Source organism: Oxyura jamaicensis, chromosome 4 (genome assembly GCF_011077185.1).
Source record: "Oxyura jamaicensis isolate SHBP4307 breed ruddy duck chromosome 4, BPBGC_Ojam_1.0, whole genome shotgun sequence".
In the NCBI taxonomy this organism is placed as follows: domain Eukaryota; kingdom Metazoa; phylum Chordata; class Aves; order Anseriformes; family Anatidae; genus Oxyura; species Oxyura jamaicensis.
Window position 1 is genome coordinate 66634739 of NC_048896.1, and position 70561 is coordinate 66705299.

The following is a 70561-nucleotide window of genomic DNA, read 5'->3' on the forward strand; positions in this document are numbered from 1 at the left end:
TTTGTGCCTGACTTCCCCACTGTAATATTACCTAGCTGCACAGCTAGAAGCTGCCTGTCTCCCAGGACATGAATTTGAGTTACCACTGTTCTTTTCCAGAGGTTCAGAAAAAGAAACACTCTAAGGCTTACAGCATGAAGAAATGTTAGTTTAAGGCCATGAGAATTCAAAGATTAATGTTTTTATTTTAGGGAAATGTGTGCACCTTTAAAAATGGGAAGAGGGGATTGCTGTAGGTTACGTGATTAAATGAATGATTAACAAAATTCTTAGACATAACAGGTACAGACTTCAGACAAGGCAAGTAAATCTAGGTTTTCTTTTTGCAGGCATAGGATTTGTGAGTTATCAAGTAGAATTTAGGACATGGATCTGGAAGGCCTTTGAAAAACAGCACCCTAATTCTATCTGTTGTGCTTGAAAATAGGCAGCTTAACAGTATGAGCTTAACTTTAACACTTTAGGCACTTGAACAATTTCAAATTGAAGCTGAATATGGGATTTAGTAATGCAAAAGCTTGCTTTCTACAATCTATCTACCTTACAATCCTCTAGGAAGGATTCCAGCAATACCTTTCACCCTCACTGCATTTCATAAATTAACACAAAAAGTACTATTTATGTTGGATTATGGTTTTGCTCCACACCTTAGAGCAAGGAAATTTAGCTACAGCTGACACCCTGTTTTTCATTGCAACCTGTTTTGTTTTCACAGTAATGGCAGTGATAGACACTAGATAGAAGCTAAATTTCCTTCTAAAAACTGAATCAGGTCAAATGTAAGATTTAGATGACTTCTCTTTTTCCATTACTTGACCTGATACATGATTGGAGATTACAAGGGTCTTATTCATTCCACTGAAGTCACTGGGATGGTTTCCCTACTCCAGTATTAACTTGTGAAATCTAAGATTTTTTTTCCTTTGTCTCACATGCCTTAACAATATCGTTTAAGTTAAAAATGCGAAAAGGATTTTGGGCTGGTATGTGACTTGGTGCATGTTTCAAACGCATAGTCATTGAAGATATTTATGACTACCCTGTAGCTGTGCATAAGTCCTACCACCACTGCCATTTCTACAGCATCAAATTCCTTTTAAATACACGCAACTCAGCGGTCCTTTTGAAGTTTTTATTGTTCTCTCTCAGAGTATGTAAGATAAGCAAACATAACAGGGGTCGAGCTGTAAAAGGAGCATTATATTCCACTGTAATCTTTTACTTCAAAAAGCCTGAGATCATGCTCTACAGAAGTAGACATCATTAAAGAGAGGTATTGACTGAAGGAAATTATTAGTAATGCTGGAAATAAACAGAATCCACTTGAGTGCTTCTTTATATAAACATGGATTGCAAAGTAAAGAGTCTTCCCGGTTATTATTTGAATTCCAATATATAAATATCTTCTTTTTCCAGTTAATATCTAGCTTGAAACAGCAACCAGACACTAGCATCAGGGCTCTAATGTAGTAAAGCAGATCAACAACACATTGATACAAGGCCCCAAGAGCCAGCTGCTCCCCAGGGAACAGGGAGCCAAGTACAAGAACCCAGCAGGCAGGGCAGGAGCCTCACTGCCCAGACCCCATCCCACCATAACTGAACAAGGTGAGTCAGGCAGGCCCAGAGATCACAGCCAGGTTCAACCCAGAGTCGAGATCATGGCAATAAAGCAAGTCCAAGGTCAAAGTGGAAAGTCAGTTCACAGCACAGGGGAGCAGAACACAGTCCTTAACCATACAGATCCACAGATGATGCTGAACAAGACACCTAATCCAGAACAGCTCAGGAAAAAGATAAAGTACCAAAGCCAGAGCTTAAATGAGCTTCAGGGCCCCTGGGCATGGGGGTGTGTATGGAGGAGGCTGCAGATGAGGCCAGTCAAGGCTATTAAGGCCAATTAAAATCATAGAATCATTAAGGTTGGAATAGACCTCCAAGATCACTGGCACCCTCAGAGCCCTCAAGAGCAGGCAATCTGTGGTGCAATGAGATCACTTATGCTAGAAAAGCTGTTTTGGCCTGCTAGTCATTGTTAGAGGGGTTTAACGAGGTTCTTGAAGGACTCAGCTGGAAATACTGAAGGAGCAAATCTTCTGAAGGAACAAAGAGCTGTAATAACAGTATTTCTTCCTTCAGCTGTAGAGTAGGAAATTTCAAGTTTCAGCTTTAGAAGGGACCTCTGTGCTTTTTCTGAAGGCTTGCTTTCTTCCCCAATCTAATAAACAGAAATAAAACTCAAACTAAATCATTTCTGAAAAGCAAGGGAAAAATACAGAGGTTTTTCTTCTAGTTCTGGCACACCAGTAAAGATTTCTCAGAATCTCTTTGCCTCACATCTTCAAACAGCAGCTAAGCTGTAGATATATTGCTTTATTTGAATTGTATCCAGTACACACCTCTCAGTGTAAACAGTCCTTTACTCTGTGAGGATACCTGCTGAGTGCCAGATATTGAAGGGATTTTTAATCACAAGTGCTTTCTATGGGCTTGATCTTGTGACCTCTGTCACCAGTGGCAAAACTTCCTAGCGCTGTTTCATGGTCCAGTTGTTGGCTGCGGATGCCTTTGGTTTTGCTGAAAGCTCAGAAGTGCCACTAGTCATGAGGTTATAGACTGAATTTATTCACATTGCCCAATGACAGGTATTACCTAGAGGCAGTTTGTTAGCATTAACAGCCATTGCTCACTTCTTTTTTTTCTAGGTCAGCGGCTTCTACTGTTGTAGGAGAAAAAAAATGCTGAAGCACGTGCCCCAAGATATGATGCAGAAGGAAATGAAGCATTTTCCCCCACTTTTGGTAAGGTATTTATTTTTGAGCAAGACACAACAGTACAGTAGCAGGACATTTGGTAACACCAAAAGTGTCATCAATTAGATGAATGTGAAAAAGGTAGAATGCCTGAAATATGATCCCACTTCCCCTGGAGATTTTCAATTGTATGTTTAAAAACTTTGCAACCTAACCTGCCCCAATACAAGGACTAAATTGGTTTCTTTAGGATTGCTTTGAAAGTAGAGAATGATCTGATGTCCATGTGATTTTCACAACGTGACAAAGAGGTGCTCATGTTCTATTTTATGAGAAATATCATCATTTATGATACAATATTGAAAGCAATAAGCAGCGACAAGTTACTGCATGCATAGACAACCACCCAGGAAATAGCAAGCTGTTGAGAGTTCTCTTTTCCACACAGGTGCTCCATTGTATTATAAAGCCTGTTCTGGAGTTTGCGCTTGCTGTGTTTTTGCTGTGTCAGTTTCAGGCACATCCACCTGGTCCTGGAAGTTCGGATTATCCTTATAGGTCATAAACAGTAAGAAGCTTATGTTTACTAAAGAAACATGTCACACATCAGCCTCAGTGACAAGCGTATAATTGGGAGGATCTCACCACATCTAAACCTCTATCAGGTGATCCCATGCTGGCAAGCCTCCTAAGGACTGCAGCACACCACTGTCTCAATCATTTTGTGCTCATAGATCCATCAGGCAAGCGCTCAGTGCTACATACAGTACTGGGACCTATCTTGTTTAATATCTTTACTGATGACTTAGATGAGGGGATTGAGTGTACCCTCAGTAAGTTTGCAGATGACACCAAGTTGGGAGGTAGTGTCGATCTGCCTGAGGGTAGGGTGGCCCTTCAGAGGGATCTGGATAGGCTGGACTGCTGGGCTGAGGTTTAACAAGGCCAAGTGCCAGGTCCTGCACTTTGGCCACAATAACCTCATGCAGCACTATAGGCTTGGGGCACAGTGGCTAGAAGACTGTGAAGAGGAAAGGGACCTGGGAACGTTGATCAGTGCTTGGCTGAACATGATCCGTCAGTGTGCCCAGGTGGCCAAGAAGGCCAGTTGCATCCTGGCTTGTATCAGGAATAATGTAGCCAGCAGGAGCAGGGAGGTGATCGTGCCCCTGTACTCGGCTCTGGTGAGGCTGCACCTCAAGTACTGCATTCAGTTTTGGGCCCCTCACTACAAGGACGCCAAGGACCTGGAGTGTGCCCAGAGCAGGGCAACAAAACTGGTGAGGGGTCTGAGGCACAAGTCTTATGAGGAGCGGCTGAGGGAGCTGGGATTGTTTAGTCTGAAGAAGAGGAGGCTCAGGGGAGACCTCATTGCACTCTACAACTTCCTGAAGGGAGGTTGCGATGAGGAAGGGGTTGGCCTCTTCTGTCAGGTAACTGATGATAGGACGCAAGGAAATGGCCACAGATTGTGCCTAGGGAGGTTTAGATTTGATATCAGGAAAAACTTTTTCTCTCAAAGAGTGGTCAGGCACTGGAACAGCCTGCCCAGGGAGGTGGTGGAGTCACCACCCCTCACTGTGTTCAAGAAGCACCTGGACAAAGTGCTACGAGATATGATTTAGTAGCTTAGTGGGCAGTATTGGTGATATGAGGACGGCTGGACTAGATGATCCTGTAGGTCCTCTCCAGCCTTGTGTTTCTATACAACTGCAGTATCTGATGGGAGGATACTTAGCTTCTTAGCAGTCTAGCCATTCACTCATCTGAAAGCTCAAAGAAAGGATATTTACCTATTCACAACAATGGCAGAAGCAGCTTTGTGCATTTGACAGAAAAGCCTACAATGAACGTTATTTCTTCGGGCCTCAACATTTTTACTTCAGATTATTTGCTTTAGTAGTACTTGGCCTTGCTAAGAATATTTGGATTTGTCTTTGCAAGTGCTTAATAGACTGTAGTATCATTTAGCTTTGTACATGACCTTTTTTTTTTTTTTTTTTTTTTTCCACTGAACCATGGTAGAGCTTGTAACTGAAGGTACATATCTCATGGCCTTACTCTGCTATTATTTATTGCCCATGAAGATCTCCTGATGTCCTTGATTATGGCCTCCTATCTGCATCAGCTCCCCCAGCCTCAAACTCAACATAGGTACCCCTTTGGTAGGGAAGTGCTAAGTATGGGTCTTCAGGTGCAGCTGACTGGCTGCTGGCGTGCTGGGCAGAGCTTATGACCCATGTATCCAAGTCTGTCACCTCCTGCCCTCTTCTCTGTCCCAGTCACCACAGTAAAATGCAGCACAATAAAGTGTAATTATAGCACTTAAAGCAACCTCATTAGGAAGTCAAAATTTTCCCCCACAGATATTTTAGCCAGGAGCACAAAACACCCTGCTCCCAGAAACCCACTCAAAGTTTTGCCTCCGACCGTTTTTTTGGTCGAATAAAAACAAGGTAGGCAATTCCCAGCCCTGTCGTAGTAAGTGTAGGCCCTTACACAGCAGGAGAAACGCGGGTACGCCTTTCCCTGCTTCCTTTACCCTCCCTGTGGGTCCAGGCAGGCCCACAGTTCCACCTTGAGGCCAAGTCAGACACAGCAGCCTTTTGTCACCGATGTTCAGAGCTTGCCCTTAATGGTAAGAAGCAGTCCAACACGAAGTCCAGTATCTTGGTCTAGCCATGCACTTTTCTAGCATGTTGAGTTCATTCCACCTGACCATTATTCGTGTGCAATATTTTGCTCTTGCCCGGGAGCTATGGCTGTTGTGACTAGTTGTGCCCCACCATTATCCCCAGCTGTCATCACATTACTGTAATTAGATCTAATCCTATATCCTCAGAAGGCCACTGATGGGAGACTTAATTGATACATGCTGTAAAGTACTTACAGCATGCAACTTAGCTTCTTGAACTGGAAGTTTTGGCTTTCCTTATGGACGAGCACATGCTTCCAAGTAGAGCTGTGGGACTCAGACCAGATCTTTGATAAGAGAGACTACAGCATCCCACCTGCTGTACCCATATCACCTGAGTCTTCTCCCTGCCCAGCCACCAATTCAAGCTGACACCCAAGGAGGTACCCACAGCTTTCCCAGACAAAAGCTTTGTTAACCTGTTGCCCATGTTCTAGATTTAGCCTCCAATTCACTGACTCATCTTCAGTCTTTTTTTCTACTAATTTGCCTCATCCAGGCAAATGACTTAATGGTCTGTAATTTCCCAGACTCACAGAAGACTTAGCTTTCAAAATGGGCTTCTAGCTGCCATTTTCAAGTCTGGTACCAAGACAGATTTAAGTGAGGGGTCTGGCATCTGGGGTTGTATCTATACACTTCATATATCAAACTTCATATTCCTTTCATCTTTTCTGTATTGGATGTTTCTTTACATTTTTACAGCTACTTATAGAAAGGTCTAATAGCCTCATTAACAGTTTAATTACACAGGCTTTTAAAACATCTTCCCAACACAAACAACTTATTTTTCCCTGAACTACAAAGAGCCACTAGAGTATTCTCAGCAGTGCCTTTTACTCTGATACACAGATGCTGACAGGCCTGACAACCCCTCAACCAGCAGGAGAGCAGTTTTATTCCAGCTTTGCCAAGTGAAATACAAGCTTCTGTCAAGAATAACTCTATCAGCCAAGTAACATCCTTGGGGCCGCACCACCTCGTGGTGTTTTTACTGCACTGCATCTTTATTAACCAAGGGTTACAGGGCAGGTATTACTCAAAAGCTCATAGGTGTTTCCTTGTGTTATTTTGTTGACAGGAATTAGATAAAATGGTTAGTATTAGTACTTATATTGGAATGGCATTTCTGTTTCTTCAGAGACAAGCACAAAGGCTCAAATGTATAATCAGGAGCTTTCATCATCTAAAGAGTGAATAAAATGAAGAAATAAGAAACAAGCCCAATGTAGGAAAGCAGTTAACATATGTTATTTTTGTTAGTATATAGCACTTAGATTAATCTTTTGAATTCAATACTATTTTCTGAGTTAATTGTGATGGTTTCGCTCGGGTGGGTGACCGAGCTCCACCACAACCGCTCTCTCACTCCCCCTCCTCAAAGAGGAACAGGGAGAAAATACGATGAAAGGGGCTCAAGGGTTGAGATAGGGACGAGGAGATCACGCAGTAATTATTGTGATGGGCAAAACAGACTCAGCATAGGGAGATAGTAAGATTTATTGCCTATTACGAACGAGCTAGAGAAGTGAGAAACAAAGGAAAGAAACCAAAAGCACCTTCCCCCCCCATCCACCCTCTTCCACCTCCTCCCCCCGAGCGGCGCAGGGGAATGGGGGAATGGGGGCTATGGTCAGTCTATAGAAATTCTTCTCTGCCGCTCCTTCTTGGTCACTCTCGTCCCCTGTGCTGTGGGGTCCCACCCACGGGATGCAGTCCTTGCTGAACTGATCCAGCGTGGGCTTCCCACAGGCAGCAGCTCTTCAAGAACTGCTCCAGATATGGGTCCGTACCACGGGGTCCATCCCTCGGGAGCAAACTGCTCCAACCTGGGTCCCCCACGGGCAGCAGCTCCTGCCAGGTCACCTGCTCCTGCGTGGTCTCCTCTCCACGGGCTGCAGGTCCGGCCCGGAATCTGCTCCGGCAGGGCTCTTCCACAGGCCGCAGTCTCCGTCGGTGCAGGTCCACCTGCTCCACCGTGGTCTCCTCCACGGGCTGCAGCGTGGAACCCTGCTCCACCGTGGTACTCCATGGGCTGCAGGGGGACAGCCTGCTTCACCATGGGCCTCACCACAGGCCGCAGGGGACTTCTGCTCCGGCGCCTGGAGCACCTCTCCCCCTCCTTCTTCACTGACCTTGGCGCCTGCAAGGCTGTTCCTCACTCCTCTCACTCTCCCAGCTGCTGTGTGGCGCAGCGTTTTTTTTTCCCTGTCTTAAATCTGCTCTCACAGAGGCGCAAACAACATCACTTATTGGCTCAGTTCTGGTCAGCAGTGGGGCCCTTACCAAACATGGGGCAGCTTCTAGATCCTTCTCACAGAAGCCACCCCTATGGCCCCCTGCTACCAAAACCTTGTCACATAAACCCACTACATTAATATATCAAAGAAGACTATCAATAAGATATTTTTCTCAAAATGGACTTGAATGAAAATAGAAAAAAATCCGAAAGCAGTAGGGTAAACAACCTAAGTGAGAACTGACAGCTTTGAATTTCACAAGAACCTCTGACAAAAAAGAGTTTTTTTTTTTTTTTTTTTTTTTCATGTGGCTGCTACATTACACTTGTATTCATTTTACAAGAGAAGCTTCAAACATTTTAATTCCAAAGATATGTTTGCTTGGATACTGCATTCAGACCAAAAAATATATTTCCGTTCTGAACATGCCTTTCCAGCAAATTATCAAAATTACTATTATACTGTAATGCAGAGCCCCATCAGTTTATATAAGTGTTGCAGATACGTGCACAATGACCACAGATTTAAGCTCCAGGGTACAAAGAACTTGAAATTCCTTGATTTGAGTGTCTTAGCTCAACCATTTTTAATTACATTTGATGCTACGCTTGTATTTTGTGATAAGAAGGCAAAAAGCACAGGTAGAGTGAAGTCCTTAAAATGAATACACCACAGCTGTTATGTCCAGCATTGCAGTCCCAGTCACCCCGGAAGATGGAGCAGAGCAAGAGCAACAACGCATGCAAATCCCAAGTGCACATTTTGCCGTAGAAACCACAAGAGGCCAGTGCAAGCTCACCCTATGGGGCTGCAGGTTGCCAGTAGCACAAGCTCAGCTAACAGTAGCAGGCACCCTGCCCCGTTACTTCCCTGACATTGAATTGGGCTCAGGGCACCTCTTGGTCACCTCAGCTGCAAAGCAAGTCCCCTTGTACCTTAGCATAACAGCCAGGCAGAACCACAGATTGTAGCCATTTTGAACCACGCATCCAGTTACCGGGCAAGATTACAGTGATGATGCAGGTCTGAAAAATCCACACAGGTCAAAGTCTGGTCATGTAGTAATTGCCCACTTAAGTCAACAACATCAAAGGAATTCAGTCTACATATCACAATCAATAGGATCCACAGGTAAATACAAACATTACTATGACCAAGACAGAGACAAACCTTCCTATAACACAGCCCAGCAAAAAGAACAAAGCCCCCTCAATTTGATCTTAAATAGGGTCTTGGACCAAAGGTCAGGGATCAGGGGTGGGGAGATCCCAGGTAAGGCAGATCAGGATCATTAAGGTCAATTGTTGCTGTTAGAGCCCTAATACTGTATGAGATCATACCTTTCATTTTGCAGCGTGTGTTTGCTGTGCAGAGTCCATTATGCTGGCAAAAAGTATATTCTGAACCAGGCAGGGCCTTGCCCATTGCTGTGGAGTGGACAAAGCAGAAGGATCCAGCCCCAGAAGAATATCACCACTAATGACATTTCAGGTAACAAAGGCAGCTGTCTGTAAACAGCAGGGTGCTGTCCCTTTTCAAACATACTGTCATTATTTAAGTGCAAATTGATGATGTCCTATGCCAAGACAGTGATACCAGGCTGAACATTCAGGTGACTATTGTAGAAAGGACCTGTGGTCTCGGAGTCCTCAATTTCAGGGTATTTTAGTAGATATTCCTTAATTTCTCACAAAGGTCTCTGAAATTCTGACATTTATTGCTGTAAAGCAAAGGCATAATGATTTAGTGCCAGCTGCTACCACACTGCCAGACTGACAGCAACAGAAGCACGCAGGGACCCAAGAGGATCTGTGCAGCCACAGGGTACTCTGGAAGCATTCTGCTTCCCATTTACATGTCTCCGGTAATGTTGGACATTTACCACTCAGATGTGGTTCCCGTTTCTTCAATATCTTTTGCATAAAATTTCACACCTGAAATTGCTTCCATTCCTGCACCTGTTTGAACCTGTGCTTTCTGCACAAAGCAGGGGGAGCATACCATGCAACTTACAGTCCTAAAGACACTCCCGTTTCTCTATAGCTTTTTGATTTTTCTCTCTAGCTGATTGAACTTTCTCTAGTAGGGCACTGCCTGTGTCCCCCAGCAGCCCATGGTTTGCCGAGGTGAGAACTGCCTCCTGCAAGCATGGTACATTTTCCTGGTGTGGAGTGCACAGTGGAAGCTGGGACAGCACAGCCCCAGAGTCTGAATTTGCATTTCCAGTGGGCAGCTTGTTCAGATTTTTCACTTGCAGGGACATGTGTATGGGCTGGAAGCGAGGGATCACCCTCAGGGCTGAGTGACAGTTCCAGATGGATCAAATGCCAGACTGGAAGACACACCCTCTGAACAACTGCGTAGGGAAGAATCCTTCCAGAATTTCAGCATTTCCTGAGCGGCTATTGATTTGTTTATGTTGCTTTACACAGGAGCATAGTTCATAGTCCAAATCAGGCAGTAATTTTACATGCTGCTGTGTTCCATCTGCTTCCGGTGTCATCTGGCTTTATTGTTGCAAAGAACCTCTCAACCAGAAAGATATTCACGTCCTCAACAATGAGATCAAATTTTAGCCTTGTTAATTCCTGTGAAACCCTAGCATGGGTTGTAAACATGTTAGCCATGCACCGAGAGAAGATCTAGCACTTCAGAGTTAGAAACACTATTGTGTCATCCAACACCACTGAAATGCCACCGCCTCTGCTGTAGAGCTGGCACGTAACTGCCTGCCATAGCACACAGCACTCACTGTGCTCCAGGACCCTACTTAGAAGAGTTTGGGCCCTGGATAGCTGAACGAGAAGAAAAATGTGATCCATAAGGTCAAGCACTTGGAAGAATATGAAGTGACACAGTAAGTATGTAAATGTATTTATTCTTTGCAAAGGATGCTAGAATGGTTATTTGGTATTGTAATCAAAAAGCAGAATTGTGCAAGGACGGAAGGACAGAAGGGATTCCCAACAAGCAGTTATGGTGTCTATGAGGTGATTTTCTGCAAGAAGAGTGAGTAAAGGTGAGGAATGTCTTAGTGTCACAGGGAAGATTTTCTTAAAGAGAACTGAGGAGTCACAGAGGTCTCTTCAGGCCACCAGACATGAGGCAGAACTTCACAGAGTCAGCCCCATCTGTTTTGCTTTGCACTCTGCCCTTCATAGTGCTCTCTGTGCTCATGTGAGATTTTAAAAAGTAAGATAATAAATAAAGGTGACAGATGCTTATAGTTCATCTGTTTTATTGTCTGTTTAGATATCTAATGCAGTACAAAAGGTAAAAAGTTGGTTCTTTCTCCAAACAGTTTTTATGGTGTACTTCAGGGCTTATGAAGTCAATAGTCAGTATGAAAATGAAAACGTTTACATGGCAGCTTCCCAGCAGCTTGGTGTATCATTCAAGTTGCTTGTGCTTAGTGGCACACAATGAAGAACTGTGCGCTGTGCAGGGACCCCAGGACGCAATGTGAAGAATGTCTGCGCTGCACAGCAGCACTGAGCAAGGGAGCGTGGGCTGCTCAGATGCAGAGGTGGGCTGCAATTGCTGTGCATTCCCTCCATGGGAGAGAGCTACTTGCCATGCTATTCCTTTTCAACCTGGAGACTTTCATTGTACAAGGTGTTATTATGTATATTAGGCTTTGCTGCAACAGCATACTCTGTCCTCATCTGTACAGGAGAAGCTGTGGTGTGTAATGGCTCTTTAAGAAAATCTGACTTGCTTCTAGAACAGGTGCTTGAACAAATTGACTTAGAAGAAGTGTCAGCGTGTTCTTCATACTTTTTATCAGGGTACCTGACCTGAGAAGACAACAGGGTAGCTGATCTCTTTCTAGGTGACTTGTGGTTCAATCTCCTAGATCTCCTAGTGACACTGTGTGTACTAAGAGGTATTTTCCTTCAGTATTGATGAAGTTTCATCATTTTATGCCATCAGGAAACTTGGTTGAGTAAATTACAGTCATGTAAAATATGGAGGAGATAACAAATACCTTTATATCATGTTTTTTTAATAAAACTAATTTATAATCTTAGTAAAACATCTGCAGTTTCCCAATCTTGTTTCGTCCTTACGAGATAACTAGTAATAGGACAAGAGGAATGGCCTCAAGTTGCACCTGGGGAGGTTTAGATTTGATATCAGGAAAAACTTTTTCTCTCAAAGAGTGGTCAGGCACTGGAACAGCCTGCTCAGGGCGGTGGTGAAGTCACCAGCCCTTACTGTGTTCAAGAAGCACCTGGACACGGTGCTACAAGATATGATTTAGTATCTTAGCGGGTAGTATTGGTGATATGAGGATGGTTGGACTAGATGATCTTGTAGGTCCTTTCCAACCCCGTGTTTCTATGATTCTATGGTTTTCTTGAAGTTTGTAAGTTCTTATAATGCTGAGTAGCAAGGTTGTCAGTCTTTGTTCATGTTGCTTCCTCTTGGTGTCCCTATGCAGAATGTCTGAAGAAAATATATTTTCTGTTGACAAGTATGAACGGAATGATGTCTAGAAATCTGGACTACTTTTTTTAACCACTAAAGTGTTTACATAAATGATGACAAGGTGTTTGCATGAATGCTCTCTCACCCATATCCAGCCTAGCATTAAACTAATTTAACATTAGGAGGTTTTTTTGATTCATAAGTACAGTTCATCTTCAATCACTATGAAGCAGCAATATTTATCTTATTTTAGTAGTATGCTGCACTATATCTTGGTAGTACAGCGTATAATAGTGACACTCCTGAAATGCAGTTTATTTTCTAATATATCTTTCATTTTACAGAGGAAAAAAATCCAACCAATCAAACAAACAAAAAAAACTTGCTGCTGAGCTCTTCTGTGAAATTTGCCAGAGACCTGCGTGTGGTCAGGATATTTTTAAAATGAGTAGAAAAGAGGGGACAGTCCACATTATGACTCAGCTTCTTTAACAAAGAAGTAACTAAAGAAATATTATTAGCATATTGGAAATGGGAGTCAGGTGCTATAGTCAGATGACCCTCAAATGATCGTTACAGAGGAGTGAGTAGAGCATAAAAGCATCCTATAAGAGGTATGTGAGGAAGGGTTGGTATTGTCTTAAGGGTTGGGGAGTATGTAAGGTCTTGATGACAGAACTAAGGGGGTATGGAAGGCAGACTGTGAAAGGCAGACTGTGAGGGTCTTATTTTGAAGGCAGAACACACTCATAAATAGAAAGATACTTAAGAATAAATCAGAGGAAGTAGTGTTTTATAGTAAACTCTGTAGTTGACTTTGGCTTAGATCTGGAAATCCTGAGAGTAAAGAATGGAGTTTAGAAACACGGCTAGAGTGGGCTGGGGTTTTTCCCCTAGTGGGCTGTAATGTAGTGAGAAGCTGTGTGACTGCTGCTCTTTTGTGTGGCAGGTTGTCCTCTGCCCTTAACAATATTATCTAGCTCCAGGCAATGAGAATGTTTGTATGGCTTTATGAGACTGTATTATCAAATAGATGACTTCATGGGATATAGGATCAAGTTATGATGTGTGACTAAAAATGTTTTAGTCTCTGAAGTTGGACCTGCCCTGGCTCTCGAGGGCAAAGGCAGGTAGCTTTTTACTCGCACAAAGATTAGTGCCCGAAACATTCCTGCTTTCTTATCTGGGTAGAAAGCCATTGCTGTTGGTACATGTACTACCACAAACAGCAGGTCTGCTCTTCCTTCTCTGTACTATTTTTGAAATTAAGAACTTCTGGCCCTCAAAAGTCATATAATGGTATGTAGAAGGGATTATGGCCCACAGGAGATAGCCTCATAGTGGATGTGTGTTTTGCGTATTTAGTGATTTGAGCTAATCATCTGTTTCCTAGTTTCTGCTCTGGGCCATGCTTATCAGCTGTGCCAGCGAGACATGTCCTGGCACAGGAATATTGCTGTTGGCAGTAGGGTGTGATGACAGAAGATAATATTGTTAAAGAACAGGAGGCCCTTTGCAGGGCAAACCGACTTGTTCTGAATTCTTTCGTTTATTACTATTATCAATGCAATCCTCATGGTAATTTATGTAATGTGAAGCAAAGCATTTGTGAACTGATACCTGTTGATTCATGTGAAACTCTGATCTTGTCATTGGAAGCTGCATCTTTGCCTTGTAGTGTCTGGCTCAAGAGGTCCAAGAAGCGTTTTCCCCAACTGGGATCAATGTTGGTCTGAAGTTGTCCGGGAACAGCTGTTAGCAAATGATACAGGAGATTTTCTTTTCATTGTGAAGCAGAGAAATCTCTTGTGATCTCATGCATATCCTGTTGCATTTTCAGAACACTGCCACTGAAGTCTAGCATACCTGTACGATCTTGCCATGGCCAGCTTGTTTACTCTGATTGTATCCTGTACCCCAACGGTTTAAAATATTCTTCTAGTTTTAGCAGTCAGACAGGTAATGATCTGAGGCCAGATCATTATAAGACAGCTGGAACTCCAACCTCCAATTATTTACTAACTTAAAATTATTTACATTAATCATGCAAGGAACCACAAAGTAACACAGCCCTAAGGACTCAAGGGTCACTATATTACCTGCCTGGTTGGAAGAAAAATCATGGTTACCCTTTGATTTAAGGGCTGAAATATTACCAAGTTAAAACATTTAGTTATCCAAGGCACACGAACTACAGTTACTAAGAGGGATGAGCAACGTGCTCTGCGTGTGATGACTTATTTCTCCTGACCTATTCGGAACATTCTCTCCTTCTTGTAATTGACTGTAAACTAACCATTGCTTTGTGGTCCTAAAGACATCTTTTTCCTATGTAACACTTATTCCCCGTCTGCACTGATGAGTCTCCACAAAGTAGCTAGCACTTAATAGCATGTAATGAGATCAGAAGTGGGACATGGGTACAAGTAGCTATGTGTGAGAATAAAAACTAGACACAGGCCTGAGACACGTTCACCAAGCCAATATGAAAATCAATCCATCTGGTTTAAGTGGAATTGAGGACTACAGCCCTTTATTACAATATTTTCTATTATGACTTTAGTATATTACAGACTTTTTGCATGAACCTAAGTAATTACTACATAGGGTTTTCAGAACTTACTTGTAAATGTTAACATATCTATAACTATTTCATAGAATGGCTGGGGTTGAAAAGGACCTTAAAGATGATCTAGTTTCAACCCTGCTGCTCATTTATATGAATCCTTTTTATTAAAAAGAAAACACCGCCACCAAACGCTTTAAATATTGGTTATCAGGATGAACACCAAAGGGGTAACCTCACATTGCTCAGTTATAAGCTGCCGACCTGGCCCTCAGTTCTCAAAATACATGGCTACTTCTTGGCACTGGCCAGCTTCATGATGTCAGTGTCCACCAGGGTGGCCTCGTTGTCAGCTACAGATCGATTTGACTTCATCTCGTTTTAGGAATTTGAAAGGAGGCTGTGCTTTCTTTCTGCTGTAATCTGGGACTGTCAGGGAGAGTGCTCAGGTGTCTGAAGCTGTTGACAGGAAAAAAAATCACACTTCTGGATTTAAAAAAGTTGAAGTTGTATAGGTTTGTGCTCAATCATTGAGGAAAAACTGGAGCAGCTCCAGAAGTGGTGCTTGACGTTAAGTCAAGCTCACTGCAACATGGAGCTGCTTTGCTGTTGTGAATTGAGCAAAAGTCCCTGTATGTTTACCCCTTCGTGTGAGAAACTTCTTTGTATGATACAAACCAATAAAATCCTTATTTAAACATTTTTTCCAGGTGTAGGGCTAGAAACTCTACAGCATAGACTATAATGCCAAATATCAAGTCCATTTTGTTTGCATGTATAGCTGTGAGTCTAGCACTTGAGAGGAGTACACCAGAGGATAAGGATATGAGCAGAGATCAAATATTAATGGGTCTGTTCTGCCTGTCTCTAACATGAGATGATACAAGCCAGAAGTATCTTGATGTTACTCTTGGAATAGTAGGACTGGTATGAAGACAAATTCAGGTTCAGTATTTGTCATGCTCTTCTCTCTGTGGCCCAGTGATATTCAATTTTTGGGCTTGATCATTTGAATAAATTGCTTGCTAAAAATGGATGGGCAAACAGTGGGAATTTCAAAGGTCTGTGTTCTTTTTTTTTTTTTTTTTTTTTTTTCAGCTCAAACATCTGTTTATATGATTAGCTGCTTAGCAATTAAGCTGAGTAGCGGTGCTTTCTCTCCTACAGACCAACTCTTGCCCAGTGAATAATGTAAGGCATCTTAAGCAAGAAATTGAGTTTATAGCTGAGTGTGATTAAGTGATCAAGCTATGTTGACACAATTTTTGTCATAATGTTATAAACCCATGTACTTAGACATCACCTGATTGTGTGCTTTTGTTACTCCACTAAACACTGGAGACTTAAGCATATCCAGGGAAGGAACAACCACTTTATCCAGTGGATTAGAAAACTGACATGACAAGAGTTTAAAGCATGACAGTGCTTTCAGCACAGGATGTTTCAGGGTGAACTCTGTCAGCAAATAATTACTAAGAGTCAGCAGGTTGCCTCTCATTATAAAGTTAGTGATTAAAGCGTTAACCGGAGCCTCCCCGTAGGTGTAACCGTGACTCAGGGAGCGCTCCTGTCAGTGGCTGGGAGGAAGGAAAGCGGGTAGGTAAATGCTCCCAACATGCACCGAGGTGTGGGGAGTGTCCTGGGTTGCCAGCACTCTCAGTTTGTTGAGCAAAATAGTAATTACCAGCTCTGTGGGTTCCATGAGGTAGCAGAGGTGGCTGTCAGCTAGTGCCGTGCTGTCATGCCTCTCCCAGGGCTCAGCGCAAGGTACGTGAAACCCCTCTGCTTCTCTTCTGCTCGCACGCGCAGGTAAGTGAAACGCGAAGCTGGAGCTGTTCTGCTCGCTGAGTAACCTGCAGCGTCAGTAGAAAGCAAGGTCCTTCGCAGTCATCCAGAACTTGAGTCAAATTCCTTTCAGGTAATTAGGGTGCCGGAGGGAAGGAGAAATGTTCAGTCAGTCAGAAATTCTCATAAAAAGTTCCGAAATCTCAAGGCATGAGTCACTTGTGATAAAATAGGCGGATAACAGGCAGTGCTGCTGCTCACCGCATACGTGGGCACGAGCCTTTGCCACCCGTCGCTCAGTCGCCAGAGGGACTGTAAAGGTTACGGCGGTCACCTTGTCTGCTCTTTACAGTGAGTAGAAGCTACCTTTCCTAAGTGACCTGAAATAGCAAGTAACTTCACAGTAACGGGTGCTTCATGTTTGAAATCCGTTTGGTGCAAGCCCTGCTGTGTAATCGTTGCTGGTGCAAAGGGAGGGAGGCTGCGTATCTTTCCCTCTGAATGCTGAGGGGCCGTGTTCTCCGATACACAACAACTGACTTTGGGTTTCGGTAATCCAAGCCAGTTCTGAGCGTGCCTGAGCAGAGAGGTTGCACAGTTTTGCGTGTTTGAATAGTGCAGGGTTCTGTGCAGTAACAGTGCATTTTTAATTGAAGTGTAAAGATTACTGGAAGATTGAAAAAAACTTAGCTTCAGTTGGGAAAAATGCAAGTGTTGGGAATAAGTTTCTTTTGATTAGACCTTTGCTTTGGGGTAAAGCCATGTAATTTCAGGAAAAAAAAACTCAAAAGCATAAAGGCTCGTAGAATTAGAGCTGTGGCTAGGTTAAGACCTTATTCTGCTGATACTGAATGTCTTACGTACATGAATAAACCCTAAACTCATATTTTTTTTTAGAAATAACGGTTCAAAAATACGCTAAGTAACAGGCATCACCAAGTGCAGAAGATGACTTAGGTATTTGTATGTGCTGTCATGCCTGCAGTGCGAAGCTTGTGCCGTACAAAATGCTGTATGTATGTTTGGCTGATAGCTAAATAAATAGATAGCTGAGCCTTGTGGTATCTATATGAGAAAGTGAAAGTCCTGACATCCTGTATTCTTGGAATGGCTTTGGGAAGCACAGGGTCAAAAGACATAGAAATCTTCAGATGTTTTTGTGGGTTTACTTTTCCTTAACACTGGTAGGAGCGCTGTATAGCACACTGATGGCTCTGCAGTCCCCATCTTAATATATAGATGTGCCAAAAAGCACATCCAGGCAGGAGCATCCAGCCTCTTCCCTAGGCTGTTACATACAAATTCAGATGGTGCTTTGCTGCTTCTCCATGGCTTAACTCTGGGGGTCTGGTGGCCCTTTCCTACCAGCCCTGCTGCTGCAGCCACCTCCTTTTATCCTTGTGTAAAAATCTGTGTAGATGTTTGCTCTTAACTTTGCTTTCTCACTGAGCCACTGTCCTGTGCTGTGCCCTGAAGCAAAAGACTTTAGAATCACTGCATTTAATAACACGAAAAAGACCTGTCATCTTCCCTTCCACTAACAGTTGGACTTTTTCTTGGAAAGAAACATTTCAAGTGAGACAAATCTTATACTAAAAGAAAATCCCATATGTTTGTTAGATTTATCGTGTACCCTGATGTGGCTGTTGATCCTCTCACAGCTTTGGGATTGTGTAGTAGTCTGTTTTTCCTTATTTACCTAGATTTCTCTGATAGTGGCAATCTTTGATGTCTCATGTTGCATCTGCCTCACCTCTCACTCCTGTTTTCCCTCCGTTTCTTTCATTTCCTTCCAGTTGTATTTTAGGCTTCAGTCTTCCCCCACCTGTGAAATTTCTTCTTAGTTAAGTCTCAGGCCATGAGGTTGGCCCAGCAGGGGTCTGACACCAAGGCCTTGCCTATCTGAGGGGATCTTGTGGTTCCAGTCCAATTTAACGTAATGTGGAGACCTGTTTCATATGAATCATGTCAGGAGATACAGTTGGGTAGATGGCCATGGTCTTACACTGTTGGAAGAGCTGGAAAAACAGCACTTTTTGATTATTTCATATTGAAGGGAACAATGGGGAAAAAAAAATCCCCTTCATCTCTTCAGTTTGCTTCCTCAAATAGCTACAGGGAAGTGACATGGAAGAAAAACAACAAAATACCAGGCAGTGACAAAAAATGTGACAGCCCTGTTTTAGGGCTGTTTTAGGGATTTAGGGAGTGCATGTGTAAATATGCTGTCAGCTGCGGTGCCATGTAACTGTTGTGGGGAAGTCGCTGCACGCTCTCAAGCCACAGGTTTCCGGGATAGTTACAAATCAGGGCCGTAGGATGTTTTAATGACATTTATTTGCTTAAATGATGCTAATACCTTGCATAAAGCACCAAGTGAATAAACATAGCCCACGGACACATGCTGATCCCTTGGGAAACTCCTTCTCTGTGACGAGAGCGTGTCATGTGTAACTCAGAAGGCAATGCATGAATTCATTCAGCTGCCAGGGAAGCCCCTGGCTTTTTGGGCAGGGCTGTCCCTTCGATTCTGCTGCTGCCAAGGAGCCAGCACCAGGGGTGAGCTCCTGGTTTGGAGGCTCCGTGTCATTCAACTTCTGAGCGCCAGCCAAAACACGCTGGTGGGAAGGGCGCGTGGAGGGGAAGCGTGTTAGCTCTAGGGTGCGCGGGTAGAAATGTGTTGGACCATCCTGATGAGCAGCAGTGGTCAGAAGAGTGAGGAAGGTGGAACGTATGCTGGGCTTCTGCACCAGCTATTGGGAAGAGGCCTGGTTTTGGCCAGGGCAATCGGCCAGTGAGGGAAGGAAAAGGGGGAGGCGTTGGTTAGGGGCCATTGCCATCACCAAATCCACTTTGGTTTCAGTGTCAGTGCTTCAGTGGCAACGAGCAGACTTAAGGTATGCTCAAGGATTCCTAAGGCAAATTTAGTTAAGAACCTGGCACTACTGAGCAGAATAGGTGGTTCAGCAACATTTTCCTTTTTGTGTAAAGATTACTCCTCTCAATCCATAGAGGTAAGCTTTTTCCTTCATATGAATCATTTTATTGTCAAATTTCTACAGAGAAGTATGCAGCTCTGAGCAGTGGAGCTCGCCGGAGTCACTGGCCACTAGCTGCCTGGCTACCTGCTCTTCGTGAGTTGTTTCCTGACAGATGGCAGGACGCTCAAGCCTGTATCCAGTTATTCAGGTGCCAATGTACACAAACTCCTCTGCATCTTTTAAAACTGTTTTGAAATGAGGTTGGCATGGGCAGTTGGTTCAGCTGTAGGTATTAGTAAATCATGTATTAGCAGATTTCAAGGTGTGGCCAGTGGTTACTGCGCTCACTTGAGAGGCCAAGAAACAACATAATTAGTCTGGGGTGCAGCAATCTTTTCTGTATATACAAACTCATCTCAGGACAAAAGTCCTTGGGCCGCTCAGTAGTCAGATGAATTTCACCTTTATGTGGATGTCACCCAAAGCACAGTGGGTTTATGGGGTCCGTCGCACTCTTTTCAATGAGCCTTTGCTCGAGCATTGTTTGAACCCCCCATCTGCTTGTGTAAGGCTCATTTCAGTAGTGCACTTGGATTTTAGGGGTTGTGAAATAGCTTCTGACAGCACTCTTCTGTATGTTTTGGTGGAAGATGATGTATTTTTGTGCAGAACATCTCATTTGTCCACTTTTTTTTCAGAAGTCATGCATCTTTGACTATGGCAGCTTTGACATGTAACTTTAAAAAAGCAGTGCACTGGTGTAGAATCATTTTGACATAAACTATTCCCTTTTTCAGCTAGCTGTGATCTTCTTAAGCTTTAATTTCCTTTCTGAATGGATTTCCTGGATGCTACTTGTCATTGGTACTGTTGACAATGAATGGATTTTCAGATGGCCTTTACTGGGCTGCCCCATGCCGTCTGACACCAGACTTAAGCTAGTCTCCTGGCATAAGCGCAAATGGACATCAAGTGCTGCTGGGCAAATTCCTCTGTCACGGTGCCTGAGTAAGAGAGAAATGAAAGTGGAGTAATTGTCTTGCAGCACAGTCCTTGGGGATTCTACTGCTTGTGTTGTGATTCACTTTTCCCTGTTTGCCACTTCTAGGGCTGATTTTTTCAATGCAGTATCAGTTGTCAGTCTTGAGTCTCTGAGTCTCTTTGGTTCCTTTGCTCTGTCTGCCTTTTCTTCTAATACCTGAGGGTGGATGAAAGCAGCCAAGACTCAATAATTAAGCATATTCAAGAATGTACTGTTGGAGTCTCATGAGCCTGGCTTTTTGCCTACACAATATGCTGAAATCGCTGCGTGGAGATCTGTAAATTGTATTGCTACATCACTTTAATTATAGCCTTGCTCTTGCTTTAATATTGCAGCTGGCTTCTTTGTGTGCTGCAGGACACTGCCAGTGAGCAACACTTCTTCTCTTGCCTAGTCCTACAAACCTGGTTAAGGCTGGTTTGCTGAGTCACTTTTTTTTTTTTTTGGTGACCCTGGGCAATGCTCTACCCATAATTAACAAATGAATCCTAAGCAGTAAATGGGTTTCAGTCTAAGTATTGAATCATCATGATGGAGTTTGAGAGTAATCCTAAAACTCCTGGAAAAAGTCAGGGCATATGTAGTACTTGGGATTTAAACCACTGTGATATGCTTGGTGGGAATGGCTTATACCTTTTTTACTAGGAGTAGAAAATATTTGGATATTAGGGATAAATACAAAGCAGCTGAAATATGTATATTTAAGCCCTTAGCTTGAGAGTCTGGGTCTGTGTTACTTTGCAAGCTAAGGCTTCATTTTTCTGGTTACCATTCAGTCTTTCTTAGTGACATTAGTGGATTATTTTTTTTCCTTTTGTTTAGTTTCATCTCTGAATAAATGAAGAAAGTGACTATGAAAGCACAGCATCTACCTTCTGTTGCCATCAATGAGGAGAAGTTTATAACCAGGTAAATTATTAAAAAAATAATAATAAAGTAATGACTTTGCTCTGCTCAAGTTACTCTATATTAATTCATTAACAGGATTCTGTAGAGAGCTGAGCCTACGGGCAGCTCCAGCAGCAATGCCTGCAGCTTCTTTCCTGTGAAGTGTCTATAGAACAAAGTGGCCTTTTATATTGATTTCAAAAAACAGAGCACTAAACCTTTTGGTCTGTGGACTGTGTTTATTAGGTAGAACAGCACTTTCAAAGGTACTAAAATAAAATTTCAAATTAGGGAAGACGACCTTTCTGTCTTGGAAATTTATTGAAATAGAACATGGTTTCCAGTGTTTAACGTGAGATCTACTAGTTTGAGGCATGGGGCTTGGTTTCGAGCCCCCAGTGGCAAGGTTTCTTTGCAGAGAAGGATGTATCAGGCTGCCAGTTCTGTTCTGTGGTGAGCAGAAGTTCTTGAAACTATTTAGAAAAGGTTTGGAACTGTACACGAACTGTATTTCATGGGATACTTTTCCAAAGTTAAATCTGTCTGTTAGGAATTTTTCCTAATGTCGCCATATACCCTGAGCCTCCTGGTGTATGGTTCCATCACCTTGTTAGGGAATGGCTTTTTCCCCTGTTGTCCAGAGCACATGAGCTGGAATAAATGGCAGTTTTCTCACATCATTTCTATTCCTCATGTCATTACTGTGGGAGCACGGGAGAAGCTAATTAAATGCACTCAGGGATGGGGCCTGTGGTAGATTTTCTCTAACTGCACTAAATATTTTTATCTGAACTTTGATGCTCTTATACGGGTTACGTGAAGTGCTGTTGATTTCTCCCTTTCTAAAGAAGGTCATGAGAGCTCTGCCCAAAGCACGCAAGCAGTAAGTGCAGCCTGTTTCTCCTAAATGCTTGTTCCCTTTATGCTGCTACTGCTTTGGCACATGGTGGTTTCATGTCAGAGGTAATTAGTCTGTGTTAATATTCATATGCTTGGTATACAAAAGCATTTGGACATATTCCAGATGAAGCAGTGTCTTCATATCTCTAGGTATTCCGTGTGCACTCAAACTTCATACTCCCTTCCATCGCAATTTGCAGACTCTTGTCCTTCCCCACCTTGAACTGGCTGTCATGCAACTCCTCTTCCAGCTGTATCATGCAAATCGTGCTGATGTGGCAGTCCTGCTGTTTGAGGATTGCAGAATGGCCGGATCAAAAGGGAGACGAAGGCTTGGCTGGCTAAAACATCATGTGTCTGAGCACAACTGCTATAAATATCCAGGGGTAAACGCATAGGTCTCAGGTGAGAGGAGGACACAAGTGAACTGTCTGGGATCAGTGTTTGGAGTGAACATATGATGCTTTCTCTTGTGGTTTACCACAAGGGCGCTTGACCTTACTGCTCCCTTGTATCCTGCCTTCATTACTGAAGAAACTGGTGAGGCTGCAGTAAATGTTACATTTGGGGGGTTTGGAGGTAAGTAGTTTTTCCAGTTACTTAGCTTTGGCTTCATTAATTGCTGTATTTGGCTATTGTCACGAAGGCATGCTCTGAGGAACAGTATTGCAACACAAGGGAGCCACTGATTTTTCTGGCAGTGTAACTGAGGAGATGGCCATCTGCCTCCAGTAGGGCAGGCCTGGGGCCTGCTTAGTGAGGATGGGCTACACTGAGACTCGCTGGGGAACTAGCAGACTGGCAGGTCTGTTAATTCTTTCTGGGGCTAAAAGAAGAAAATATTCTTGTCTCTCCGTTACACAAGGACAAAGAGGTTTGTGTGGGTTACTGTCAAATCTCTCCCTCGGGGCTTTTCTAATGGCTTGCCTGGTTTGTCACCGTCTGTTGCATTAATGCAAGAGTGAAACCCGGAAGATTTGTTTATGCAAACTTCTGTGGAAGTTAATAGGAAGGCAAGAAACAAAAAATCTCAGAGCTCGCTCTGCTAAAGGTTGAACAGAGCCTGTCCCACAGATTATCCTCACATCACTCTGCTTTTAGCCTGGGACTTTAATTGCCTTTGCAGCTGACATGGCCTAAGAGATGGGCCTCAGAGGCAGACTCAAGCCCTTAGCCATTCCCTCATCTGTCCTTGGGGAACTGACTTATACAACTTTCCACTTGGAAAAAGCTTGCTAAATAACAGCTGTCAGAGAAATGATTGCCCAAGATATTAGGCTGTGAAGTATAAAAAGATTTAAGTTTTCAGCATCTTGAAAGCAGGACCAGCAGATCTATCACAACATCTGTCAATCAGAAATATGGATCTCATACCTGGACTTTCGTCTTGCGTTGCATCTGGATTCTGCCTGTGTATGAGGCCAAGATGTGTTTAATCTTGCTTACCTGTAGCCAGTGTGAGGAGAATTTTGCTTGTACCTGATTCATATCGAAGTGTTTGGCAACTTTCCATTTTGGAGGGATGACCTGAATATAATCCCCCATGGCTCCCAGAACAAGGAATGAGTTTTTCCAACACACTGGAAAGAAGGTCTTCCACCACCCGTATTTATAGGATTTAAAATTGAAGTGTCTTGAAGATGTTGAAAATGCTGCTTTAGGGGCCGACAGGGTTGATAAAGCCACTTCAAAATATATTTTGGAAGTTGTACTAAGTTAATGAAGTAAATAATTTACATCCAGTCTCAGAAGGGAATGCAGTTAACCTTGCTGAGTTCAGTGGTGCAGACCGTGCCCTCATACGACCTGCTGAATAAAAGCCCTGTTTCTCTTTTCCCTTTCCCTCCCTCTCACAGGAATGGAAAAGGATCACCAAGCAGCAGGGCACAGCCAAGTTCAATTTATTAAGTGGTGCGAGCAGGAGATAAGCTATAACAAGGAAAGATATTCACATGCTTGCTGCCCCATTCCAAACACACACACATTAACCATTTTCCCTGCTCCCCCCAGCTTGCTCTGTGGTGTGCAGCAGCCTGGCCTAACGGGAGGTGTCCCTGCCCATGGCAGGGGAGTGGAATTGGTTGATCTAAGGTCCCTTCCAGCCCAAACCGTGCTGTGATTCAGCAGTCTGGCTGGGGAAGGTCATGCTCCCCCAGGCTTGCAGACAGTGGCATGCATTGGTCCTACCACCCGCGCTCTGCTTCAGTGTCAGGAGTGTACCTGTGCGAGCACTGCCCCATCCACGGAAGGGAGAGGCAGGTGCTACAGGTCTGTGTCCCGTGTGGAGATGCACTGCGATAGAGCTCCACGTTGTGCTGTTCAGAGACACTCTTGTCCGGATGCTTTGGATACACAAATGGTGAGAGGTGACTGAGACATGAGGCAGCTGCTTTGAGCTCTCAGGGAGACTGTGGACAGCAGAGGCTGAAGACTGAAGAAGAGGGCAGGTGTCACAAGCCACAGAAGAGGGTGATGTATGCCCTTGGAGTCAGACTGTATGATGGAGTCACAGGAGAAGATGCTTTTGTTGTCTAACTGGTGTCACTTAAAATCATATGCACCAGTTTCAACCTGCATGTATTTCTTTGTATAATCCATTATTCTTCTATTTTCTTGTACTGATTTCTTACATTCTTAAGTGCAATACCCTGAGCAGTGCTGTCTTTTATTGCACTTATTGATGTCACAATCTGATCATAGAGGTGCTATGAACTAATACTCATTTGATCCCTGAAAATGGCCTTCCTAACTGCCTTGCGATGACTGAGGGGCTGGGCACACTCCTAGGAGAGATCACTCTTAGGCTTGTCATCTCTGATAAGGGCACTGCTGTCACCATTGATAATGTCCCTGTGTATTCTGGGACGTGGGTGTGCTGTGACCGATACAAGAAAACAAACATTAAAAATTCTCCTGAAACTCTTTGTGCCAGTGTTTCCTATTCCCCGAGGTTGTATCATTAATTCCCTCCTTAAATGTATTTCTCACACAAGCAGGTGTTTAATGCTTTGCATAAGGTCTCTGTCAGTGTAGTCCTGCACCTGGAAGGTTCATTTGTTTGATTTTCTTGGTGAACTCTGACTGTTGCAATACTTAAAATGCAGTTTGTATGATGCATCGTTCCAGTGTGCGATGTGTTTCAGTGACACCGCTGTAACTCAGTTCTGTAGTTTTTCTACTTACGCTCAAAATTGGTGTAGGAGTTGTAACAGCACTTCTGTCGGTACATGGGTCTTGAATAATTTCTCTGTGTCTCTGTGGGACTTTACTGTGAGATAAGCTTTCAGATGCTGTTTGTTTTGCTGATGGTTGGGCTGTCATAATATTTCATACTAAACAAAACATGGAAGTACCAGACTCTAGTAGGAAATAAACTTGGTGTCTTCACTTATGACTGAAAGACAGTCCTTTAAACTATCTTGATTGTTAGTGATCTCATTTAGTTCTTAAAGATTATCAGTGAGGCAGAATTTGTACCTTTCCATGCAATTGTTTTCCATGCTTAATTACCCTTGCTGGTGGAAATTACCTCCTTGAATTATAGTCTAAATAATATTTGATTGGAATTGGTGTGGGGAAGAGTGCTTATTTCTTGATGATATTGGCTCATACCACTTATCACTCCACCTGTTCTCCTTTGGACTCTTGTCAGTGTGGTTTGTATCCTTCTTCAAAAGCTGTGTTAAAAAGCAGAGTACCTTAACCAAACTCGACCTTGAGCTGTAATTCAAGCAAATTTGCTCTGATGAGGGTGTTCCTGTGAGCACCTGCTGGGCGGTGGTTACTTTTCACCCAGCAGCATGGCATTGTGCCCTTGAGACCCACTGGTGCTCACCAGTGACCAGAAGGTGCTTTTCCAGAGTGCTAGTGCCCAAGCAATTGCACCCCGTGCTATGTTTGTGCAGTGTGGCATTTATTGCTTCTTCCCTGCTTGCAAGGCCCCATGGGCAGCAGCGTCAGTGATGTGGGCTGTCTGCTGCGTGGCTGCTGTCAGCGCAGGTAGGAGCAGCTTTTGCACCAGATGTCACCATAGAGCTGGCATCGCCCCTGCCCTGTGCTTTAGAAAGCACATACTTAAAGTCCAGTAGCTGGAGTTATTTCTTTCCAGACCAAGTCCCAAAAGGGAGCAGGAGGAGGCTTAGGCCTAGAAATCTGGATGTTCAGCAGCTCTAATTTCATTGTTTTGAAAAGCTATCAAATTTGAGAAGTTTTCTGAATCCCTCTTCTGCAGCATTGTGAAGTTATCAAGGATGGAGATGGGCATTTTCTGCAAAGGTTTTTCTTAATATTAAACTTCAAGCCTCATTAGCACCAGTGGGCCTCACATTGCCTTCTGTGCAGTTTTTTCACAGCAGAAGGTTATGCTGCCTTTTTTTTTTTTTTTTTTTTTTTTTTTTTTTTTTAATTGCCGTGTGGATTTCTGTTTGAAATCTGAGATGACGGGCTTGTTATTAATTCTTGCTTGTTGGCAGATGTTCTCTTCATATCCATCCTTTCTCTTCTGAGGAAAGATTTAACACAAAGCTGTAATGCTGCACGCGGAACGAAACTGAAGTGTTTTGTCTAGGCACATGGTAGACTTTTTGAAGTCAGAAGAAGTGTAGAAACAACAAAAAAGATTGAAAACTATCTCATGGAGGAAACAAACTGTAACCTAAATGAAATCTTCTGCAACTCGTCTGTATGGGAGTGCTGTTCCTGTTTGCTTTCCCCTCGCAGCTCTAACGGAAGTCCAAAGTACAAGTTATTCTATGGCAGTGTTATTAATGTCACTTAAGTCTAACCCATTTCCTCTGGGTATCAGGTCTTTAAAGAAGTAACTTATAGGCAACCCAGTCTTCTGATGGAATTTTACTTGTGGAAAATGGTGCATTATTAACAGACCTTTACAGATTCAGTGGGTAACACAGATAAAGGGTGTTATTCTCACACCTAAGCCCTGGATTTTACAGCAATATACATGTTCAAAAATGATTTTTTTAATTGGGATCTTTTATTCTAGAGAGCAGCTCAGTTCTCTCCTGAAGACCTATAACTCTTACTATTCTGATCAAGAAAATCTGCAACTGTCACTTAGTCAGGTAAGAATCTGTGCAAATATAATACAAAGAGCATAAAGTAATAGCAAGAAAAGCACTAATGGGTCCTGGTGCTTACTGCAGTTGGACTGAGCTATATAGGATACACATGTTGCATGTTAATACGTTAGTTGAAATATGTCACTGTAATCAAAGCACCACAGCCATGATAGAGCCAAATGCATGAGAAGAGAGAAGAAACAGATATGTTAAGACAAGTGGGAATTTAAGATTATGAATTGTGATCTGCTTGCTGTCCCATTCACAAAAATGATTCTTTGGGTCGACCTCTCAAGTCTTACATCATTAGTAGGGAGGGAGCAGAACTGCAAAGCTTTCTGCAGCGTGCAGTTCCTCCCCTGCCCCTTCAGCTTGAACCAGCCGCCTGTAATGGCAGCACTGCCATCACTCAGGTCATTTTACAGACTACCAGTCTCTCCGTGAATGTGAACCTTTAGTACAGAGAACGTGCTTGTAACCACAGACCAGGAATGCCCCTTCTGTGGAGGCCAGAAGAGTCCACATGGCTGAAATACTGATGAGGGCCCGAGTCGTGTCTCTGATACCGGAGTCCCTGGTTAAGCAGTCTGAATGTTCTTTAGCTTCACAACCTGTGTTTCTGTTGGTTTTACCTATACCGGGACTGAAAGGACATAGAGTAATTCTGGGCAGAAATGATCTGAAAATGGGCAGTTTTCGGCTGTCTTTCCCAGCTCTTTCTGCTGGGACAAAGGCCTAGTGACCAAATTTGATGTCCCCAAGAATGGGCTCTGGTAACATGTTTTGGACTGATGCAGTGCCATGTGTTAGTGAGGATGACTTCATTAACTTTGCCTGCCTTCCTTGCCAGTGCTTGTTCTTCCCCTTTACTGCCTTCTTAGCACCCTTGTTCCAGAAGAACTAGTCACCCAAAGCAGAACAAATAGGATTTGGTTTCTAATTGCATGAAATTATGGAAACATTGGTAGGGAAGGGCCTCTGGAGGGGTCATATAGTCCAGCCTCCTGTTCAAATTTGGAATAATGCTGACACAAGACCAGGTCAGCTGTGGCTTTAGTTGAGTTTTGGAAATCGCTCAGGAGAGTGATTCCACCACCTGTTCCAGGACTGTGCAAGCCTCAGTGATTTCAGTATATTCCTGTTTCTTTGAGGGGAACTTGCTTCTCCACCTTGATTATTGAGCAGCATTAATTTTTTTATTTTTATTTTTTTCCCAGCGAGAAGGAAGCGTACCATTTATTGAAGGAATCTTGTCAATATTCTGGGGACTCCGACATCCTATCCGATTAAAAATTCATGATGAGAAGCAGATACCCTCTTTTGTAACCTTGAAGTCAACAGAGAATGTGGGTTTGTTGCCTGGTAGAAGGTAATGTATTCCATAAGAAGGAGGCAGGCTGACATTTCAAGACACCTCATTTAGGTAGCTTCAATGGCTGTAGTTGATTTCATATCCCAAGTTCCCTAAAGGCTGTGGTGGTTGATTGCACAGCAATAATCAGTGTCAGGTGTAACTGATCAGGCCTTTCACCAGCTTCTGTTGGGCAGAAAGATTCATCTTTCTAGCATCTTTGACATATATTTGTCTGGCTTCTAGCTTAAGAATAGTCAAGGAGGAGGCTGCTCTTGTCTATACTGATAATTCCCGTGCAAGTACGAGGAAAATTATGTATATCGGAAATATTCAAAAAAAAAAGTATGCATATATACATATATACACCCAATAACACATGCAGCCCCTGAAAGATCTCCTGTTGGTACACATAATACAGCATGAAGCAAAAAGCTGGTAGGTTAGTGCCAAGTGGTTGTCTGTCATAGGGTATCTTAGCAGATCCTTCAAGTCTGTTATTATTGCTTCTCATGGCTAAGTTAAATTCAGGAAACAAAATACTTACTCCATGTAAAATCTGATGTTAAAACACATTACAAATATACACAGATAAGTTGTGCCTTCAGGCAGCTGCCTATGAGATTTTTATATCAGAGTATTCTGTGTTGATCCGAGTCCTGCTAGGCTGCCCAGACCTTTATAATTGGTTTAGGTGCTTAGTATATTTTTTTCTGTTTTTAAGATGATTTCCAGAGCCTTGATTGGTGAATTTGGAATTACATCTGACAAACTGAAGCTGAGCAATCTGCAATATGGAGGCTGAGCCAATGTTTACCATGATTGAATCCCTGATAAATTCTGTATTTAAGAGCTCCTTTTCTCTTTGTCATCGTAGTTTGCATGTGGTACATGGCTGAACTGTGGATTTAATTCTCCCATTGTTGCAGCTGTGTAGCCCTGATAAAACCAGGGACAGTCTTCTCCCTATCTCTTACTGTTGAAATTAATGGGTAACCTCACAAGGAGTAACCAGCAAGGAACTTGAGTCTGAGGCAGATCTGGTTCTCTTGGTTGACCTTCAGTAGGTCTGCTGATGGTCAGTGCATGTGGCCTGTGTGATATGGTCCAGTCTGGCAGTTCAATTTCTCTTTGCCTTTTATTCCTTCAAAAATATACGACTGGTAGCAGATGTGAATCTTAAGGTAAATATTAATTCATGATCACACAGATGTGAAACTGCCTTGACATGCTTTAAGGTATGCAGAACAGCTTGACTGTTTGATCTTAAATGAACTTTCTAAACACATAGAACAAAGCTGAAATAGTTGTTTGGCATGCTCATTGGAGTTAGATGACTATTGTTGTGACTGTATATAGGAAATCATTTTTTTTTACTGTTTTCCTACAAATTGGTTTATTCTTGGTCAGAGCAGCAGCTGGCTAGAGACTTTATTCAATGAATTATGCAATTAATGTTATGCATAAAGTTGGCTTTAAAATAGGCATTCATCTCAGGAGCTGGGTTGAATTCCCTGCTCCTCCTACACAAATGGTTTGGAAAGCTCAAGAGGGCGGTGTACGCTCCTATAATCTTTCCTATCCCTGTCTGTGTAACAGAAACTACATGTCCTGTGACTATTTAAATGACAGTGTTTTTTTCTGTATGCCTGCGTTTTCCTATCTGTGATCAATCCATGGCATTGCTGTGCATTATTTGCAGTAATTCTTTACCTGTTTTAAAGGACATCATGCTCAACATTCAACAGGCTCTAAATGGGGTTTTGTTATGTTTGGGATCCCTAATCATGCCACGTTTTACGAGCAGTAATTTATTAGGACATGAACTAAAATTATTTGCTCTGTATTCCACACAGAAGACTGCAATCGTGTTCTGTTAGGTTTTGAACAGGGATAGGAATGTATTACATGAAGCCTGGCTACAAGATAAATAGAATTCACTGAGTTAATGAGGAATAATTAACTGTAAATATATGTTTTGTGTTTTAGCGGAATGACACGCTGGGGAGAATTTGATGATCTACATCATATTAGCGGGGAGACATTGAAATCTAATGAAGAAAAGCTGAACCGTGAGAAAAGTTAGTGTCTGTGCTCTAATGTTCACTAAGAAATTTTGCAATAATAATTTGATATACTAGGTCTCCCCTCTTAGTAAAGGGAAATGCTTCTTCATCTTTGTTATCTCCACCTATTATATGCTAGTGAAATAGTGACATGATAGCTTAGTGAAAGCATGGTGGTACACAAATTTTAAATGACTGGTGCTTACAGGTTGTCTTTTCACAAAAGAAAAAAATCTCAAGAAGTAAGCAAAAAACTCTTGCTTGTGTCCTCTGCAGGCAGCCTACTGCTGTTTGTCATGTGCCCATGCCCAACTCCCCTGCAAAAATATACAATAAAATAAATTCCTCCACCACTAACATTCTTCCTGTGTTGGTGTTGGCAAGGAGGATGGTGCAGCTGTACAATATGCTGATGCGGTTTCATTTGTTTCATTTTGTCCAGGTTATTCATGTTACGAAAGCAGCACTCTGAAGTCCAAGAGCGAGCAGGAACATGACTGTGCTACCCTGCCCAGGGCGGTCAGCGATGCTGCAGCTGTAAGGAAGAGGACCAAGTTCCCCATGATAGCAAGAACAGAAGTGGAAACGCACAGGTTTTCTATTAACGGCCACTTCTACAACTATGAGGTATAGATGTAGATGCTTGTCTTTCTTCACCTGAAGTTGGGCACTGGAGAAGAATAAAGCCTCCAGCGAGCTTCTGGACCTCTCCTGCACCCCCTGAGTCAAGAGAGGCACTCCCCCCTTGGTCCCCTGTATGTGGCCAGGCCTCTGTCACTGGGCTTTGGGTTTTGGAGGGTCACGTCACAGTGATCCTTCCTTCTCAGGGGGAGGCCTTCCCTTCTGCTGCAGATACCATGTGCCCTTTGCTTTACCGTAACAGTGGCAACATACCTGACAGCTTGTTTTATCCCAGAGCTGTGCTGTTTTAGATCTTCTGGAATCCCAGCCACCACGTACATAAGTCCTCAAATTCGTGCCCTTTACTGTTGGTTTTGTTTCCTAGACATCAGTTTTTACTCCAGCTTTTGGATCAGAAACCAAAATACGAATTAACAGCTATATGAGAACAAGAGAAGTAATAGAGCAATTGCTTCGAAAGTTCAAGGTAACTCTGCGTGCTTGCAGAAGCCACTAACTACAGCTATGTTCTAGAAATGTTAACTCACTTGACTGGTGTCCCACCAGTGCTGTGTGACAGGCAGGAAATAACTGGAAGTATAGTGTATGAAACAGCTTAGAAAAGACACATGGACAGTTTTTAAGGAGAAAGTTGCTTTTATTTTCCAAATGCTTCGTGGCTCTTCATCTAGAAAAGGCATATCAGGTATATAGTTTGCAGTGAAGAAAGAACTGGAGAATGGCTTCTTTATACCTTCTTGCATTGGAGGGGAAAATGCTGCTGCACCTTCAGCATTACCCAGCACAAAGGATGTTTAATGGACATGGCTGTGCTTCCCTCTAGTGACAAGCTCTAGTAATTAGATTTTTCTTAGAAGAAAAGAGCTTTCATTTAGCCCGAGTGCCTGGAATACTCATTGTATTGGACCCAGGCACATACAAAGCTCCAAAATGCCACAGTTAAAACAGTAACCAAGGCCAGTTTGTCTGATTTATTTATTTATTTTCCTTGTAATTTGTAAAAACGAAAAAGTTATGGATGCTCCAAGGAAACTCTGGAAATATCTTTTGTTTTCTAAGATGCTATGATGCTGCTTTGGGCAATGTGGTAGTGTTAGTAATTATAAGGTAGCGGGGGTAGAGGGACAAAGAAAATGCAGCCTAGCTTTAGATCTTACCCAAATCCAGTATCTTTTAACTCATCCACAGTGTCCTAATTACAAGCTTTGATTTAAACATCTGAGTTGAGAAGCAGGCTATATCTGCTGAGGATGCAGTGCTCAGGAGATACATTGGTCAATCTGAATAGCCTTTGGTTTTGTGTTTACAGATAGAAAACAGTCCGCATGAATTTGCACTTTATATTATCCATGCATCCGGAGGTAAGCCAGGCATCACTGTGTGATCCCTTCATCTTTAATTATCCTCAGCTTATATGTGGGGGCTGCTGATCTTGGAGCAACAAGATCCATCACAGGCAACTGTTCTTGCTCAGAGTGTCTAGGCAGTGTGGCATTTTGGCTTTTCTTGGGACCCCTTAGATATGTGCGCTTCTCTGATGGAGAGGAAAACCTGAATAATTGTGTCCTGAGTGCTTTCAGAATACTGCAAGTACGACTGCTTCAGCTAAATAGACCTTAGGTTTTCCTGTAATTAAAGACTGTTTAGGATTCTCTTCTGCTGTAACTTCTGTTCTGTATGGCTGCATGGCAGTCTTGGGATGCCAGGCTCCAGCTGGCAGTGTTAGGGGATATTTTAATTGAAAAAGTGGTACAAGGCTTTTAGAGAGTGCTAGGAGATACTCAGACTATCTTTGAAATGTTAACCCAATGAAAATCAGACTGGCTAAACATAATTCATTTGGACTTTACAATTTTGAAATATAGTCTTGGTTCCCCCAAATACCTAACTGAAAGTACTGAAAATTTATTGGAAAATATACACTTATACAATGTAGTCCAGCTCTATTTCTTAATGAAAAAGATTTATTTTTTCTTAAAAGCAATACCTGGAAGAATGGGAGAGACAACTGAGGGGCATGTGCCTTAAATGTCAAAATAGAAATTTGAAAGGATATTTGAAAATTATGAAGTAGATTTTATTCGCGAGTCATTGACAAGCTCTCTGGCCTGGAGCCAGTCTCTTAGACGTGTACTTGGCTACATAAGTTGCAACTCCTTAGTGTTGTATGTGCCAACATCTTTCAAAATGCATAGTTTAAATTTAGTTACCACATCCTCTTGAAAACGTTAGACTTGCTGAATCTGTAGTAATTGCACAGCAGACAAAGATAGGATCTTTGCCAAGAAAGAAAACTTATGATTGCATAAGGTATTTAGAAGCATTGTTGCATGTTCTGTACATCATCGCATTACCTTTAAATCCCAGAGAAGAAGCAGCTGAGGAGTGGAGACGTTCCCTTAGTGCACAGACTTCTGCAGGGGCCCTCGGAGAAGATTGCCAAGTTTTTTCTCATGGACAGGGATGTGGAAGAGGTCAGCGGCGATGTACGTATATCACCATTCTAACAGTTCACAATATTTTTCCTCAATAGCATACTCACTAACGTGCATTTCTTGTCATCTTCTTGATAGGTTGCTCAGTATATTCAATTTCATCTTCCATTTTTGGAATCAATCCTGCACAGAATAAATGAAGAAGAAGAACAGGAGATTCAACAAACAATTGCAAAGTAAACAGAAGTGAAAATAGAGGGTCACTTTAAGTCCAGGAGAATATTTACAATTATGGGTTGGCTCAACAGACAAATGCATTTATGTAGCAGTGTGCAGTCAGAACGCTGTGCTCTGACTGCTTACACAAAACTTTGTGAAAATTATAATTGTTTCTCTATCCTGCATCCCTAAATGAGATGTTGCTGTTAAAGTTCCTAGAGTGTATATCAGACTATATGTAGAAGGTTGGAGCTTTCCAGAAAATTAAGAGTCCCAGGGTCGCTTCTCTTGTATTTTGTGATATGTCTCAGTGATGTGGTTTAGTGGAGGGCTTGTTAGTGTTAGGTCAGAGGTTGGACTCGGTGATCTTGGAGGTCTCTTCCAACCTAGATGATTCTGTGATTCTGTCTTCTGAGCCTTAGACTAGTTCTTCAGTTTCTGCTCGCTGCTGTGTAGTTCTCTGGAATGTATAAATGCAGCAGATACCGTGGTACTCTTTAAGTGGTACAGCATTTACTTCAGATAGGTGTGAAATTTTTAATGTCTATTTAGAACTGATTTTCCAAAAAATGATACGAGTTCTTTTGATGATAGCTCAAAATTCACAATGGGTATGGGTTGGAAATATACCAGTATTTCTAAATATATGAGACCAGAGGTCAAAAGCAATGCGAGTCTACCAGCTGTGGATCTGTTATCAAATGACCATTAAATGACCATCAAATCATTTTGAATCAAAATTGCCAGGGAATTAAAAGAAAAAAATAGATACCCATTGCCATTTTCTATCAGAAATGCTTTCATTCCAACATTTTTCACCAGTTCAACTAGCATGTTAAAATTGGAGTTTATTTTTTGAAACATTCTGTTAGTAAATGCATTCTCTCTTTCTCTCTCTCTCTCTCCCAGATACCTTAAAGAGAAGCAATTGATAAGACAGCACCTTCAAAATCGAACTGTTAAAAAAACAGAGACTACTGTTTGATGTGCGTGGCATATTGTGAATACCACCCTCTGCTGTTGACAAAGGAAAGTCTGTGTGCTTTCTTGAATGTGCCATGACTGAAGAAGACATAGAGCACACGGGTGTGCAAAGTGTTTCTTTTGACAATCATGCAACTGAAACTGCATATGCTCCAGTATGGCTCTGAAATACAAGTTGGGAACCACCTAAGAAGATGCACTAAATTGTCCAAAAGGCAAATGCTGAATCTAACTTGAAACTTCACATAGGAAAAAAATCCCATCCTGGAAAGCACAAGGCTTTACCACCTAGTAAAATTTCCAAACCATTGCTGAGAGTCTAGTATATATGCAAAGTGTTGCAGTAACTAATCTGCTAATCATAACCAAAAAAAAAAAAAATGAAAATAGTGAAAAAATAAAATGGCTTTCCTTCTATTACAGAAATGTTAAATTTTATCAGGAGGAAGGTGTTCAGTAGAGTTAAATGGCAAAAGGTGTTTATGTATCCAAGATTGTAGCTAGGCATTTCACTTAGCTTACAAAAACACCTACACAAGAGAGACCTGATAGTCCCCTGGCTTCAGATTGGTAGATACCTAACTCATATAACCTTTGAGCACAAGTTTTAAAAATACAAAGAGAAGCTCTCCCAGTTTATTGGTACTTAGCTCTTAAATGTATGAGTGAATGTATCTCTGGTGTCCATCTTAAGCTGCAGAGTAAGAACTCTTAAGTGCTGTGATATCTGCTTGACTGGGTGCTGGAATGTCCCCCAGTGTTTTGTGTATTTTTTGATGAGACAAATTATTCCATGTTATTTCCTGTGTTTTGATTAAAAGATAGAAAGGAAAAGAGTTCAGTGAAAGAGGCTGAATGTCACAGCCATGATAGGGTGGGGTTGGCATCTTTCTGCAGATGCAATTTGTGGACTGTCTGGTTGTTGCTCAAGCATACAGCAGTCACCTGTTGGGTCCTGTCTGTTCGAGTCATGCTGAATGGTAAAGTTCAAATTGTAGAGGTGTAAATAAAATCCAATTCATGCACAATTAAGTGCCTTCCTGTAGTAGCTTCTTTCTTATGTGGTGCCTGTGTTTTACATCAGCTGCGCTGGACTTATGCAGATAACAGCATAAACACTTTGAGAGAATTGGTGTGCCGAATGTGTTGTCTAGAAATCATGTGGAATAAATCAAGAATGAAAAGCTGTACTCCCCTTGAGGTGATGTTACTTGGATGATAAGTAAAAAATGAGACGTCAATTTGCTAATTAAGCTATTGTGCTTGGGGCAGGTACTTACTTTAATGTACAATCTATTATAATCCTGCCCAGAAAAATGATTGAGAGGAGAAATAAAAATAATTCAGTAGTCAAGATGCATGGTATTAAGAGTTGCACTAGTTGTGCAAATGTCAGTTCCTTGTGGCAACAGATGTATACACACAAATGTCACTGAAATTACCCAAGCAAACCATTCGTATATTGATTAGCCAAATTATAGGAGATAGGAAACTCACCATAAAACATCACAGATTGGACTTGCAAGGTAAACTCAAATTACAATGACGTCTGAAGTAGTCCACAGTCAAGTATTGTTCTCATCCAAAACCAAACTGATGTTGGCAGCTTGAACAGAGTCATGCACTGAGGTGTTTTTGGTATATTTTGGCACCAGCTGGCCATACTGAGACACTAACAATAGTGCCAAAGTCAGCACAGGAGCAGACCTCTTGGTCTGGATTTCAGGCTTTGTTCTACCTAACTTAGTCTAAGGAACAAGTCAGAAAACACATAGAGCAATATTCAGCTCAAATTCATGGGCAGGGAAAGTCTAGCCTGCACTCATGAAACTGCAAGTGATGCAGACCCCTCTGCCTGCACTGCTGTACCTGCTCATTATTTTAACCAGAAGAAAAGTATTTAAGGTTTTTATGTAAATAGGCTATTTCTGTTAGGTGTTTCACTTGGTAAATGCTTGTAGTTTTATGAATGTAACTACTTGGTCTGAGATGTGAAAAAAATAAAAATAGGATCAGTGCACTGACCATGTGGAAAAGTGTTTGTGAGCAGATTCTCCAATCCTGTCTGTATGTCCACAGTTCCTAAATTGAACCATTTTTGCAGTCATCTGGTGTTAAATACTGCGATCCCATTGAGTTCACTTGTCTTGCTGAATTGGACTAAAAGATACTGGAAAAATAACAATGGAACCTAGCACAGATGACCTGTAAATTGTTGGATTTTAAGCGCTAGTAAAATAAAGCTGCTACATTGAAGTGGTGTGAGTTTTGAGAATACTGTGTCCATTTTAATGAATTGTTTCTGACAAACACAGACAAGAACAGCAGAAGAATTTATTCCAAAGCAATACTGGATATTCAAGGTAACAGCAATGAGAAACAGATGATGGAGGAAATAATGTGTGTGTTTTTTATGTTTAATCTGGGGTCTAAGATATTATGAAAAAGGACAATAGAATAAAAAAAATCATGTGATTTTATTACTACTAAGCTATCCAGTGAGAAAAATCCTAAGTCATCACTGGACCTAAGTCAGTGAATAATTCCAGTCCTTGAGGAGGAAAATAAAAAAAAACACCCAAAGCTACCCCCCCAAAATTCCAGAAGACTGATCTTTATCAGGACATTAACTCCCAAGAAAACTACACTAAGAGAAACTTTAGATGGTTGTCTATTATGTGTTGTTTGATGTTGCCTTTTGTTTCCTTTTTTTTTTTTTTTTTTTTTTTTTTTTTTTTTGACTGAAGACATCACTGGCACTTGGATTGTGTATGTTAAGTATGTCTCTTTCCTTCAGAGCATCCCACTTTTCTCAGAATGTCAGTTATATCTGTTCTCCATACTGGGTACTGATGACTGGCTTTTCTTTGTCCTGGGACCTGCCTTTTTGATGTATTTTTCTAATTCTTGCAGCCTTTCTTATTAAACTACACAACCCCAATCTATTCTGGCTTTCCTTTTCCATTCTTTCCGGATCTTTGACTGCTAACCATTATTTCTTTGCAGTGAAATTCTGTCTACAAGTGAGAGACCCAAGACTTGTTCTAATACTCCAGCGAAGTGTTTTCCAAAGGTGAGGAAAACAGACATGATGTGTATGTTACGTATCTTATTTGTCTTTTCTGTTGTTATTGTTTATGCTCCTACTATGCAAGCACAACATTAGACTTCAGTTAGCAGCAAGGTATCGGTGTCTCTTGGTCAGCTTGTAATTTGTTGTTAACTGCATTGTTATCCGTGCAAATCCCTAACATGTAGTTTACCTGTGCTGTGCTAGTGTGTTTGCTTAATCATACTTTTGTCATGATAAATTTGTCCCCATAGAACATAGCCGTTATTTTTCTAGGCTATTGCTGTAATTTGCCAAGATGATTTTGACGTGAAAAACATTGCAAAGGGATTTGCAACTATCTCTGTACACCCTGTCATCAGACAAAATTAAACGATTAGTTTTTCCTTTTATTGTGTCATTAAGGAAAATATTGCCTAGAGCATACACAGGATGGATTCTGATGGGACGTCATTTGGTCAGTCTCTGTACTTTAGGTTTACATTTTAAAAAAGATTTGTTTGGTGAACGTTTCTTTATCTTACTAATCTTTTCAGATGCTCATTGGATAACTACTTCTAATTCTTTTGTTCACGAAAAGGATCTGCTATATGGTAATCTCTTGCTTCAAGACCAAGGCTTCCAGAAAAATTAATTTCTTTTAATACTGTTTTGACATTGGATTTTTAACATGCCCTCTTATTTCTTTTTAAGCAAAAGGAAAGTAAAAGCTCAAATGCTGTTTGAGTGTAAAATCACCTCGAATGCAAATATTTCATTCTTCCAGTACTTTCTCTAAGTACTTCTCTGCTGACCAAGTTTCAGCATTTCATGTTCTTTTTCCATGACTATTTGCTCATCTGTCCTCTTCCTTTCTGTTTGAGATGCCCAAGATATTTTTTTTCTGTGCTTAAAAGCAATTTTACAGTTCCCATATAGCAGTGTTAATGAATGAATGTGTTGTATTTCAAAGACGTTACTTTTAAAATGCCAAAACAATTATTTTGTGGTTCACAGACAGTTTAAAAATGGTTACAGACAGATTTTCTCAAACTTTTGTCTTTATGCTGTGTAAGATTTGAAACTGTCCTTTTTTTTTTTTTTTTTTTTTTTTCTTTTCCTGTTACTATTTCATACAAGAAAAATAGTATCCTTTAGCATAGGATGATGGCGAAATTTAAAACCTTAATTTCCATCCAGTTAACTTTTAGTAAATGTCTTTAACATGACGCTTCTTTTTAGACTTGGTTTTAATTTACTTGTTTTGGTTTTACATAACCTTGATTATTTTGAATCAAAGTGTTACGAGCCAGATATGAAGTTTGAACAGGAATTTCTCCCCCATCTGAATAAAATTGATATACTTAATTTTCAGTTAAGCTGAGCTCTGCAGGCAGATGAGATGTACAGTTTTATATCTCATCATATTCTTTCTGAAATTTGATATTTTACTTGAGGCACCCTTTTTATCTTGTTCACAGTTGAAAATCAAACAGTGGCAGAACTGTAGCAGGTCTAAGTTAGCATGACTTTGTTAGGTTTGTGAGTAAAGAGCCACAACACAGTATTCTCCACTATAATAATTCCTATGTTCCTGTTTATACCTTGTGAATATTTAGAAAAGATATGCTCACGGTTAAATTTGTGCGACTCCGTAACCTTCAGCAAATACCTTCCGATATGCTACGTGAGCTCTTTATGCTGACAACATTTTTTCACTTCTTTTTATAAGTTCTGGACCCTGAAAAAAAAAAAAAAAAAAAAAAAAAGGCAAAACAAAACATCTATTAGCAATGAAATTGGGAAGGTAATGTACTTGTGAACAAGTTACGTGTGTACAACAGCAGTAAGTCAATTCATTAATGTTTTATAATCTCTGCAAGTTGTGTACAAACACTGTATATACATATGTGTGTACACTGTATATACACTGTATATACATATATGTGTGTATATACATATGACACTGTTTAATATACATTTTGCTTTTACTGTTCAGCTCAGGTTGCCTTAGATGGTTTGGCATTTGTTAGAAAAATACTGAAATACAGCTTTATTAGGTAGAAGGATGATTCTTTGTGGATAGGCTGGGTGGACGCAGAGGTGGAAAATTTTGACATAAGTAAGATTTTTCTGAACTTGATCATTTGAAGCAAAGTAATGCAAAGACAGAAAAGAGGGAGTAAGGCTCAAGGGTTGTGGGAAACGTTAAATTTCAGTTTATCTTAAGGAATATATCAGAGAGATGAGAAGTAAGGAAAAGCAGGTTTACTGAAAGGTAGAGAGAAACCAAAGTAGCTCTGCGTTACGAAGGTTAATAAGCTAAAATAACATAGGAAAGACAAGAGAAAAGCAGAAATAGGGCAAATAAATACAGAAAACGTTTTGACCTAAAATTTGGAATATTTTTCCCTCACTATTGAAAATAAACTTTTAAAAGGAAATTCAGTTAAGTACTGTTAGCAAGGGGAAGAACTTTGCATATATCCTTCAACAGTGCTAAGTCCCAGTGATTCCCCAGTAGCAGTAGATGTAGCTGAGTTCTGTGTCTATGAATTGCTACACAGAAACACAAGGATAACTAGGTATGTTCTCTAGCAGTCACTCACAGCTAAACTGACATGCCAATCTACCCGTGCAGGCAATAAAGTTGGTCTTTGGAAATAGAACCAAAGGAATTCTGGCTAATCAGGCTTTGCTTTTGTTGCTTAATGGAGAAATTTACACTCTTGTGTATATTTTCATTTTGATTGAGAATATAAAATTGAAAACAGAAACAATACCTCTTTCACAAAACATGCTTCGTGGTTTTCTTCTTTGCAGCACTGTTCCCTCATGGCAGTAAAAGCCGCAGTGACAGAGGTCAGCTGTTCCTGTGTGATCTGGGGCTTGTATTTGATAAGGTTGATGAGCATTCTGCAAGAAAGGCAAAGCAAGCACTGTGAACCTGGAAGGGTAGGCACATGGATTAGCACCACTTCTCAAACACTACTCCTGCAAAATCTTGTCTTTCTTATTGCCCACTTGCTTTCTATAGCCTTTTCTTTCTTTCTTTTTTTTTTTTTTTTCTTTCCACCACTCAGGTAGGTATTTGCAGTGGGGACTCAATACGTGCCTCATTCTCCTGTGGGGGGTGAAAAAAAAGTGGCAATGCTCATTTTTGAAGTTGTTCCACCGTGAATGCCTATGAATACATACAGTTGGTTTGTGTTGTGTACCACTCCAGAAGGTCCAAGGCAGTATGGGATTGCTAAGCACAAGTTGAGCTCAAAGAGCTTTTTTTTCCTTTTTTATGTTTTTTGCACTGTGTCTTGTGCAGCTCCTGTAAAGGATGGTGCAAGGGACCAACTTTAGGCACCTCTTGCTTCCATTCTGGTGGTGTATACACCAGTGCAGATTCCCACCTCTGAAAATGACTTTCTTTTAATCAAAGGCAGGTAAATATAGGTTGAACTAGAGAGCAAAAGAAACTGCAATAAACATGAGAGGAAAGCAAAGCAGTTTGGAAAACATGTTGGTGAGCATTGCATTGCCAGGATGAGAGTAAGAAACGGGGAACAGTAAAACAGGCATGTCTTACTCCTGCTTCTTGTGCTGTAACTTTTCCTCTTCCGTCGTACACAAGTCTTCGTGGAAAGTGAACAGACCAGGAGTCAATGATAAGGGCACATAATTCTCATCAATTTCTAGTTTTCCCATGCATGGCCTCCTAAGAGCGTAGGAGCTACTACAGCAGTGGCAAACGCCGGGGTTTATTGGGTTGGTTAGGTGTCTTCTACATATTTCTCCAAGCACAAGATCCAGCTTTACCAAAAGAGGTGAAAAAAAAACAATCTCATGTTATTACTTTATTTTCTATTTTCCCCTGAAAGATGCCTCTCTTAGTAAAGCTGTAAATAATAACCAAGAATTTAAATTAAGCTTTGTCTATAAGATATGTTTATTTTTCTACTGAATGCTGGCTTTTGTTAGTGCAAAATGGTTCAGATTTATCAGAATATATATGCAGTTTTAGAGACCGTTCTTTGTGCATAGATATTATGTGATTTCATAAAATGGTGCTTCCTTTTGATGTGTATTGGTCAGCAGGTTTTGTGGGTGCGTTCTATTGTTCTCCTAAACATAATGTTTCACAAATGATGGCTGGAAACAGGCTGAAGCTTACGTGTTTTGACTTATGGGCTTGGAGAACACTATGGAAGAGCTGCACAAAATGTATCACTTTCATAGAACAGCATGGCTTCAGGCATCTAGAAAGGATGATCCCTCTAGAAATAACCATCTCTCAGATGGGATCATTAGCTTCAGAGAGATCAGGGTCAGGTTGCCCGTACTGCATAACTGTTAGGTGCCTAGCGCTGGCATGACAGTTTCCTGATCCTCACAGAGCGTCATTCGAGCATTAACTTCAATGACACTGCATTATGCTTACTGCAGGTGTGTACCTGGTAGTACATCTTCAGTGCAGCTCAGTAGTTGAGCCAACTCAACTTTTGCTGATTTACTGGTACTCTAAGTTCTTGGACCGTGCTGGTAGCAGGAATTGTCACAGAAAAAGTAGGACAAAGACAAGGGGGAAAAAATTACTCACATTTTCTTCAGCACAAGGCAACAGCTTGTCCTGGCTTAACTGGCAGCATTTGGAGCCGATTGTAGTCATTTGTTTGGTGAATTTTATTAGCTCTGCAGATGTTAACTGAGGCATCTTCTTGGTGAAGCTCATGAGAAGCCTGAAATGATAATTGATTTGATATTGGTGCTTTTGTTCCATCAGGCAGCAGTAAGCAAGCCACTGCCTTCACATACGTAAAGCTCCAGCCAAACCCCAAAGAAGAACATTTATTCATACAAGGGCAGGGTGGAGCCTGGTGTTTATAACTCCTGTAGGCAAGTGTAAGCATGCTCTGTTAGTTGGAGATTTCTCCTTCTTCTGATCATGTTAAATAAACTCTTACCAGGTTAAATAAAAAGCTATGATGGCCAGGAGAAGCATAGCAACTGTTAAATAGGCAGAAGTAGCATACCAGATTTATTGGAAACCTGGAACTCCTAATGTCTTTTAAAGATCAGACATGTCCAGGAGTACAAAAAGCTTACTTTCCCCAGAGTAAGACAGCAGAAGCCTAACTTTAAGTATGCAAGCAGTTTACAGATTTCATTGAGATTGCTTACATACTCTGTTAGGCATGTGCTCATTAACCTTGCAAATCAGGGCCAGAGTTCCTCCAAGAGGCTTGTGCCTGCATGTTGCATTTAAGCGTAGCATACATTTAAGCTACTCAAGTTTTGTTCTGTCTACTGTAGTTAAATCTTGTTACAATTGTTAATATTTACATCTGCTGCAGGAGATGGAGCAAAGTCCTTTGCAAAAGATGCAGCAACTGCCTTTTGGCCAAAATTACGACTCTTAAGTTGGAGCTCATAGTTCAAAATACAACTATAAAGCAAAAAAAAAAAAAAAAAATCATAGGAAACATAGGTGAGAGATAGAACAAGTTGTCATTTCACTGCCTCAGGAGTTTGGATAAGGACAGAACCCATAAGAAGCAAGAACATTGTCTTCAAAAAGAAAAGAAAAATCTTGAAAGTAATTAACGTATTGGACAAACATTCTAGTGGTGTCATTTAGCCTAGCTTTTTTTGCCATACATGGATTTACTCTGGCCCGAGTTGTGCTAGCTGGTACAGGAATAATATAAGCATAAAATAAAAACAAGGAATACTCGTTTTGGAAATAGTAGTCTCCTTTTTCCTTGTAAATGTCACAGCTTGTTTTCATCACACTTTCTGTTTCATAAATGTGTTTCTTCAGTTCTTCTTCCTGAGGAAAATAAATTAGTTTAAGGAGTCACTTTTCAGGGGGAGTGCAGAATGCCCTACTGCCTTGAGTAGGCCTTGATATCCAAGGCTGCCCCTCGCCTGATACATACCACTGATTTTAATTTCATGAGAAGTCTTTATCTGTCTAAAACCTCTAAACTTCCTGAATGTGACTAATGTCCAATTGAAACATCTTCATTTAATTTTGTATAATGGACGGAAGGCTAGGTCTGAAACTCAGGCTGGCTCCAAACTTCAGACAAGTACAGTGCTAAATGTCTGTATCTGAGAAAATAACCACAAGGGTCTTTCACATTTGCAAGAGGGCAACTGGCACTGCAAGGGAGCCTAAAAGAAAGTAGGTAGTGGCTCACAGAAATGCCAGCTCCATCCATCTCCCCAGCATGTCTGACTATTCCTGATCAATTACTGGTGTACCACTGTAGCACCAATACAGTTTCTTACAAAAACAAAAACAAACAAACAAACAAAAACAGCAGGGAGAGGAGGTTGGGTACCTCTTAGCTGATGTTTGCAACAAGAGAGGAGTTGGTTCTTGTCCTGTCCCCAGAAAAAAAAAAAAAATGTCGTCTTGACCCAGAGGGTCTGAAATCTTTCCCACCTACAGCTCTTTTGATCTACCAGCCTTCTCCCCAGGGTGAGGTTAATATCAAGGGAGGAAAGCAGAGGGCTGCCTGAGGAACCCAGTCCCTCCAGGTGCTGCTGCAGGGGCACATCCTGCTCCCACTCTCTGCAATGCCGTGTTCATTTCCCCAGCAACCCTCATCTGCCTCCAGTAACTGAAGGCTGTGACGGCTCTGTTGATACTTTTCTGTACAGGAATCATTTCGGCCTCAGGATGTTTTTTACAGGAACTGTGGGTACTTGCTCTAGACCTGGAGTAGGGATAGTCACTATTTAGCCAGAACCAGTCCTATGGTCGTGTGCCTGTAACCATCAACGTATTATGTGAAGCATGATGGCACCCACCCCTCTGCTGCAGCAGTCTTGTGGAGAACCAGTTTTGCAGCACTCATCCAGTAGGTCCTCATATCCTTTACCAATTCTTAAAAGCATTTGAGCAGAAAATTCAGGGTGTCTTCTGGAATATTCATAGAGAAACCTGCAATATGCGGAGTATGTATGTAGCGAATATTAGCGATAAAACAAAACTGCCCTCAAGAGATCAGGGATGGTAAGGACAGCAGGGTGCTTTTGGGGTGGTCTCATCTGACCTTGCATGTAACAGGGAGAATTTCACAGAATCACAGCCTGGGATTCAACCAAAACAAAACCTGACTGACTGAGCACAGCATTGCCTGAGCAAGTCCTGCGCGTGTAACACTCCCAGTTTGGTGCCAGCTTGGGTCAAGTGTAGCTTACAATTTTGTATGGTTTGGATTTTTGTTCTTCTTTAAATCCTATCTAAATGATAATGAAATAATTTCCAGAAACAAAGCCATCTATCAATAGGAAAAAAACAAAAACAAAAACTCTACTATAAGCTGCTACCTCACCTGGAGCAGTTGTGCTCAATCTATTTCTTTGGGACTTGATACTGTTTCTGTTGCAGCCATTTTTTGCCCAAGTTTAATACTAATGGGATCGGGGCATCATCACGCAAAGGAACATGGCTAGAACAGAAATAGATCAAACCTGTTTGGATCAAGACATGAGCCTGACTTAGATAAGTCCTTTTTAATTCTCATTTAAGAGTGGATCAAAGCTATATTTTGACCCTGAGATCAGAACTGATAGCGCATAATTTTCACATGCATTTCTTCAGTTTTCTCTGAAATAACCATTGAGCCCTGTTCAGCATTTGTTCCCATTCCATATCCTCCAGGTTTGAGTGGTATTTGACTCAGATAAACTTGTACGGTACTGCATGCCCACATACTCACAGAGCAGACATCTGAGACTAATAAGCTGAACTTTAACTTTAAAACTGGCTCCTTTTGACCCAAGTAGCAAAACAGCAAAATTGAAGAGTAGAGGAAGATGTGTTACCTGGCTAAGTGGGTATCTTTTTCCTGAGCAAAGCGTTCACATACTCCTTTCTCTTCTATAAACTCCCTGACATGGGGGGACAAGTCTGCAGGTTTGTCATCATTTTCTGCATTAATTATGCATTCACTTCTTTGTAACAGTGGCTTTTCACAGCACTTCTTAATTTTACTTGATATGATGTCTTGGTTGGTGCAGACATAGTGTAGAATCTCTTCCTGAAAGGTAAAGAAAGAAAGAAATGTTATCACATTTTGGTCTCTATTTTTTTTTAATCAGTATTCTTATCTCTTTACAGACAGAGAATGCAACACCAAAGAAAGAAGGTGGCTGGCCAATGCTGTGCAACAGTCACCTAGCAGAACAAGGAAGACTCAAGTCCTCTTGCTCTATTTGCTGAAGCCTCTTGCTTGCTATTTGATAGGTGCTAGGTGACCACCTAAACAGAGAAGTTAACTCTCTAGCTAGACAGCACAGACAAGCAGTGAGATAAACAGATTTCGTTTGTTAGAAGAAAAGAAAGAAAAGAGGACAGGCAGATATTATGTTTTGCTGCAAGTTGCATGGAAAATATATGGCACTGAAGCAGTGTTAGGTCATTTTAGTCACAAAGTGGTTCTTTCTGCCCTTTTGGATGACTTGATGCTGGAAAAAGTCAAATGGGAGAGTCGAGCAGATTTTTAGACTGAAGAAACAAACTCCAGGTTTGGCAAGCAACCACCACCTCACATGAGGAAAAAACGAAAAACAAAAAAAAAAAAAACAAAAAACAAAAAAAAAAACTGAAAACAAGAAAAGAGGCATTTAATTTTTCCAACCATATAAAAATTAAATGAATTTTACCCTATCATGCATGCACTCCAGCATATCTCCACGACAGCAGTCCTTGTGCATGTTAGCAATATCCATCACAAGTTTGCTAACAGTAACAAAATCAGCTTTAGGAAATTTCTGGCTTATCTGAGCAAGTTTCCTGGAATGAAAAACAATACGTACTGCTTATATTAACAATGTGAGACTGACAGTTCACACCATTTTCCTGTAGAGGGCGTTATGCAAACTGGTCAGAAATGGTCGGCTCCTGCTCCCATTGAAGGTGATAAAAAACGTCCCTTGAAGCCGGTAGCTGAGATACTTAAAGTTATCTGAGGATGCTGGGTGAAATTCAGTGTGAGATAACAAAGACGTGGTAGGTGAACATAAAATTACAGGAATAACCTTATGTATTTAGAGCTGGGCTGTACTGTGCTCACAATCACTCTTTCATCACAAAGAGCTTGGTTCATTTCAAACTTTATTTTTCAATTTTTGAAAGCTAATGGCAGCTTTTAGGGAAACAGTGACTACTGTCGTGCATAAATTTGTATTCTTAATCTGTATGCCTTGTTAGATGCCACTAGTGAGCTGCAAACAAAAATGATGTGGCCAGTATTCAGGGTCATTGTACTGTGTGCAGGTGTGGATCCACTTTTAAGCTAGTGTGTGACATCCATGCTTTATTTTAATATGTGTGTGCCAAATGGAGCTTACGGAAGCAGTTGGGAAGGATTGCAATGAGTGCCTGTAGAAAGCATTACATCTTGGTGATGACTTTGGCCATTCTGTAGCCAAAGCAAACAAACCCAAGCCTTGTTTAGCAAGCAGGGGGAAGACTTACAGAGCCTTTATGGTCCTTTCTCCAAACTTCTTCAGAATTCCACATGTGTGTTCCTGCCTCAGGCCGTCTTCTCTGACTGGCTTCACTACCTTTGGTGCCTGTTAGGAAGAAGATAAAGGCCATGAAAAAAGGCCAACAAAAGACAAGACAATGCTTTAGTTACCCTACTACTGAACTACTGACAACCTTTTTTTTTTTTTTTTTTTTTTTTTTTTTGGAGGGTTTTTTAAAAATTTAAAGACAAGACTTTTACTGTTCAAGCTACAATCTGAACTTAGTGTTGTGCCTGCTAGTATTCATAAGCGTGTATTAAATAAGTGTTCTGTGAAAGGAAACTAGAACCCTTCTAGACAATAGGTTACTATTATTAGGATGGGAAAGAAATCTTCACCTGGAAGCTACAGGACTGCCTTTGTGTTACTATTAGCTAATGTTAGTTGCTATTTGGTAGTGGTATTAGCTGCCATCTCTTGCAGCCCAGCCGAAGTGTAAGAAAGGCAGATTCAGCAAGGGCAGGCTCCCCATGCTTATTTTCCACTGCTACAGGTAAGTTGCTGTGAATTTCTGACTCTAGTTACATGTAGGGCATACCTCTACAGTGCAAACACTTGGCCAAGCAGGTGATGTGCTATCATTAATGGGGCTATAAACAGGAAAAACAAACAAACAAACAAAAAACAACAACAAAACAGAACAAACAAACAAACAAAAACCACCACCACACCACAGATTTCTGCACTCTGCATACTACCGCTTCCTCTCCAGGCATCCTTACAACAAACATTGTGTACATAGCAGAGTGAGAATTGATACCATGGCAGGTGTAGGGACTGCCCTTGGCTCCATATACATCTGCCCAACATCCCAAATCAGGTATTTTCATTTTAAAATTTGAACTATAATTTCAGAGAGCATTTAAGTTTGATTTCAGCCCATCCTTAACAAGGTGAATTCTAACATCAGATGCTAAAAAAGAAACAGACAATAGCCCAGCCTCAGCATTTGTTTAGCTATGGGAATGCCACTGCTCACACGTTATTAAACTAAACCCCTGCAATGTAATACCTGTCTCTGAAAGCATTCCTCCAGGTTATGAGTGGGGTTTTCAGCACTTCCACAGCAGTCCTTCATCATCTCATCATAATGGATAGCAACAGAAAGGATTGTTGGGGCATAGAGGAAAGGATGCCTTCTGGAAACCTCATAGATGAAACTAAAACAGAGAGCGCAATGTCTTTACTTTCAGAATAAGCCCCCACATACAGGGGACTGCACTGTTTTTGTAGCATCAGCCAGTACATTAAAATAATAGCTACTAAAGGTGACTGTTTTCCTGTCAAAATTATCAGCTGTGTAGTGCAGTGTTCATCCTGGAAAAAGTCTGATGGGGCTAGTATTTTCCTAGAAATGAAGGGCTCAAATCCTGACGGTCCTGGCCTAGAGGTTGCAAAACATCTGCTTGCTTTTTTAGGATTGAAGGGAGGTCATTGGTTTCCAGATGAGTCCTCTGCATAAACTACAATGAAATAGGTCAGATAGTTTATCATTTGGACCTATATTCAAAGCAGGAGGTTGCAGAACAGGGTTCACATAAGGACAATCAGAGCTGGCTGGATTATACAAATGTTTCTCATTAAGAAGGAAAAAGAGGATAGCATTACAGAGAGTTTCATATTGAACTTTTGGTTGGTACTGCATTTGTGGTCTCTAGGCTTGTTATTATCATATCCAGGCAACGAATCTATGATTTATTTACTTACTATCCTGTTAACGAATGTTGATTCTGTGAATAATTTTTGCAGGCAGCTTCAGCATTTGGCCTTTCAAAAGGAGAAATGAATGTTCTTGATGAATTTTTAAGGGAGAGGAAACAATCATTTCTTTCAGGGTCCTTTTTAGCACAGCAGTCAGTAAACCTGGGAAGATTTTCCTCCTGGCATATCGTATCGAGGAAAATCTTGTCCTGTGAAAAATTAGAAAAAAAAGTTGATGCATGTGAGCATTCCATTTTACTCTTGTGAGCTTTCTGGGAAGACTTGTTAACCCAACAAGCCCTCAATTGCATAAATGTATAGTTTCTCTCTTTTTCTTTCCTCCTGCTTTGACTGCAACGAATATCAGACTGACCTCTAAAACATAAATGATATGTCACTCTCTGATAGCTACTATTATGCCAAGATAGACTTTGAAGTGAAATGGTTTTGGAACACACTGTCCAGCTTTCACTGAACTTAAACCAACATTCAGACCCTTGTTTCTTGATTGCATTTGAGATGATAGTTAAGATTTGTATAGTGTTGTTTCTAACATAGCAGGATCTATTCTTTTCTAATTAAAGTCAGCTTTGTACAATGATGAGTCTCTTGTTTCTTGTTCATAAAACAGCAATGCTCAGGTTCAGCTGTCAGTCATGTATCAGCTGGGAACTGTTTTTATTCAGGGTTTGCTTCAGACCCAAGTTTAACAAATAGAAATGTGTCATAACACAGATGGATATTCATGTTTTGTGATTCAATCTGCCAGCTCCAAAAGTGTGTTGGAGCAGACACCATCAAAAACTAGCAGTGTGAGTTAATGGAGTGGAACAAACATCTATAAGTGTCATATTTGCTAGAAACATCTAATTAGGCTCTACTGATTTTTTTTTTTTTTTTTTTTTTTTACACCAGCCATAAAAGCACAACTTTCCAAACATCTTTTAGAAAGATATAGATGAAGTAATTCAAAAGTTACTGTGATATATTGGGGCGGGGGGTGGGTTGGGGGTGGGGGGATGGAACCTTGTTTTCCTCCACTCATCTTGAGATGCCTTATAGTTGAGAGCATGGAGAGGGAAAAATGTCAATAAAAGCAAATCTATACACAAGAAAGTCACATTTCCTTTTTGGAAGAAATACGTACCAGTACTCTGAAATTATAAATCCCTTTTGAAAGTCTGTGCCATATTAGAAGTATGGACATGCTTACCAAAGGCTTCAGACAATCTGGGTTGTCTCCATCTGCAGCAACGCACCTTTTGGCAAGATCCGTTACAGCTTCAGCCATTTTAACCGCTTTGGTAAATGTGCTTCCTTGCACATACTGAGCAAACATGATCATGGCACTACAAGAACACAGAGCAATAAAGATGTTGCTGTCTACCTAAAAACTCATCACATTACTTTTAGTGCGAGACAGTAAGATGATCATATTCTATGATTTCTGTCATCACAGACTGTTTGCATGGGCTGGTGGAAGGGGTGAGTGTTTGACTCACAGTATGTGTTCATTTCCAAGTGACCCAAAATACCACAGGGATGTTCATTGGCAGCAAATGTGCAAGTAGACTCTTTATCTGGACAACTTACATGGCTTTAAAATTATTCTCCTGCAGCTGAGAAAAACGCTGGCCAATGCTGGTTTTTTCCTCTGAAAAACATGATAGTTGGTCTTTGAATAATAATAATAAAAAAGTTAAGTGAATTCTTCAAATGCTTTTATAGATAGACAGATAGATAGATAGATAGATAGATACTAGAGTTTCAGAAAAACATAATTCAGTGCCTGAGGTAGTCTGAGGTAGTAGCACTAGGTTTGGAAGGCATGAGCTCATATTGCCTATTCGACTTATATATGAGGATGTGAATTTGTTTTTGAACTACAGGGCCAATATAATTCCCCTGCCTCATTCAAGTATTGTGGGGGGGAATATGCTGAAACCTAGAAAGTGTTCAGCTACTTAGATGATGCAAGTCACATGATTAAACTCCTTAGACAATACCTTTTAGCCTTATTTTAGCTATTTAAGGGTGTACTTGACAACTGTTTCGCTGCAGATAAAGGCTTCTCTATGTAGAAAGCATGGAATAATTTGAGGGCTGCATTGGTAGGCAAAGCTCCACAAAAATTCACAGAGCCACATCCTTCTGTACAAGCTCTGCACTGGCCCAGTGGAAAACAAATGTGCTCAATCTACCTGAAGATTATGTGCAAATATTTTTCTTTTGTCAGTGGATTATTTATTACTGGTGAAACCTAAACCCAATTATTGCTTGAGTTCCTCATTCATTAGAGAATATTTTCAGAGATTAATTTCAACATAGTGGGCATATTCCTGAATCAGGATGGTACTGGCTCACATCCATGTCAGTAGGGCTGAGAGCAGTATGAAAAGATCAAAGTGAAGAAATAAGCCAGCTTCTTCAAGTAACTAGGAAGTGTGAATTGGGATGATAAGAAGAGATAACAAAAATAGCAGCTGTTTTATGGTCTTGGGCCATTTACTGCATTTGGAAGTTCTGAAGATGATAGAAATATGTAAAGTGAAAGACTCATTTGAACTGCACACTACAGGAGGTTTTCAGTTATCTCATTTTTGGCACTTGACCTTAGTGCAAAGCGGGGCCATCATAAGCGTCTCCAGGAGTCAGTGAAGAGCAACTTAGATTCCTCCAAAGGATAATAAAGAGCAATTGCATAACTTAGCTACTGAATAGCCATCTGGAGGTAGCATCCCTCTTGTGCCTTCACTGTGTCACTCTCCCATGGACTATAGAGGGAAGCTAAAACAACTGCAATCTTTACTTCAGCAGTTTCTGGAGTACCTGAAATTCAGTGGAATAACTCCCTCAGAGATTAAATTACCCTTCAGTACACATCTCCTCAGTAAGTACGGGCTGTCCCACTACATGGACTCTCAAGACATTAAGCATCATGTCTATGGTTGATCTCAAGAAACAAGTTATACAGCTACAGTGTTGTTGTATATCTTTCACTTCTAAGAAAATGCTATCTAAAATTGACAGTGATAAAATGAGATACCAAATAACCATGCATGCCATGTTGCATTTATCAGCATTAAATGAAAGAATAGAATAAAAATATGAGATATATTCTTACCTATGTCCCGATAACTTCTAGGCAGGGCTTTGACTACAGTAAAGCTTACTAATAAAATGATGTAAATTACTGTTCTCCAATTCATAATGTCAGCCTTTGGCAGAAGCCTGAGATGGGTTTGGTTTATCTCAGAAAGGCAGAAAGATTTAAGAGGAATGATCTTATATACTCTACCAAATGATTTCTGGTTAATCAAAACCCTTTTAGTGCCATATATAAGATTAACCCTTTTAGAATATTCTCACAATAATTAAACATGACATTATTTGCTTAGTATGATGAACTGACCAGCTTGTTGCGAAGAAGGGACCTTGCAGATCCTTTTTTCCCCTGAAATTTAAACAAATAGACATTTTAAACTTATCACACTTCAAACAAGAAGTTTAAACATTCTTTGTGCTTTTTATCATGAATGTAGATCTCTTCTACTTACAGATTTGTTCAAAGGTGATTGCTGTGCAGAAGATGCCTTTGTAACACACTGTTGACTGAAAGAACACAAGTTCATCAGTTACCCTGAGATTTTTGCATCCCTCCTTGATGAACAAGCTCTCTCTTCCTCTCACACTTGGTGGCTCCCACACTTGGTGGCATGATGAAAAAGGTGAATTAAGCAGCCCACACAATGTATTTGCAGCATTAACAATTAGCATCAAAATATGTCAAAAGTCTTGAAACAAAATCAAAACTATAACGAAGGGGAAAAAAATAATAAATTTACCTAGTGCCTTCTTAAAAACTATTCTATAATCAACATCATGATTAAAACGTCAAATTTTTGGAGATAGAATGGCTTCAGAGAGCCATTGGTATTTGTAACTAAGAGACAGGTGGGCAAGGATATGTATATTCAGTCTGAAGGAGGCAACAAAGATAGAATTTCTTATTTTTTTTAGTGAGAAACTGGCACTATTCTTTTTTCCATGCTGAAGAAAGATGATGAGGGTTGTTTGTTATCACACGAGACAGTATCAAAAGGAAAAAGATTCATGAGACAGTATCAAAAGGAAAAAGATTCTGAATGAAGGTGGGAACATGGGGGTAATCTGGGGACTACCTACTGCAATCCCACATTACTTTCCCCAGAAGCAGCAGGGAGAGATGCAGATTGATCCTTTTATTTTCAGAATGGTACCCTAGTACAACCTTGCTACTGTAAGCTCTAAAAATAAGGAAAGCAGGGGGATGGGTATTTGCTTGAAGAATAACTGCAGAAACAGCTGAGACACTGATGCTAGAAACTTTTTTATAGCAAGTTCTTTATAGCAGGAGTGTGTTTGAGAGTTTTTGTATGTGTAATGTGTTGTCCTAAGTATTTCAGGAAGCTGTACTTGGCTGCTGCATTCAAAACCCTTAAACTCAATTTCTCTATTGACCTTTACCATGCTTAGAATGGTTAAATATTTTTTATATTTAACCACTATTAGGGTGGCAATGTATCTATTTACAGTGAACACTCTCTCAGTTGCAGGAAGAAAATGTGTGTACAATATTTAACCAGAAGGAAAGAGTGTGCCAAACAGCAGAAATAATCAAGAATTCTTGGTTTTCAAACTACAGAAACCATGCCAATAAAATCCGTTTTACACCTATAGAGACCAGAGCTGTTTCCAGACCTTCTTAAAACTATCTGGCAAAGGACAAGGTAGAGCTAAAACAAGCTGATTGCAGTCAGGGTTTTTGGAGCTGTAAATTCCCATCAGCTGGGGATGGTTGTGTGGAAGGGGGAGAAACATCCTCAGCAGACTCTTGAAATTCCTAGGTAGCTCTTATGCAGCAAAGTTTTTGTTTTGTGCGTTATTGTAAGCAAAGAGGTAAGTTAGTTTGTGTAGGTTGTTTTCCTTTGTTGTTTGTTAGTTTTAGGGGAAGGTTCCTGCGTTTTGGGCTGCTCCCTGTTCATGCTGCACTTTGGTCATTGATTAGCATTCTCAAATTAGGCTCCCAAAGAGCAAGAATGTCTCCCCAAAGCTAAGGTATTTAGTCTCTCTTCTTGCTTATGAGAGTGGAATTTGTGAGTTTTTTTTCCTTAACTTTTATGATGGTATCAATATATCCATTGCATTTCTTTAAAGTCAATGTTGATACTTCTTGGTAATGCAAGTAATACATGTAAAGCATTCCATTATACCTTTGCTTTATTGCACTTGGAGAGTAGTATTCTTACTAAATCTTGATCATTCATTCTAAAATGAGTGATGTTTGTAGGAAGTTCATCTACATGGAAGAATTAAGCTTCTTCCTGAATAGTGAGATACTTGGTTTTTACAAAATCCTAAGCTGCTTTGATGTGATATTTGGAGTTCTTTTCCAAGTAAATAACTTCCAGTTAGTGCCCTTGAGTGCCTGTCGTAAGGAGCGTTCACCCTGTGGGTGTGTAAGCATGTCAGTACAGGAGACTGGGTAACCTCTGGTAGTACAGGTGGAAGCATGCCCATGCTGTGCATGCCTACCTGCTGCCGTAAGCTGGCAAAGATGTCCTCTGTCCTTTGGTTCCTCTGAGTCACTTGGCTGGGAATGAAACAACTTTCCTTGCCACTTTACTGACAGAGCTCTATGCCCTTTGTCTCTGGCTTGTTTGGACACATTTGCAGTGTGTTATGTCAGAGTGGCATGTTGGTGGAAAGTGCACTGGGTGCTTTGTTTGGTCCCAATGTTTGGAATAAATTGACATGTCCCAGGAGCACTTCTTTGTGTGGGTGTTAGTACTATAGCACTCTTAGCATGTCTACACAGAAAGAAGCTTCCCCTGTCTTCAGTTTCTTTTAATTCTGGTAAATTTTTCTGGTGCACTTTAAAGTGAAACAAGAAGGAACAAAGCCTGTTAGCAGGTAGACAAATTAACACCTTCATAAATTGGATATATTTGTTAGCTTCAGACTCTGTAGCCCTCTTTGCAGCATAAATTCACATTTCACAGCCGTTCTTCCATTGGGACCATGTGGCTACCAGGGTGACAGAGCCATTTAGCATTCCCAAAGAGGAAACTGAAGAGGTTTAGTCAGTGGCTGATATAATCACCTCATTGTCCTAACAGATGGTTTATTTATATGTGATCAAGGATTCCTCACTGGCCTGTTTTTGAGGAAATTATTCTTGAGCTTCTGAGAAAAAATCTGGGTTTCATCCATATGAAGAGCTATTCTCCTAGCTACAGTTCTATGAAGCTGTGCCTTTCTCCCAGGCATGCTGCAATGAACAAGAGCACAAGAAGAAAAAGCAACCATCCCATTGTTGCTGCCTGCTGGAGCTCCCTGGCACTGTTCCTACTTTTTTTAGCAGACAGACAACCTTTCATTTGAGTCTTTCCAGGTACAGGATGTAAAGTTTCTGTCCAAAAGGACATTTGGTCACTTCCACGTCATAAGGACTGAGTAGTACCCTGCAAATCTTACTACTGGGACTTCTATCTTGCTTTATTCCTCATATTCTGTTTCATTCCAGGGTCCTGTCAACAACAAAATACACATATCCTATAGAGTACAGAAGATATAATCAAGTAAATAAAGTGCTTACAACTCACCTCAGAGGGGATCTCTGTAACAGACATTATTTTAGGTTGTAGAAAGAGGATAGAAAATGGATATGTATGTGTACTTGGAGAATTGACATCTCTGTTCAGGAGTGCAAGTTTTGGTTTCATTCAAGGGGGTGGTGCTGGTGCCAGTACAGATTGATTCATCAAGAGAACTGAGTGCCTGCTTTTGCTCTGTAGTACGCTTTCTTTCACACCATAATGAGTTGATCTTATTGGATCTTACATTGTTTTGCTTTGTGTGAGGATCACATCGATGAGAGACTCTTCTGCCTTCCTTACTCACTGCAACAAAATGTCCCTCTGGAGGTTCTGGGCTGAATTGGTTATCACATCCTAAGGATAGAAGAAGCAATCATTGATAATGGGTGGATTGTGGGTATCAGGAGTGGGATCTGTGGCCTGGTATTTAGCATGCAAGCTTTAAATGAGTGCTGTTTCTGCAGAGGTTGCTGCATGTGTTATAACACTAATGTTTTTTGTAGGGAAGGAAATCGTATATGCCAGTTAAGTATGAGAGTATAAGACAAACCTACAGAATCTGGAAGGGAAGAAGTAAGCTGTCCTTCAAGTTAATATCTTTTTTTTTTTTTTTTCTTCTTCCCTCTCTCCCTGATTTCCTAAACTCCTACGTGCATGTATGTTCCAAATCCTGCAGGGAGTTGTTTACAGCTGAATGGGACACAACAAAGTACAAAGGGTGACATTTACAACTTGTCCTTGTCTTTATCTGGCACCTGTAGGCGTGATGGTCTAGCCAAGTGAAACACCATTGCTGAATGTCAAAACAAGCTATCTTAATAGCACAGAATCACTGTTATCTTAATACAACACAAACTTTGGTTGCAGTGACCTGCTTACACAGCGTTTTTGATAAGGTGGGGAACTTACTATGCCTGCTTGCAGGTAACAAAACAAAATGCGTGCACTTTAGAAGGCCCCGAAAAATTTCTTATGGCTGCTCTGCAAAAGACTGTGCTCCCAAGATAGAGTGTTGTACAGCTCACTGTGGACCTACAAGAGTTTTAGCTTTTGGAGTACAAATTGTCTTTTAACTCCTCAGTGTATGGCATTGCCTTATCTGGGGTTCTCTTCTGGTCAAGTCATCCTCCCACTGCTGCCCTCTCTGCTCCCCTGTACTCCTAACGCCACTCAATTTGCAGCCTGACCCTCAGGGCTGACTGTTCTAGCAGGCCCACAGAGTGGTGACAGCTGTCAAGACCAAACACCCTTTTGAAACCATGCTGCCAGCTTTTACAGATGATTTCCTGAAAAGGATGAGGACTTGCCTTGGTTCAAGTGCATAGAGCAGTTATTTTTGACTCGCAGGTGGAAAGTTTGTTGACTTCCGTTCCACCAAGAATCTATTTGAGATGGTTCTTCTAGCAAAGGATCCTGTTTCTCATTGGAATACTGCCTTATGACTTTTTATTTCTCAAAGGAGGACAGTGGCTCCTATCTTATCTTAATATTTTCCCAACAATTTTTAGGTTGTTTATGCAGCAAAAGTATTATGGTTGAATGAACAACTTTGAAAGGTAGATGTGAAGCCCTCTTAAGTGCTAATTTAATATATAAAACTTGTTCTTGCTTAAACATTTGTAAACCTACTTTTTCAGTTTTCACACTTGACTGTTGTCCACTGAATATCTCCTGTGTGTGCTGCTGGATAGCTAAAATATGGCATGGCAGTTGGTTAGCATAGCACTTTGCCCAGAAAACTGCTGTTAGTTTCTGGAGTAGTACTAATCAAGGACCAGGAGGAGTACTTAAGGTATCTCAAGTGGTGTTAGATGCCACCTTGTAGTCAACTAAATCTAGTCAACTCTCTGTAGATTCTGCATCTCTGAAGAATGAGACAAGCAGGCCAGTTGTGCAGAATGCCTTAGAATTCTAGAGACATCTAATGACTTGCCCCTCTTTCTTTTAAGGTAAAGGCGTGTAAATTTGCTCTCCCCATTGAATTATGTCTACCTGGCAGAAATACATGCTAGAAGAGATAGAAAGACGACCATTCTGGACTCCTCCTGCTAGAAATGAGTCAATGGAACAGGTCACTCTTGCTGCAATTCAGCACTGAAGTATGTAAGGGTTCTTTAAGGAAGGGACATGGAAGAGTGAGGAGGCAATGGCTTTCATTTCTACCATGTCTACTCTTGCATTAAGCCACTTCTGCAATGCATGTGTAGCTTGCTTTCGCTTTACAGAATTAGCCAACAACTGGAACAACATAGGTTTCCCAAGTGTTCTTCATTACCCAATTAAAAAAGAAGATATAGAAAAAAATTAAAAAAATACATGTTCTTTCAGACAGAGTATGACTCCCAAGATGAGCAATCCAACAACTGCTTTTTCCTGCAGAGGTACTACAAAGGCCATATTGCTTGGACCATGTAGAAGATTCCCAGGCACTGGGAGAACACACATCCTAGTAGACATGTCCAGATGTTACCAGTCTCTGTATGTATTCTGAAGATGAGCTTTTTCACTTCATGTTCTTTGTGAAATTATGTAAAAAGTATACAAACTAGTTACCGACACAGTTGCAAAGCTGTTAGGTCATCTTGAGAAGGAAGACAATTCTACTAGGATTCTCCTACCTATATCTTGAGCAAGTCTTTTCCGATTTTTTTTGCATGTAGCAAATTGGAAAAGAAAAAATCAAAGAACGAACCAGTAGCCACTTCATTATTGTGGATTATATGTGACTATGCAGGGGAGCTTCAAAACAAAGAAGACCGGAAGCAATGAAATTACTTATATGCTGTTATCAATGAGTGTCTGTAAACAATTAACCACACAAATGTAAATTTCCACTAGACTTCAGTGAGGCTCCCCCAGCTACAATCAACCTTGCTGAAAAGAAGTGTGACAAAATAACTTAGGTTTGTGATTTTGGCCAGGCTATTTTGAAAGCACCTTGTAAACTCAGATTTTTACTTTGCCCAGCTACCTAAGGAATTGTGTAAATGAAGATTGGGGTGCAAGTCTTCCTGTAAATTATAACTTGGTGTAATCCTCAAACTGTGCAGCCTTTTCTTTTGTCAATATTTCTTAAAAATTGGTCTGTATTGATATTAGCAAGTAATGGCTCAGGCAGAGGGTAGATTTGCCTTCATTATTCACTTAGGACTGCATATTATTAGGAAGTTAATTCAGAGTATCAATTGCTTTATGTAACTTGAGGGACGGTTTCCCCCATCTTCTCCATGTTTACATGCTTCCAATGAAAGAAGTAAATGAAGTTTCATTTTTTTCTTCACAGAGGGGACAGCATGCTCTCACAGATCTTGTGCCACACCAATATGCAGTTAAATTTGATAGATTCTGCAACCAAAGCCAAATTAAATCTGTTTCAATACTAGTCCCAGTGACATGTAGTTTTATCCTGGTTGAAACTCGACTTACTAGTTCTGGTTGCAGAAAAGTCACTTCCAGGTCTTTGGGTCAAGACAATAACTCAGCATGAATCAGAAAACATAAAAGAAAAAATCACTTAGCCCTGATTACTAAACTATACTTATTTGTAATTAACTTAAAAAGCACACCCACTGCTGAGCAGCAAGTCATGTGCTACCCTTATTAACAGGTAACAGAGAACAACCCCTGGGCAAAAAGATCATAAAGATTTATATGATGAAAAATATATACCTGACGATGCTAGGGGATTTTCTTGTATATATTAAGATGCACCCAAAAATTGCACATTTTTGATATCATATGGTCATAAAGATCTTCTGACATGTATCTGAGAGCAGAAAAGCTGCTGTTTGACCAAGAGGAATTTTCTGTAAACTTAGGAGCATGCCCTGGTCCAGAGCCACTACCCATTGCCAAGCTCTGGAGATATGCTACTGTTTTTTTAAAAAATCTGAGCTCTTCAAGATCAGCAATATAAGCTAGTATGGAGAGCTAGAAAAACATTCTTGCTAACTGATCAGTTTGCTGTTTTCTTTCTCATGACCTGTATATAGGTGTTACCAAAGATCAGGATGTTATCAAATGTTAAATGAAAGCTGAAGCATACATTAAAGGAATTCCCATTTATTAAAGCTGCAGCTAGTGGCCTTACAAGAGACTCTCTAGAATCATGAGCTCCCAAATATTGAGACTGAATGCAAAGCAAATGGGGCCAAGAGGGCGTGGCATTTCATCAGCCTCGGAGGGACTGTGAGAAATCAAGCAGTAACAGGGAAATGCCATGGCCAGGAGATGACAATACCTTGTGGGGATGTCCTTACAAATACCAGTACCAATGCCCAGTGTTTTAAAAGACAATGGAAACTGTGCTTACACACAAGACAACTGTCATTTCATAATTCAGTGTATAGTACAGGTATGGACAGGAGGAGGTAGCTGATTAATTCAGGGATGAAGAAAATAAGGAGCTTTGGGCAGGTGGGAGGAGAGTCTGATGGATGCAGATGATGAGTGGTCAGCTGAAGGAATTAAAGACTGAAGGAGAGGGCAGAAGGTAGTGGATATGGGTTCTTATCCTTCTAGCCCTGGAGAAGTCAGATAAAGATCTTGCTTTCTAACTACCTAAGGGAAAAGCATCATTTCAAACTTCTGGATCATGCTGTTATTATTAAAGCTTTGGAATCTGCACAAACATCTTCTTCACACAGCAATGGTAGGTTTTGCACAAGAATTAATGATTTTGACTTGTTTTGTTGTTTTAGCATATGAAATCTAAATATAACAAATAGGTTAATTTAGAGGAGTTTTCCATCAACTAGTGTTAATGGATGATTCTGTCAAAACTGTGTTTCATGTAAAGGATGGGTTCGTAGCTGCCATAATGCTTTTTCCAAAGACTGAAAAACTATTTGCAGATGTAGTCTTTGTGAATGTTTGAGGTTCACTGGTCATGGTTTTATTAACCTTCAGAGAGGGTATATGGAAAAGAGATATGATCTATTAAAAAAGTGAAAATAGAGAAAGTAAAAATTAGCTTGCATATTAGTGAGCAGCTACAGTACATCACAAACTACAGCTAAATAGTGATTTGCTATACTGTACTGTTGTAGGAGGAGGAATGGGAAATAGAACATACAAACAGTAGCAGACTGCAAGGCTTTGTAATTCTCTGGAATACTGATTACTGCAAGATCTCACTCTTTTAGATCCTTGTGTATTACAGCAGTACCATATTCACAGAATCATCTAGGTTGGAAGAGACCTCCAAGATCACCTAGTCCAACCTCTGACCCAACACCAAGTCCTCCACTAAACCATATCCCTAAGCTCTACATCTAAATGCCTTTTACAGACCTCCAGGGATGATGACTCAACCACTTCCCTGGGCAGCCCATTCCAGTGACCAACAACCCGTTCAGTAAAGAAGTTCTTCCTAATATCTAACCTAAGCCTCCCCTGGCACAACTTTAGCCCATTCCCCCTCGTCCTCTCATCAGGCACATGAGAGAATAGACCAATGCCCACCTTGCTACAGCCTCCTTTAAGGTACCTGTAGAGTGTGATAAGGTTGCCTTGAGCCTCCTCTTTTCCAGACTGAACAACCCCAGCTCCCTCAGCTGCCCCTCATAAGACTTGTTCTCCAGACCCCTCACCAGCTTTGTTGCCCTTTTCTGGACTCGCTCGAGCACATCCATGTCCTTCTTGTAGTGAGGGGCCCAAAACTGAACATAGTACTTGAGATGCGGCCTCACTAGAGCCAAGTACAGGGGGACAATCACTTCCCTAGACCTGCTTATACAAGCCAGGATGTTGTTGGCCTTCTTGACCACCTGAGCACACTGCTGGCTCATATTCAGCCGACTATCAACCAATACTCCCAGGTCCTTCTCTGCCAGGCAGCTTTCCAGCCTCTCATCTCCCAGCCTGTAGGCCTTCCAAAAATCTGTCATAGCATACAAATGTGTGTACTGATTTGTGTTTTGATTTTCCACTTGACTATGTAGGAATACTTGTGTAATTTTTCAGTGAGTTCTATGGACTAGAAGTCGAAACAGAAGTATCGAAGCAAAAAGTCTGTTGAAATACCCTAACAAATGCTGCTGCATGAAAACAAGTCACAGGTGTCATGCCAAGAGTTATCTTAACAGTTGGCCTTTCTGAAACTTGAAGTAATGGTTCAGGTTTGGTAGCAGAAGCTTAAATATGTTCCAGGTTCCAGGAGAGTTTTCCCTACCTCTTTAGGAGACACTTATGTGGTTACAGAATATTTTTGCACTGTCGTCTTAGCTAGAGCTGCAGCTCTGCTTATTCCTCTGCCTTCTGAACTCAGACACAACTCAGACACTACAAGGAAAAAAGAAAAGTTACCTCATTATAAAGGAACCTGGATTGACAAAAAGCATCAGTTTTGGAAAAACACAGCACAAAAGAGACCTTAAGAATACATGGAAAATTGCTCAGCATGGGAGTAAAAGCTGGTAAGATATAATTTTAAAAACCACAGCATTACTGAGGCTTTAGATACTCCTTTAAGTGCTGTAGCTTGTCTATGGTGCTCTTTCTGTAACTGAAAGATGCTTTCATGTACAAGAGTGAAATGGATGGATTTCTATGACTTGCAGAAACTGGGTGGGGGTGTCAGTCCACTTCTTTCAGATTTTTTGGTGTATTGATATTCAACTTTACTCTGTTCTCTTGACACATCACTTTTTTCAACAATTATACATGCAGCCTGGAAATCATGCTTATGAATTTTGTATCCCTTTGGAGTCAGCAAAATTACACAAGCAGTAATTAAAAACACATTCTGGATTACTAAATCTTAATGGAATTGCTAACTTGCTTTGTATATGTAATTATTGTAGCTGTTTAAAAGATCTACCAGACATTACAGTGAGCTAACCAGCACATCAAAGACTGGAAAACTATTGAGAATTCCCCACTTATTTATAGTCTTGTGGGGCTAGACCTGATTTCTCTGCTTCAGAATCCTAGCTGAACATTTTCCTTGGAAAAGCTTAACATGTTCTAATTAACTACAACTAAACTACACCGTCATAGAGCTGGTTAGTCTCAGCTGCAGTGAATGACTGTGAATTAGATAATGGGAATGGCCTTTATAATGACTTTTGTGCTCCTTTCCATGAACATGGAACAATGAACAGAAAGTGTTTAACTACAGCTGCTGAACGATTCTTGCTCAAATTCACTAAGCTCTGCATCTCTAATGAGACGATTGTGAACACCTTGAGGTCACATACATTCTTCTTAAACAATGTATAACTATGACTAACTGACTGAGATTTCACACCTTCCAATTGTATCAGGATTCACAAATTTTTCCCTTTACATTTTCAACCTCGTGTCTCTGTTTCATTCTGAGTGTACTTATGTGGTTCTGTAGAAGATTCTTGTTTCATGAACTAGAGACACAAAGGGTTTCAAGGCCAAGAAAACTGCCCCCATAAGATGCTTTATTATTCAAGGGCTCTAAGCAGGAAAAAAACAACAACAACAGAAAAACAAACAAACAACATGCCATCCTACATTCAACTGTACAAGATTTGTGCTTTTTTGTTGTTGTTTGTGGAATGAAAGTAAGTATGTAATAGAAAATCATGGTTTTTTAGTGGTGTGAAACCCAACAATGTCTCTGTTAGGAACTCACTGCAATGAAGGGCATGATTTTGCTTGTTGGCTTCTTAAAAGGCATCTCTAAAGTCAGAAGTTCTTTTTATAAAGAACTAAAGGCATAAATAGACATGTCTAAAAACAGCTCACTGTGCAGTTCTTTGCAAGAGAAGAGATGCTTGATCTGTGGCTATAAAAATAATAAAAATAATCTTATTTTTTTCATTTTTAAGAGAACATTACTAGCCATCTTTAGACTGACTGGCTCTTTGGAACATTCTCTTACTGTGTAATTATAATTGTGAAGAGTCAAATGTTCCTGTTAAAGTCTAGCTAAAAATCATATCACCTTTCCCATATTATCTGATTGGTGGGACATAAATATTTTAAAAGAGCAAGAAATAGAGAAAACAATGGGATGCCTATCCATAAATACTGCTGTAACAACCATCTTGTGTAAGGAGTTCCTGTAAGATCTTTGCCTTAGAGCAGTCACCAGCAGACCAGAGCAGATGCAGATTTATAACGATTTTATTTACTATTCATTTTTTGCAAAGTAATAGAATTGAAAAGTTTCTGGAAAAGCATGTGGTTTGACAAAAAAATGAAGATTTATGAAACCGTCATTCAATACCAAGGAAAAAAGGTAATGGGCAGGAGAAGTTACACAGAAGCATTTTATCTTCATATTTTCCCCTTGGGCAACCTAGATGGGATTAAAAAAATAAAAAATAAAAGATTATTTTGCAAAACAGTAGCAATCTAGTAGCACTTCAACCTTCCATATGCTGTATGATTGCAGTTGGTAGACTACCCACTGAGAAAGCCAACATACAGTGGCTAGCTAGTGGACAGCTAGATGCTCTTTTTGATTTCAAGTTAAATGGGTAGAAAGATGGGGAGACAGGGATGGGATTACCCATTTTTATATAAATGTTATTTCTTTCACCTACCGTGTCTTAAGCACCAATTCCTAATGTGGCTCTGCTCTGGACTATTAGATTGGCACCCTAGAAAAAGGAATGCAAACAGTTGTGAAAGAGAAACAGAGGGAGCACTGTGGTACGCAGTGCTTGTGCAAGAAATTCTATGAACTTCAACTTGTGTCTGTGTTATGGCTCAAAGGATAGTTCTAATGGTACTTTCTAAGCTTAGAAGCTGTGTGTTCTTGTATGCTGGATATCTTTCAATTTTGCAAAGGTAGAAAACAAACATTTAGAGTGAATTACGGACAGAATAATTCCCTCTAAGGTCTTCCTAATATATGTACCTATGTGATACTTCGGTTACAATAAATAAATTTAAAAAAAATGTTTAACTCAATAATGCAGATCCTTTAATGCTTCAAATGATAAAGAGATTGCTCTTTGGAAACTGGTATTTCCTAGTGGCTGGTTTCCTAGAGAGTTCCCCATTTCCTGTATGCTTATTTTTATTTTTAAAGAAGATAGGAAATACCTCTTCGCCAAAACATGTCTCGATATCTGACTGCTTGCAGCACTTGTCTACCATGGCAGTGAACCCATCAGCAATTGTCTTTATTTGTTCTTCTGTCATCTGGGGCTTGCGTTTAATGAGGTTGACAAGCAATCTGAAAACAAAGCATCAAGCCATAGTTAATGTTACCTGTTGTCATTTGTTTTGCCTACTTAGAATATGTCATTCTATGCAGATACAGTTCATTTAAGAGGCTTTTTGTCATGCCTCGAGAGGTCTTTGCCAAATTCCCTGTCTACCACCATCACTTGCTGGGTTTTTGTTATCCTGGTTATGGATGTGAAAGAACTAAGTGAAATGATCTGTATGCTGTGTTAACTGAGTAAATCCTAAGACTTACACTGTCTGAGGCCCTCCATGAAACTGGTCACGTTTGGTTAAGACTACTAATTTCATTTGAAGAAAGTAACTTATTGTGCTTCTTCTTAACTATGTGATGTGACATGCTGACAAGCTCAGTACAAATACATAGTTCCATCTGGTTTTCTCTGTCACCAGTGAAGTCCCAGTCAGACAACAGATCAGGGTTTTTGTTAGCTTACTTCTGTCCCTGCTCAAGTGTTACATTTTTGAGTTTGTTCTCCAAGGAATTTCATTTAGCTTACTTCATCTGGCCTATTGCCCGTTCTTCAGCAGGAGCACTGCACAATTTTTCATCAAAGTTGAACATCTCAGGATCAAATGGTGGAGGAACATATTTGGTATCTACTCCCATAGCACTGAAACATGGTCTCCTGTAAGCGTAGGAGTCACTGCAGCAGTGTGAAACGTTGTCATTTATAGGTGAGGTCTCCTGTCTCCTGCACATATCCTGAATCACCATGCTCAGCTGGTGAGAAATAAATGGAAAAAAAGTACAAATGTGAGTTAAACCTTCTACAATAATAGAATAGAATATTGTGTCACTATAGCATAGCTGAAAGTGGAAGCTTTCCAATCTAATCAGCTGCTCAGAAATGGCACACTTTTAGAATTTAAGATGAATGTGTATTCCTGGAGTTAGGCGTTTTTTAATCTGCTGACAGTATGACCATTAGCCTACAATCAATAAGAATAGTTTTCTTTTAAGAGGCTCTTTTTCCAAACACAAGCTCCTATAGACCCAATCATCTGATTTTTGCTTTCTGAAGGAGAGCAAAGCTGTTACAATTTTCACAAGCTGCCATTTGAGAGAGCTATTTAGGTCCATTAAAAATGAATGGACTTCCAATTCTGTTATGTTGCTAATTAGCTTGAGGACTATGAAAAATCAGTGTGAGTTTACTAACCCACCAGAATTCCATGTTTTTGAGAACAGAAGAAATCTCTCAGAGGAATAAAAAGAACAAACAAATGTACTCACATAACCCTCAGAACAAGGTAGGCGTCTGTCTTCAGGAAGCTTGCAGCACTTGGTACCAACGCCTGTCATTTTCTTTCCAATTTCAAGCAAGGTCTCAGTTGATACCTGAGGCATTTTCTTAGTGTAGCGGATCAGCAATCTGAAAAAAATGCATTAAAAATGACTGCTCACTTTTGAAGAATTCTCTGCTTAACTACACTAGTGAACTGAAAATAGAAGTCAGGTTCAAATGCATATTCCCAAAGCTGCCAGAATCATTGTTTATGCTGGAGAATACTTATCAGAAAGTACTTACGCCTTGAGGAAGTCTGCCTCGCCATGGGTGGTGAGAAGATCACAGTTTGTCTTTACAACATCCTGAGTTTCTTTGATATGTTCATTCAGTTTATCTTGCTGCAAACAAGTAAAAATTTATCAGTAACATTAGAGTAGGACATTCTGGTCACAATCATGCAAATATACCTTATGGTCTCTTCTAAATCTTACTAGCTCTAAGATATCCATTATGCAAGGCCAACTGTTTGCTTCTAGCCTATCTGGAGTAATTTGATTCACAAATGAGCATTCAGTTTTAACAGAAATTCAGTAAAAAAAAGCTGAGATGATTTCATATCTTTATCGTGGGCTCTGCACTGCTTCATGTCCCATCAGAATATTAACTTTTTCTGGGATTAGTCTCTCAGAATGCTTTTTGTCTGCTCCTCAACTGAATTGATTCATGATTGGTACCAACCAAGCATTCTAGCCACATGCAAACAAAGCATTGCACCTACAGCATTTGCATAGCACTCAGCAGGGTTGTCGGTTTTGCAGCACTTTTCCAGGAGTGTTTCATATCCTTTAGCAATTCTCAGAATAAGCTGTGTGGAGAACTCAGGGTGTCTTCGTGAGTATTCATAAACAAACCTGAAAGATACAGAAGCTGACAGCATTAGAGCTCCTGAATAACATGCTGCTTTCCTCATGCACAACACAGTAATTGACAGGGACAGTTCCTCAGATGAGATCAAGTAGGGTGGACAGTGAGTTTGAAGTGCTCCCTGCTTTTTTTAGTAGAATTTTTTGGGTTTTGGCCATTCTTCTGACTGCCAACAGGGCAAACTTAAGAGGAACAAAATAGTTTCCCCAAGACAGAATGCTTCTCAAGCAGATAATGTATGTGGACCTGCACAAAACCCCTGAATAAAGGAAAGGCAATGATAAATTCAGCTTTGATAACAGCCACAAAGCGTGAATGAGAAACTAGGCCTGAAGTTACATCTGCCACATTGGACTTCCATGTGGTCCTCTCTTTCCTCCATACACACTTGAAATATCCAAAAGGACTTTTTTTTTTTTCTTTTTTTCCAGTGATACAAAAGGCCATAGCCCAGAAGCAAGAGCAGATCGTTTACAGGACAAGCACACATACTGTTTGCACTACTTACTCTGACATGAATGCATCATGGCCTGCCTCAAAGCTTTTACAGACTTCCTTATCTTGGATGTATTTTTCAACTAGTGAAGGAAGATCTTCAGGTTTGTCATCAAACTCTGCTTCCATAATGCACTGGCTTCGTTCCACAATGGGCTTCTCACAGCAGTCTTTGATTTTACTTGAGAAAGCCTCATGTTTAGAGCACATATAGTTCACAAGCTCTGCCTGTAAAATTAAAATAGAGCTTCAGATAAGCTATGAAATAATAATTTAAAGATAGATCAATTTAACTCTCTTCTCTGTTTGATACTTTTTTTTTTTCATTCAGGTTACTTATTTACTTAGCAGTTTCCTAAAGAAATGCTGTCTCCATACAAAAGGAAATAATCAGAGGGACTAGCATTTCCTGCACGTGTTAAGCAAGATGTTCACAGGCACGGAGGAGAATCAGTTTCCCTCCCTGACCTTGGCATCTTTGAGGAGACAAACTCTGGAAAGGCAGTTAAAGCCACTGAGACTGTCACAAGGATGCCTGAATAATCTTTTCAGTTCTGTCACATGTTCAGCTCTGATAGAAAACAAAACATTAAAAATCCCAGAGTTTTACAAAGCCAAACCAGCACACCAGCTGGTTATAAGTTTAAGAAGTATGTCTAAGTTCCAGCTGGGCAGGCAATATTTAGATAAGGTTATTATTGCAGTTTTGCAAATCCTCCCATGCAAGCTGTCTTGTAGAATTTATTGGGACTACAGAAAAAACTGGATTAATGGTGATTAAAATCACACAGCAGGATTGCAAAGAATTTCTTTCTGTCTCCACTTTCTTTTCCTTTGTCTACAATTGACTTGAAGCCAGCAAATGCCATCAAACAATCCCCCTCCCAGATGAACGTTTTGATTTTGACTACATACGCTATATATATATTAATAAAAATTCTTGTCCTCATGATCATGGTCCAAAACCTAGTTCCAGTAACAGTCAGCTGAGCTGACTGTAAGTTTTTAGTGGCTGAGGAACCTTCCAGCAGTGTTGAACAGAAGTTCCAAGGACTGTGAACTTCAGCAGTTATTCATGCTACTGAAATTTTTATCTTCCTATTATCTTCCTTTTTCATATATGTAAACATTTTTAAAGAATATTTAGCTTACCCTGTCATCCATGCACTCCACCATGTCCCCTTCACAGCACTCTTTGTAGACCTCCTTAACATCATGGATAAGTTTTGAGATTTCTGTGAATGAAGCCTTGGGATATTTTTGACTCAGGAGAGCAAGTTTACTGGACGGAGAAGAAGAAAAATACACTTGATTCAAAGCTCCATATGGAACAGAAAACTTGCAAGTCACTAACACTTATACTATACATCACTGGTGTTAGAAGTAAACATTCATTCTTCTCACCTAACTTCAGGTGGCTAAAGAAAAAAGGCATTGACACCTATACCTGCAACCAAATTCTCCTTTAAAATGAACAATAAGAAAGAAGTTTGGATTTTTCTGATCTGAGGTGTGTATATATAAGAATCACACCCTAGAATTCCTTCTCTCTCAAATGACTGTAAGCATCTCTGTATTAGCACAGACACAGTACAGGCATCAGAACAGGGCACAGCTTTGGCAAACACGTACATTAAACACATTGGAATCTGGTTCTGAGTGATCTCTCTCAGGTAACTCTACATCTTATGTATTGGTTCAAGGGATGATTTCATTTCTTTGTGACTTGCGTGGATGATCTTTTTACTACTACTCACTACTTACTACTATCCACTTGGAATACACAAGTTGCCCTCTGCATCCAGTCTTTATGCTGAAACCTGACCAGAACTAAATTCTAGAAAAAATAGACTGAGAAATCACTGTGGGTGTAGTCCAGAAAGACTGACCCACTAATCTCTATTGTGTTGGACAGTGTTTCTCATCCAAAGTTACACTAGGAATTACCATGAGTACAGTTATCAAACTCAGCATATAGAAGTGAATTATGTGTGTTGATATTTTCCTCATGAGTACTTGCATTTTTAAACCAACAAGCCTACTTTTTATAAAACACTGATTGGAACTTACTCTGCTTGGAAAATTCTATCTCCAAACTTCTTGAGGATTCCACAAGAATACTGCTGCTTCATGCTTATTTTCTTGACTTTTTCTCTTATGGTAGTTTCCTATAGTAATAGGATGCACATTGTCACATTAAGCTAATTACATTTAACGGACTGAGCAGAAAGCAAATCTGAAAATCCCATTTCAGAAACAGTACAGGTTCTTGTCCAGTTAGCACTGATGTAAAGCCAAGCAAACTGAGAATTCTTTAGGCAGCCCTAATCAGTTCACAGTCCAGCATCTAACTTCTAGCCTACATACTATGCATTATGGCATAGTGCAATTCACCTAATGATAAGCTGCTGTTATAACCAAATACTCAATTTCATTGAAACTCTGTGGCCCCAAAAGAGTGTAAGTTCTCTTCTAAAGCACCACAACGATCACATGGAAGTCATTGGGCCTGAGTTTTGAGGCAGAGATAGAACTTGGCTCACGCCACATAATCTTGAAAGTTAACTCAAAATCTATGGTTCTATGTGGAAGTCATCTGAAAGTGATAAAAGCACTAGCACATGATTAATCCTGACCCTTCTCTACAAGTTCTTCATACAAAGAATTACATAGCCAGGAGCATTCCACCCACTTCTCACTCTTTCTCCTCCCTTTGCTCATGCAAGGAACTGGGGAGGAACAGGAGAGACCTCTCATA

At 40.6% G+C, this 70561-nt stretch overlaps 3 protein-coding genes and 1 long non-coding RNA gene across 14 annotated transcripts in view; 1 reads left to right on the forward strand and 3 right to left on the reverse strand.

Annotated features, from left to right (window-relative positions):
- Positions 1-6489: 6489 nt before the first annotated feature.
- On the reverse strand, positions 6490-8863 carry LOC118165773. The gene is made up of 3 exons (XR_004750232.1): positions 8795-8863; positions 8488-8713; positions 6490-6634 (listed from the first exon to the last, which is right to left on the reverse strand). It is a non-coding gene; the product is annotated as an uncharacterized LOC118165773 (long non-coding RNA).
- A 186-nt stretch (positions 8864-9049) lies between these two features.
- RASSF6 (Ras association domain family member 6) lies at positions 9050-37312 on the forward strand. Of its 9 annotated transcripts, none has more exons than XM_035324014.1 (11): positions 9050-9179; positions 21316-21402; positions 27284-27362; positions 28577-28728; positions 30700-30791; positions 31219-31403; positions 31783-31884; positions 32728-32779; positions 33786-33904; positions 33992-34089; positions 34982-37312. In XM_035324014.1, the coding sequence occupies exons 2-11, from the start codon at positions 21332-21334 to the stop codon at positions 35055-35057; spliced, it is 1026 nt and encodes a 341-aa protein (XP_035179905.1). In that variant the 5' UTR covers positions 9050-9179; positions 21316-21331; the 3' UTR covers positions 35058-37312. The 9 variants fall into 9 exon arrangements, with proteins under 9 accessions (XP_035179905.1, XP_035179907.1, XP_035179902.1 ...); XM_035324016.1 differs by lacking the exon at positions 9050-9179 and adding an exon at positions 10420-10549; XM_035324011.1 differs by lacking the exon at positions 9050-9179 and adding an exon at positions 10420-10545.
- AFP (alpha fetoprotein) lies at positions 33382-55402 on the reverse strand. 3 transcript variants are annotated; one of them, XM_035324005.1, is made up of 16 exons: positions 55376-55402; positions 52468-52596; positions 50937-50997; positions 50557-50692; positions 49350-49552; positions 48655-48802; positions 47590-47687; positions 46776-46905; positions 45936-46150; positions 44916-45048; positions 43829-43926; positions 42697-42835; positions 41686-41909; positions 40889-41021; positions 39778-39846; positions 33382-34036 (listed from the first exon to the last, which is right to left on the reverse strand). In XM_035324005.1, exons 2-15 carry the CDS (start codon positions 52550-52552, stop codon positions 39802-39804), a joined length of 1848 nt encoding a protein of 615 aa, XP_035179896.1. In that variant the 5' UTR covers positions 52553-52596; positions 55376-55402; the 3' UTR covers positions 33382-34036; positions 39778-39801. The 3 variants fall into 3 exon arrangements, with proteins under 3 accessions (XP_035179896.1, XP_035179897.1, XP_035179895.1); XM_035324006.1 differs by lacking the exon at positions 39778-39846 and adding an exon at positions 52901-52955 and having other exon boundaries at positions 54918-55396; XM_035324004.1 differs by lacking the exon at positions 55376-55402 and having other exon boundaries at positions 52468-52894.
- An 8661-nt stretch (positions 55403-64063) lies between these two features.
- LOC118165761 (albumin) overlaps positions 64064-70561 on the reverse strand; it is an 11208-nt gene continuing 4710 nt past the window's right edge. Inside the window, exons 6-15 of the mRNA XM_035324003.1 lie at positions 69874-69971; positions 68956-69085; positions 67817-68031; positions 67163-67295; positions 66685-66782; positions 66390-66528; positions 65653-65876; positions 65009-65141; positions 64504-64560; positions 64064-64256 (exon numbers count right to left, since the gene is read on the reverse strand). Coding sequence (XP_035179894.1) covers positions 64510-64560; positions 65009-65141; positions 65653-65876; positions 66390-66528; positions 66685-66782; positions 67163-67295; positions 67817-68031; positions 68956-69085; positions 69874-69971 — 1221 coding nt within the window. The 3' untranslated portion in view covers positions 64064-64256; positions 64504-64509. The remainder of the gene's footprint in view (positions 64257-64503; positions 64561-65008; positions 65142-65652; positions 65877-66389; positions 66529-66684; positions 66783-67162; positions 67296-67816; positions 68032-68955; positions 69086-69873; positions 69972-70561) is intronic.

What these genes read in the sequence shown, in the direction of transcription:
- RASSF6 (XM_035324014.1), top strand. Translation starts at nt 21,332, where the DNA reads ATGAAGAAAGTGACTATGAAAGCACAGCATCTACCTTCTGTTGCCATC. An exon ending in TGCAACTGTCACTTAGTCAG is followed by an intron (nt 27,363 to 28,576) that starts GTAAGAATCTGT and finishes TTTTTTTCCCAG; the next exon opens with CGAGAAGGAAGCGTACCATT. An exon ending in AAAGCTGAACCGTGAGAAAA is followed by an intron (nt 30,792 to 31,218) that starts GTTAGTGTCTGT and finishes CATTTTGTCCAG; the next exon opens with GTTATTCATGTTACGAAAGC.
- AFP (XM_035324005.1), bottom strand. Translation starts at nt 52,552, where the DNA reads ATGAATTGGAGAACAGTAATTTACATCATTTTATTAGTAAGCTTTACT. An exon ending in CAGATTGTCTGAAGCCTTTG is followed by an intron (nt 49,553 to 50,556) that starts GTAAGCATGTCC and finishes AATTTTTCACAG; the next exon opens with GACAAGATTTTCCTCGATAC. An exon ending in GACTACTATTTCCAAAACGA is followed by an intron (nt 42,836 to 43,828) that starts GTATTCCTTGTT and finishes TTATCATTTCAG; the next exon opens with GCTTCTCATGAGCTTCACCA.